At 46.6% G+C, this 72089-nt stretch overlaps 1 protein-coding gene across 2 annotated transcripts; it reads right to left on the bottom strand.

Annotated features, from left to right (window-relative positions):
• Nucleotides 1–52397: 52397 nt before the first annotated feature.
• LOC149371351 (serine/threonine-protein kinase PLK1-like) lies at nucleotides 52398–69255 on the bottom strand. 2 transcript variants are annotated; one of them, XR_016291944.1, is made up of 8 exons: nucleotides 69031–69255; nucleotides 63548–63655; nucleotides 62489–62605; nucleotides 59825–60138; nucleotides 58209–58408; nucleotides 54002–54147; nucleotides 53202–53474; nucleotides 52398–52827 (listed from the first exon to the last, which is right to left on the bottom strand). XR_016291944.1 is itself a non-coding variant. In XM_089585154.1 (7 exons), exons 1-6 carry the CDS (start codon nucleotides 69145–69147, stop codon nucleotides 54002–54004), a joined length of 1002 nt encoding a protein of 333 aa, XP_089441280.1. In that variant the 5' UTR covers nucleotides 69148–69255; the 3' UTR covers nucleotides 53106–53474. The 2 variants fall into 2 exon arrangements, 1 of the variants encoding a protein (XP_089441280.1); XM_089585154.1 differs by lacking the exon at nucleotides 52398–52827 and having other exon boundaries at nucleotides 53106–53474.
• Nucleotides 69256–72089: the final 2834 nt, after the last annotated feature.

Below are 72089 nucleotides of genomic sequence, written 5' to 3'. Positions count from 1 at the left end.
ACGTTTTACTAATATTAGACTTTCCTAATAAATGTCAGGTTTGCTTGTATAAAAATATGTGTACTATGGACACGGAATCAAAGAAAGCTTGCGACGCAAAATAAACATAACCAAAATTTTATTTGCCCCATTTTGCTTAGTTTCCTCGCATAAATGATTTAAGCGTTCTCTCAAGGTGATGTTTTTTTATTTATTTATACATACTGCAACCTCTAGCGAGGCTATAGCAGGAGTGAGGTGGATTACAAAGAAACATCAATACAAAGAACAATACAAATAACTAAAGAAAACAATCATAGAACATTAGAAGCAGTCTTCTAAGAATTCTAATGATAACGAACGGGTATAGCCTGTTAAGGAATTCCAGATTTGAATGCTACGAGGAAAGAGGCAAAAAGTGTGGGCATAAAAGAATGAAATGTTTAGGACGTGGTGGCTCCTTGTAGCTGAAGGTTTTGAAAATGTCAGATAATTATCTAGCGAAGAAAAATGAGCTTAATTGATTAATGTGTTCATGAACTTGAGGCACTCAAGACGACAACGTGCGGCAAGAGTAGCGAGACCACGGCGAAAAATCCATGTGAAATCTCCTGCAGACACAGCGCACTGCCTTCTTTTGCAAGCATTCTAGCTAATTCATCCCACGCTCTGATATGGGCGCAACATAAGTATATTCGAGGATGGGGCGAATGAGGGTTTGATAAGTTAAAAGCTTGGTTTCGTGCAGTGCAGTACGCAAAGCGCGATGTAAGTATTGTAGTCTTTTAAGGGCCTTATTGAGAATGACGTCAATGTGTTTTAACCATGACATGTCGGGTGCTAGCAGAAGACCTTCCTCTCCAGCCGTATAACCCGTACAAAGGAGGTTGCGCCCGGAATATCCGTGGTGGTGTTGCCCTTACTGTAACCATCACTCGGTTGCGACCTTACTTATCAAGTTTTTTTCCTCGGCACTGAATGAACTGTATACGTATCTCCGGAAGTGCTGTGTCGTGTGTTGCTTTTGCACAGAGACCGGATCATCGATCGGTTTCTTCTGGGGTTGATTATTTCAGCAAACCGTTTTTAATTCATAAAAACACCCCTTGATAAGTACTGATGCAATAAAGAACAATCAAAAAAGGAGCAGAATATATTGTCACCGACAAACGCAGCAGAAAAGCGGGAAGCACAGCGTTTCCTAGGACGAAGCCCGCCGAACCGCCGAGCTCATGCAGAACGAAGACGACGCGCGGCCACGCGCCTGGAGCCAAGGTTCGGCCACCAGGTGGCGCCGGCAGAGTGCCAGCAGTGTGGCATTGCCCCCCCTCTTTCAAGAGGCATCGACCCGATGCCGCACGGGCGGAAAAAAAAATAATGAAGGGAAGGCGGAAAGTGAACGGCGCGAGTGTCTGCGTTAAAAGGGGCTAACGGGAACAGCGCCAGGTAGCAGCGAACTCCCGAGCGGAACCCGAAGAAGAGACGACGAAGAAGCCCCGCCCGCCACCATGGCTAAGGCTAGCCAGGATGGCGGTTGAGACAGTTCGGCCAGGAGACGGCGCCACGAGAATGTCCAGGAATGTGGCATTGCTCCCCCCCTCTGGAAAGCGCCGCCCGCGGCGCTGGAGGGCGTGTGGTCCGGCAGCCGCTTCCCCGGGCACAGGCTTTTGGGGCACGAACATCCGCTGATCATAGAGTGCCCTTGCAGAGGCGCAGTAGTCCTGGTGTATATAGTAGGTATCGGCGACGGGCGCGGAATCCACTTTCTCGGCCGTCGTGATCTCGTACGCGAGGAGAGGGAGGCATTAAGACAACCATCATAGATGCGGATAGCTGGAGCATATGGACGGTCAGGATGGAGAATGCCATGATCTTTGCGCTCTTAGTCGTCTGGACATAGGCTATTTCCAGTGGGAGCAGCACGCGGTCGTTCAGCGTTCGCGACAGTGAAGCGTGGGTACTCCGTCCGACGAAACATTCAAGCGGCAGCGTGTTGTGGTTGAACAGCACGGCAAGTGTGGAATGGATGTTGACGTTGCCGAATTCTATGAGGCGGTTCTGGCCGATCACCATCTCGACGGGTGCGCACGGTGAAGAGCCGAGTGGAGAGAGAGAAGGTAGAGACGAGTGAGCTCCTAGCGGGCGTGGTAAGGCTTCATTCGGGCGACATGCACAACTTCGGACGTTGGTCGCCTAGAGGAACGAACAGTTCCTTGAGGGAGAACTTCATAGTTTACCTCGCCGAGTTGGCGTAACACTTCATAGGGGCCAAAGTACCGCCGAAGAAGCTTTTCAGAGCGCCCTCGTTGACGGATTGGGCTCCACACCCAAACATGTTCTCCGGGCTGGTAAGTGACATCCCTGTGGCGATGGTTGTAACGGCGAGCGTCTTTTTCTTGTTGATGCCGGATATGCTGCCGAGCAAGTTGGCGGGCGGCCTCGGCTTCGTGAACAAAGCGGTCGGCCCCCACGACAGTGGAGTTTTCACTACCAGGAAGCAGCATGGCGTCGAGCATTGTCACGGCCTCGCGACCATGGACTAAGCGAAATGGTGTGAAGTGAGTAGTCTCTTGCAGCGCGGTGTTATATGCGAACGTAACGTAAGGGAGTACTGCATCCCAGTTGCGGTGGTCGTCGTCGACATACATGGAAATCATGTCGGCGATCGTCTTATTTAGGCGCTCAGTGAGTCCATTAGTTTGGGGGTGATAAGCTGTTGTTCGTCGGTGACTCGTGCCGCTGAGTCGCATAACTTCCTGTGTCAGCGCCGAGGTAAAGGCCGTTCCTCTGTCAGTTATAACGACCGTGGGTGCGCCATGACGAAGCACGATGTGGTGCATGAAGAAGGTGGCAATTTCCGCAGCTGTTCCACGGGGAAGAGCTTTCATCTCACAGTATCGACTGAGGTAGTCGGTGGCGACCACAATGTACCGGTTACCCAGCGAAGACTCCGGAAAGGGGCCGAGTAAATCCATGGCGACTTGGTAGAAAGGAACTTGTGGTGGATCAATAGGCTGCAAAAGTCCGGCCGGCTTAGTCGACGACGTCTTGCGACGTTGACACTCGCGGCAAGTTCGGACGTAGCGTTTCACAACCTCCGCGAGCTTGGGCCAGTAATATTTTTGCCGTATGCGGGCCAACGTTCGGGAGAAACCAAGGTGACCAGAGGAAGGATCATCGTTGGACGCCTGCAAGACATCATCGCGAAAGGCATTAGGGATAACGAGCCGATAGGCAGGCTCCGTCGACCTATAGTTCTATTTGTACAGGATACCCTCCCGTAAGCAGAATGATGACAGGCCGCGTGCAAAGATGCGGGGCGGAGTCTGAGCGCTTCCTTCGAGATAGTCAATCAGGGACCGTAATTCAATGTCGTCTCGTTGGCGGTGAGCCAGGGTGGACGCGGAAATGACCCCAAGGAAAAGGGAATCGTCATCGAGGTCCACGGGACTGGCAGGAAGTGGGGCACGGGACAAACAGTCTGCATCACTGTGCTTTTGCCCTGATTTATACACGATGGTGACATCAAATTCTTGCAGTCAGAGGCTCCAGCGTGCGAGTCGCCCTGAGGGATCCTTGAGATTTGCCAACCAACACAGCGAGTGGTGGTCGCTCACCACTCGGAAAGGGCGGCCATACAAATAGGGTCGAAATTTCGTTACTGCCCACACAATAGCTAAACATTCTTTTTCGGTGGTGGAATAGTTCACCTCAGACCGTGATAACGTGCGGCTTGCGTAAGCGATTGCGCGTTCGACACTATCCTGCCACTGTACAAGTACCGCACCAAGGCCAACGTTACTCGCGTCTGTGTGCAGTTCTGTGTCAGCGGCCTCATCGAAGTGCCCAAGTATGGGTGTATTCTGAAGACGCGTGCGTAGCTCTTCAAAGGCATGTTGTTGCTCCCGACCCCAGACGTAAGACGGCAAAGGAGCCAGTGAAAGTAAGACCCCGGATCTGGATGCGGCAGGTGCAGGTGCCGATCGGCGTCACTACGTGGCCACTGGCGGTGCGAATCACGGGTCCACACCAAGGCGTCGGAACCTTACGGAGAGTCGTGGCGAGTTGACTGCTCATCACAGAAAAATCAGCGCCGGTATCGACGAGTGCGGTCACTTGATAACTGTCGGCGCTTACAAAAATTTCAGATGAAACTAATCGTTCGCAGCACGTCGGTGAGGTCGTCGGAGAGGTCGTCGGAGAGGTCGTCGGAGTGGTCGTCGGAGAGGTCGTCGGAGAGGTCGTCGGAGAGGTCGTCTGATCGGGTCGCCACCCCCCGGGCAGGGACGTCGAATCGTCGGGTGGAGGCTGTTGACTCTGTACAGTGGCGGCGGCCGTACCCCCGGAGGACGCCGTCTTCAGTTTTCCCGGCGAGGGGACGTGCGTCTGAACTGACCAGATGTTGAGGGCCGACTGGGCGAAGCAAAGCGCCTCGGGGATGGCGATCGCGATTGGCGCTGCTGCGAGGCCGGGGGCAGCACGTGAGCGGCGAGGTACTCGTCGATGTCCTGCGGTCTTTCGCCATAGCGAGGTCGAGGCGCGTCGGGCGGGAATCCTCTCAAACCCATACGCCGGTACGGGCAATGCCGCAGAATATGGCTAGGCTCCCCGCAGTGGTAGCAGAGCGGGCGGTCGTTGGGCGTGCGCCACACGTGCGCTTTGCTGATAGGAGGGCGCAGGTTCTGCTGCTGCTCGACGGGGCGCACGTAACGGTGAGATGTTCGAGGTCCGGGAACTGGGCGAAACTCTTGCGGCAAGGGAGCAGGTCGGCGCAGGGCATCGCTGTAGGACATTACGTGTGGCTCCGGTAGTGGTGCTGGTGGTGGCTGCACCACGCGCTGGATTTCGTTACGGATGACGTCCCCTGTAGAAGGTATGCTTGCCGACGGAGCATCCATGCGGAGGTGTCGCAGTTCTTCGCGGACAATGCTCCGTACAATCTCTCGCAGCGCCTCCTCCCCGGGGCCTGGCAGGGGCGCGAAGTATTGAGTGGCCGCTACATTTGCCTGACGGCCGTATTGGGCGCTGCGTTCCAGCAACGAACGCTCCATGGAGGTAGCTTCCTTGCGAAGGCGGCGACGGTTAGCGGAGGGTCGCGCATGAGGCCAGCAAACAGCTGCTCCTTCACCCCACGCATAAGGTGCCGCACCTTTGTAGCTTCTGGCATGGTAGGGTCGGCCCGATTGAAGAGGCGTGTCATGTCCTCTATAAACATGGCCACGCTCTCGTTGGACTGCTGTGACCTGGAGCGAAGGGCAATTTCAGCGTTCTCCTTCCGTTGGCTCGAGCTGAATCAACTCACGGCGAAAAGCTGCCCAGTTGGAAAAGGACGCCTCGTGGTTCTCAAACCACGTTTTCGCCGAGTCGAGCAGCGCGAAATATACATTCAGCAGCTTCCGCTCGTCGTCCCACTGGTTAAATGCGGCCACACGGTCAAAATTGGCCAACCAGTCTTCTACATCCTCAAACCGGTCGCCGTGGAAGGATGGTGGCGACCGAGGTGCGAGAAGGACGCACGGCGGGGCACTGCCGGAGGACTGACCTGTCTGGCTGCCAGTGGTGGATGTCATCGCTCTGACAGGCCTTGTTAGTGGCTCGAACTCGGGTTGCAGGCCTCGCAGGCGACGGCTCGTTTTGTGGACGGGTGTGGCGTCCGCGGATCGGGGAGAAGCGTCACGGCTGTCGTCGGGGTCAGCGTACATGGGATGGTACCCAGCACCTCCACCAAATGTCACCGACAAACGCAGCAGAAAAGCGGGAAGCACAGCGTTTCCTAGGACGAAGCCCGCCGAACCGCCGAGCTCATGCAGAACGAAGACGACGCGCGGCCACGCACCTGGAGCCAAGGTTCGGCCACCAGGTGGCGCCGGCAGAGTGCCAGCAGTGTGGCAATATTGTCACGACCAGAGGAGCCGTGAAGGTAGACGTCGGGAAGAACCTAAGACCGGGAGCCTTCTTTTAATTATGGAGCCAGCTTCCACGACACAGAACAGCGCGCCACGAGAGCCCACCGCCGCTTCGTCGTCGTCTTCGACTCAGCGCGGAGGCCGCGCGGCGCGTTAGGCGCGTGGCATTATTCCCCCCCGCGAAAACAAACATCGTCTCGATGTGGAATGGGATATGTACAGTGAGGGGAGGACTGGGGGTGAGGTGAACTATACAGTGCGCGCTAGATGACATGCAGGGGAGTCAAGTTCACACGTGGGGTAAGGGGAAAAGGTACGAAACAGCGTGACCACAGCGCTCAGTCACGCGAAAAGTACGGCTTTAAGCGCACTACATGCACTATTTCAGGCCGTTGACGCTGAGGGCCGACGACCACAGTTCCATGGGGGACAACTTCATAGTTGACGCTGTTCAGGCGGCGCAGGACCTTGTACGGGCCAAAATACCTGCTTAAAAGCTTTTCGCACAATCCCTTGCGGCGCACTGGTGTCCACACCCACACGTGGTCGCCCGGCTCGTAGTGCACGTCCCTGTGCCGTAGGTTATAGTGTCGGGCATCGGCGCATTGCTGGTCCTTGATGTGCAAGCGGGCCAGCTGACGGGCCTGCTCTGCTTGCTCCACGAAGTGGCCAGCTTCAGGGGGAAGCTCTGCGTCGCCGTACGGCAGCATGGCGTCTAGCATCATGCGGACCTCTCTGCCATACACGAGACGGAACGGGGTGAACTGGGTGGTTTCCTGCGTCGCGGTATTATATGCGAAGGTGACGTACGGCAAGACCTCATCCCAGGTTTTGTGTTCAACGTTGACGTACATCGAGATCATGTCCGCCAATGTTTTGTTGAGCCGTTCCGTTAGACCATTTGTTTGGGGATGATACGCTGTTGTTGGTCGATGAGCAATATGGCTAAGCGCTAAGATGTCACGTAGGACTCGGGCTGTAAACGCCTTGCCTCGGTCAGTAATGATGGCCGATGGGGCGCCGTGTCTAAGCACGATGTCGTGCATAAAGAAGTGGGCAACTTCGGCGGCAGTACCTCGCGCAAGGGCCTTCGTTTCAGCGTAGCGGGTCAAGTAGTCTGTGGCGACTACGATCCACTTGTGGCCGGAAGACGAGAGAGGAAATGGCCCCAGAAGGTCCATGCCGACTTTGTCGAATGGTATTTGTGGCGGCTCGATGCACTGAAGCAGCCCAGGAGGCTTGAGCGCGGGTTTTTTCCGCCGCTGGCATTGCCGGCATGTCCGGACATAATGCCTGACACTGGAAGTTAGGTTGGGCCAGTAATAGTTCTGCCGGATTCGGGATAAGGTGCGGGTAACTCCAAGGTGGCCGGAAGTCGGTTCATCATGGCAGGCAAGGAGGACTTCATCCCGCAGATCAGACGGTATGACGAGCAGGTAAGTTGTCGGACTTGAAGTAGAGTTCTTTTTATAAAGCACCCCTCTCCGCAGGCAGAACGACGATAGTCCACGAGCTAGGTTTCGTGGTATTTCAGGGCACCCACCTTCGAGATGTTCGATGAGCAGACGGAGCTCGGCGTCGGCACGCTGTCTGGAAACGAGCTCAGATGTGCTGACCGCTCCAAGGAAGCTATCATCGTCAGTGGTGTCTTGCGGAGGAGGTTCGACGGGAGCACGTGACAAGGTATCAGCGTCGGTGTGTTTCCGGCCTGACTTGTAGGTGACGGTGAAATCGAATTCCTGCAGGCGTAATGCCCAACGTGCTAGGCGGCCGCAAGGGTCCTTTAAATTTTTCAGCCAGCACAGCGAGTGGTGGTCGGTGATGATACGAAACGGTCTGCCATAGAGGTATGGGCGGAACTTGGCGGCGGCCCAGACTACCGCTAAACATTCTTTTTCCGTGGTAGAGTAGTTCAACTCAGCACGCGACAGTGCGCGGCTGGCGTAGGCAATTACTTTGTCGACACCGTTTTGCCGCTGAACTAGAACGGCGCCAAGACCGACGTTGCTCGCATCCGTGTGCACCTCCGTGTCGGCATCTTCGTCGAAATGTGCCAGGATGGGCGGTGATTGGAGTAGGCGTCGTAACTCGTCGAAGGCAGTCTGTTGTTCGTTGCCCCAGGAAAATGACGTGTCATCACGGGTTAGGAGCGTCAGAGGGCTGGCGAGCTGGGCGAAGTTTCTAATGAAGCGGCGATAATAGGAGCACAGGCCCAGAAAACGTCGGACAGCTTTTTTGTGGGAGGGGACCGGAAAGGCAGCAACGGCAGCATGCTTCTCTGGGTCAGCGCGGATTCCGTCAGCGCTAATGACGTGCCCGAGGAACTTCAATTCGGTGAACCCAAAGTGGCATTTTTCTGGTTTGAGGGAGAGGTTGGCGGATCGAACGGCTTTGAGGACAGTCCTGAGGCGGTGCAGATGTTCCGTGAACGTTGCGGAAAAAATGATGACATCGTCAAGATAAACAAGACAGGTCTGCCACTTCAAACCGGTGAGAACGGTGTCCATCATTCTTTGGAACGTGGCAGGAGCACAGCAGAGCCCGAATGGGAGGACGCGAAATTCATACAGCCCGTCTGGTGTAATGAAGGCGGTTTTCTCACGGTCCCTCTCATCAACTTCTATCTGCCAATAACCACTTCTGAGGTCGACCGAAGAGAAGTACTTGGCTTGACGAAGTCGGTCGAGGGAGTCGTCGATACGCGGGAGCGGGTACACGTCTTTCTTGGTCACACTGTTCAGCTTCCTGTAGTCGACGCAGAACCGTAGTGTCCCGTCTTTCTTTTTCACGAGGACGACAGGAGACGACCACGGACTGCTTGACGGTTGGATGACGCCGTCTGTGAGCATCTCTTCGACCTGTGTTTGAATAGCATCTCGCTCACGAGGGGACACACGATAGGGCTGCTGATGGATTGGTCGGGCTCCTTCATGCGTGATAATGCGGTGTTTAACTATCGACGTTTGGCGCACTTTGGACGACGACGTGAAACACGCACCAAACTCCCGCAAGAGGTTCTGGAGTTGCCTCTTTTCAGTGGGTGGAAGGCCAGGATTTATGTCTACGCTGGTGACCGCTTCGGCGTCAGCTCCAGGTGTGTCCTCCGCACAAGCAAAGCATTCGGCCACTTCCTGAACATGGTCGACGTAAGCGATGGCCGTGCCACGGAACAGATGTCGATGTTCGTTGCAGAAGTTGGTGACAAGGACCTCTGTACAACCGTCATGAAAGGATCCAAGGCCCCGTGCCACCGCAACCCCCTTAGTGAGTACGAGGGAGACATTAGGCTCGACAACCCGGAGTCCCCTATGTGGCTCGTCGCAGGTAACTCTCGTGAGAATGCTGGCACGTGGTGGCACCGTAACGTTATCGTCGGCGACTCGCAGGACGGACCGAGAACCCTGGTGCGCAGGCTCTTCTGTGGCCATTGCGGTAGAAAACGTCAGCAAGCGGTTCGGGAGGTCTATGATCGCACCGTGCTCGCGAAGAAAGTCGATGCCAAGGATGACATCGCGAGAACATTCGCGGAGAACGAGAAAAGTGGCAACGAATGTGCAGCCTCGAACCGTAACCCGGGCCGCACACATGCCGAGTGGTGCGACAAGATGTCCGCCTGCCGTGCGTATGTCGGGACCGTCCCAGGGTGTCGTCACTTTTTTCAGGACCGTCGCAAGCCGTCCGCTAAGGATGGAGTAATCTGCGCCCGTATCAACCAACGCGCTGACCTCCTTTGTGTCGACGAGAACAGGGATATCCAAAGAGACCCTGCCTTCAGCACGGCCCGTCGATGGCTGTTGTGGAGGATTCAGTCGGTGCGGCGGCGGAACCTGGTCGGCGACTGGGGTTGCGCTGTCGGAGCGATTCAAGCGGCGCGTTGGGGGAAACTCTTCGGCGATGCGGCGTTCGGCGTCGGGGCGATTGGGTCGGTGCGGCGGCGGAAGCGGGTCGGCGATTGGGGTTGCGGCATCGCGGCGATACGAAAGGCGCGTCGGGGAAAACTGTGCAGCGATGCGGCGTGCGACGTCGGGGCGATTCAGTTGCTGCGGCGGTGGAAGCTTTGCGTCGGAACGGCGTTCGGCGGCCTCGCCTCCAAAGGCCGCCGGAGCTAGTTTTCCCGACCAGGGCTCGAGGAACCACGTTGTCCCGAGGCGAAACGGGACCCAGAGGGCGAAGACCGGCGTGGAGAGGGCGATCGCGACTCGCGGCGCGGAGGAGATGGTGAACTACGCTGGCGGGTGACATACTCGGCGATGTCTTGAGGGCGCTCTCCAGGGCGTGGACGGGGGCTGTCGACAGGAAAACCGCGTAGTCCCATTTCGCGATAGGGGCACCGCCGGTAGAGATGGCCGGCCTCACCACAGTGGTAGCAGAGCGGGCGTTGATCCGGAGTGCGCCAGAGGTCAGTCTTCCGCGGTGCCTGGCGCCTATCCGCCCAGTAAGGAGTCGGCTGGGCAGAGTGCACCGCGACCAATGGTGCGGTGTAAGGCGAAGGCCCGGGAGATGGGGCCGCGCGGCGCACGACGTCCGCGTACGTGACTGGCTGGACAGGAGTCGGGTACGGCGCGGGATCGTATGGGGTCGGTTGCGGCGCCGGCACAGCTGCAGCGTCTTGTGCCCTGAGTGCCTGTCGGACTTCCTCGCGGATGACGCTGGTGACGGAATCGACGCGAGGGGCAAAGGTGGCTTGAAGGTGCTGCAGCTCCTCGCGGACCACGGAACGGATGAGTTCGCGAAGGGAGTCCGGATTCGTCCTGGGATCTTGGTCGAACCGGTCCAACGTTGATAGAGTCGACGTTTGGCGCAGTTCCCGGTCGTACTGATGGGATCTTTGCCGCAGCAATTTCTCCATGTGCACGGCGTCGGCCGGGAACTCCGCGACGGTGTTGGGCGGGTTCCGCACGAGGCCGGAAAAGAGCTGGTCTTTTACGCCGCGCATCAGGTGCCGCAGCTTTTTTTCTTCAGGCATGGCCGGATCGGCGCGATCGCAAAGACGCTTCACATCCTCGACGTACATGGCAACACCCTCATTGGGAAGCTGAATTCGAGAGGACAGTGCACGCTCTGGGCTCTCCCGGCGGTCGCTGTTGGCGTACGTACTCAGGAGCTGACGTCGAAAGTCCGGCCACGTAGAGAAAGTAGTCTCATGGTTTTCGAACCACGTTCGTGCAGAGTCTTCAAGGCTGAAGTAAACGTTACGCAGCTTTGTAGCGTCGTCCCAGCAGTTAAAGGTCGCGACTCGTTCGTATTGAGCCAACCAGTCTTCGGCATCTTCAAACAGGTCGCCGTGAAAGGGCTTAGGCGTGCGTGGAGTCTGAAGGGTGAGATAGGTGGGGCTGGCTGCAGGGACAGTCGTAGGCAGGGCGTGCAGTGGCGTCGCCATGAGTGGAGTGGTAGTTGAAGGCGCGTTGACAATAGGAAGGGCCTCGGGGGACAGGCCGCGGATCCTCCGGCTGGCACGATGGACAGGGGTGGTCACAAGAGGCGGACGCGTCGAGTCGTCCTCAGGAGTAGAGAGCATCGGCCGCACCTCCACCAGTGTCACGAGCAGAGGAGCCGTGAAGGTAGACGTCGGGAAGAACCTAAGACCGGGAGCCTTCTTTTAATTATGGAGCCAGCTTCCACGACACAGAACAGAACAGCGCGCCACGAGAGCCCACCGCCGCTTCGTCGTCGTCTTCGACTCAGCGCGGAGGCCGCGCGGCGCGTTAGGCGCGTGGCGATATGTCGTGAAATAACTCAGCAAAAACTCTTGCATCTTAGGTTGCAGCTGCTGAAATTAATGCGTAAGCAGGTTATAAAGTTACAGGCAGCAAAACTTGAGAGTCAGTACTGCCAAGGAAGTTCGCGTGTGATTTGTGCCAGTCCCTTTTTTTTCAGGGCAGCCGTAGATCTCTAAATCATGAGTATGCCACTTGCTTATCCGAGACTATGGAAGGGTAAAGGTAATGTCCTTCCAAGACACGGTATGGGCGCTGTGCACCTGCCGCTTTGAAGAGAACCTTATGCAGTAAATATTTATTCCTCGGTCTTCACAATAAAGATAACTTTGTCGAGTTTGCCCGGCAACAACAAAAAGCAAACAAAAACGCAGCGACAAACATTAAACACTTTGTTTCCTGAAAGTTCACGCATGCAACAAAATTTTTGTTGCGGTACAAGTCTATTCTATGGCTTATTATCATTATGTTCCCCTTTCTGCGGCAATAAAAGACGCATTTATTCCTGAAGAATTCGATTTATAATATCTCCCCGCCACTAGATTTAAACCGTGGCGCCAACATAATTACGCTCAGCAGAAAACGCCATTACCACTGGGTAAAAGCAGTGATTGCTAATAGTCGCTCGGAATTGAGCACACCAGTGTCTCCACTCGGTGCAGGCCTAAATTTAGAAACCGTCATTTCTACATAAAGAAGAAAGGCCTAATTTCGTCTGTACCTGCGCTTCGAAGAATATTTGATGAGTGAGCACGGCCACAGGAGCCTGATTTTTTAAAACGCAGCTTTTAAGCGCCCATTCGTTCAAGATGGTAAGAGGAAGCTTCTAAATTCTTCCCTCGTATATATGGCTCCCAAAAGAGAGGGTTGAGTGAAGGATAGAAGAAAGGTCTTTGTCCTGCAGTGAACGCAGTTTGGCAGATCATGGTGATGACGACAGGTAGATGCCAAACCTTATGTAAAATCCACACATGGGAGCCGATTTGTTATGAACGCTTCTACGCAAGCGGCAAACAGTGAGCTGGAGGCACTTCCAATGGCTCTGATACACAAATGCTCCCTCCAGCCCACTCGCTTCCACAGAGGAATCCCCAGCCACTTTGACATCCTCACGTCTAGAAACAGTTCGATCAACTGCATCTTGCGAAATGAGGAATAGCTAGGTCAAGGACAATGAACATAGAAGCACCCAGACCAGCGCTCAGATGGCCGTCATTGTTACGCTAATAAAAAAAAATACTAACTATCCATGCCTCTAATTCAATTTCTTTCATTCCTTCTCAGTTCTCCAGTCTAGCTCCTCCCAATCCTCGCCTCTTACCCGAATGTAATCCTCGCATATAGAATTCGTTCCTTCCGCAGCGCACGTTAACGCTAAACATTGCCACCATGAGGTCTAGCGTCAATTCTTGGCTTGTTGGATGAGCATCCTAAAAATGAACTTGCGAACGGAGAAAAGTAGTCAGATTAGAGAACTAGCTAGGAGGACAGTAATGGAGAGTAAGATAGGTGACCGTCGAAGTGGTGGGATTCGGGGCGTGAAGCAGCCCAACAGACAATAGCAGCACTTAAAATTGGCTTCACAACAACACGGGTAACCAGCCTCTGAATTTTTTGCGAGTACGGTGACGGCCAGGGCGCGACGACATAGCACTCAACTTCGTGCTCCTGCATAAAACATCCACACCGGAGGGACCTTCTGCAGACTGATGTCCACGTGCTCCCTGCAAAGGCTATTAACATTCATTAGGTCAACACGATTTGTCGCGCCGTCCTTCAGCCTGCTCGCTGTGCAGCGCCGCCGCTCCGGCGCATGTATGCAGGTTGTACGAGGCCTGTGCATGCAATCTGAATGCGCCCGTTGTTTCTGCAAGCACCTCTTCTGCAGGGCGTGACTACAAGAATACGCAATAAAGGAAAAAGTGCGAGCGCTTTTTGGCGAGCAAGGAGTAAAGAACGACTCATTGCTTGTTACAGCCGTAACACGGTGAGTTAAGAATCAGGAACACAGCAGCTTTCTAGCAGGCAACTCACTTTGCAGATCGTGTTCCTTCCAGGCTAAACCAGCAAAGGTGGCGTTCTTTCATTATGAGTGGGAAATTCAAAGGACTTATACTTTTTAATGGATTTTAAGCATCCGTCTCGCATTTGCTGGCTTCTGAACTCGCCTCTTAGGTAAGAAAGTTGTGTAAAGCATTTTAGGAATTCTGAGCACTATAGTTCCTGCCCGGGTCGGACCACTATCGCCAGTACTGCTTTTGTCAGTGGCACTGTATATTTAAGCCCGCTTTTCGAAATCAGGCTTTTTGGAACTCTTGTAAAAACTGCGTGTACATTCGTCAGCGCGCTTTTCTAGAGAGCTTGAATTAGCGCCGCCTTGTCGCACAAAGGAAGGGAAATTTTTAAGGAGCTATGTAGTTAAAGAAATGGAGAGATAAAGAACAAGAGGGAAGGCAGTGACGTTAACCATAAGGGTGTTCCGGGCGGCTACCCTGCACTGGGGAGGATGGATGGGAGGATTGATGAGGGAAAGGGAGAAGGAGTGAGGAGGAGCGCAGTCACAATTTTTTACTCTAGCCAGTCCCTCTCAGGGAGCAAAACTGTGCCTTGTCGGCATTGACGGCATCCGACTGCTGTGACCACTGACCACTCATGCTGAGCTTCTTGAATAATGAACTCAGCTGCAGCCATTCGGGTTGCCGTTGAGTTGAGCCGCAAGAACTGGATGTAGCGGGTTAGGTACTTGCAGTACTTGCACAAAACTTGTGCTGTAGCTGAGCTTCATAGACGCACAATTTGCGGTGACAATTGCACAGTACCAGAAATTAATGAGCTGAGTGAAGATTTCAGTTTCTTTCTTCCGCGGCACACCGCTACAGCGCTCTAGACAGGCGTGCTGACGAATGTACTTGACCAGTAGAGAAAGTAGCTTTTATATATGCGTGTATAAGAAAACAGAGTTGCCCCATATTACGTTGAAAGGACCACATCCTGATCTCTTCGGAAGGTGGCAGCCAGATCCTTGGCTGGCGCGTGTCGTACTCTTGTTTCTTTCTTTGCAAAAATACCTGAAGGGGGGGACTTAGTCGACCACTCACGCGATTGGATCATCGTAAGCGCATGGTTAATAATATTGACGTATGCAAATATGGAAATCAAATCCTGTCTACACAGTTTACTATGAATCAATTTCATGCTATTTACGGCAAGATTAACTGAGGAAAGTTTGGTTGCCTGCATAGCACCTTGCGAAAAACAAGTGGCACCGCCGGTAGTAGCCTCACAAAGTCAACACGTGATGATCTCAATTCCCAGAATGCTTTGCATTATCTGAAGAGTATTTTTAAACGGTAATGTCATTAAGTTGCTCTCATCTGTATGGATCAGAATGTCAAGAACGCATCTTTTCTCAGAATGTTTGTTCACATATTGCAAAAAAAAACATTATGCGTGACTTTGCAGTGTTTATCGGGATATGCTTTTGTCTCATATATTTATTGCATTCATCGTATATACTTTAGTTACAGTTAGTGCTCACTTATTTGTCAGCATTACGTATATTTTAAATGCATAGCGCCTCTCATAATACCTACAAATAATTATTCACGTTATTTTCACGTTATTTCGTTTCACGTTTTTCAGTTTTCTACTTGGGCCATAGCCTCATGTTTTCAGTTGCGGTATGTACTCTGGCTAATCTCCTGTATCTTCACTGCTCCGGCAACTCGTCGTGTTTGTGTAAATGTCGAATAAATCATTCCTAAACAGACCATAGATTCTATATTTACTTCTAACCTGAGCCAGAAAGTTGCTCTTCATCACAAAACACAAAGGTTAGCTCGATGGGGATTTATTACGCGTTGTACCTTCGCTTCTACAGACAAAACGCGCAATGAAGCTATACGAAGACGATGAATTTATGAAGCACCAGATTTAAAGTTTTGCAGCTGTGCAGCAAACAAAAAAAAAGGAACAGTGGCAACCAATGAAAAGGGCCGCGAAGGCGCGACAAAGAATAGGCCGGTAGATGATCAGTGCGGCTGCAATTAGATATCGCAGCGCTCAAAGTCGTTCTGGTAGCGGTTCTCTACGTTTTTATATATATTCTACAGTTATAACTTTGCTCAGAGAGCTGAAGATTCGATTACAGTGAAGAAAGAAGATCACAGGAGAAAAAAGAAGATCGAAGTGAAATGCGTGAATAAAGAAAGTGTTATCAAGAAAGTGAATTTTTATTTCCGTCTTGTTGGTACTGCGCAGACGATGACAACCAAAACGTCGCCTCTAGCAAACGTAGTGTGACGTCTACATGCTTTAGGCAAGGTGAAGAAAAGAAGGAAACTTTGCAAAACTTCCACGTAAAACACAGCGTTGCCCAAACCTCATGCACTCTCGCGCAAAAAACCTTCACTCTCGTATTGCTGCATCATTAAGTTTCAGTAGAGCGATGACCTACTGGCTACTCTTATCAGAAATTAGTTACGGGTTTAAGATCCATTTTTTTTTACGAGCAGTCAACTACGCCTCATGCACCTATAAGTTCTCACGAGTGCATGACTATTCGTGTATAGATATTTCCTTTGCTCTTGTGCCCGCATTTATTATATTTATTTTATGGTCTTCTCACCCTTGGCTTACGTATTCCGTTTCTATGTTTATGTATAAATGCACTGCACATGCCATGCAAGAAGCAAACTATCCGTAAATTTGAATACAATAAATATTATCTACAATAACAACCCCCAAACTGACGTTATCAACAACTATAAAGGCAAATAAATCCGGGGATAGACGGGAATCCATCCTCCAAAGAAGTAACCCTCACATCAAATCTCAATTCGAAATATGCATACACCTCAGCTAATCAAACTAAAAAAAAACTAGATTCGTTAACCACACTTTTTCTCGATGAATTGACGGCTGCTACTGTTTTAGGACTTCGAAATTTGCTTACAGAAGGAAATAAACAGCCTTGGCTACCCGTATGAACTGATTTAAATGGGAAATTCTAGTTCAAGTATTTTCTGCTAAAAAAAGCTCACGATGCGCAAGGAAAATTTTTAAAAACTTAGTCTTGTAGCTCCTCCTCGGCTTCTCTGGCAGGGGTTTCAAGCAGGAGTTGTGTAAGCAATATCGTGCGCAGCAGATGGGTAGGAAGAAAGTCAAGGTGTAGCTTCTGGAAGGTCTAAAGCCTAAGTCGGCAATGCTTAATATTCTGCGGCACATAGCCATCTCCGTGCACACAGCTACTGTTAAAACACTGTTGTGTACTTTTAGGCCATTTCTTTTTGTTCGACGATGTTGATTGACATAGTGGCCTAGTTTTTTCCGCATGGGAGCTCGGTAAGCACTCTTAAACAACCTCGTCGTCAGAAGGCGCTTAGGGCGTTTGTACGGCCACTTATTTCTCTATGTGCATATTCTACGCTGTTTTTGCATACGGAAACAACGTTTTCGCTTCGAAGCTGCGATGTTAAGTACCACGCGGGAGGACTAATTAATAAGCCACGCATATCGATTATAGCCAGAAATCACTTTCATAGGACATGGTCCGTGTCCTTCTCTTGCTCCTTGTTTTAACAGCCACATAAAGCGCTAATTTACAGAGTTACAAATGTCTTGGACAGCACAGCAAAACACTAGAAAAAATGAGCTAGCACACGTCGTTCGTTCGCCGGGAAGCAAGATTTAAGTGGAAAGAGGCATACACGTATTTCAAGGGCTTAAACGCTTGCCACGCTTCGTTCAGGCCTATTTATCAGCTTGATCCGTCCAACATATTTTTTTTCTTCGGGAAGGAACCTCGGGGCCGGAAAATTGCCTGTCAGGAACTGTCGAACTGTCACCCAGCATGGGCAGAACGAATTCATTCCTAGGAAGAAGGAAAAAGAAGATATACGCTTAGCAAGACACGTAGAAAACTAATACAAAGGCGCCTCGCTACCGATGTGTCTTCTTTTCTACATCGAGGAAAAATGACCGATGCCAGTCTACCTTATCTGTGACACTTGGGGCCATTTGTCTGTTTTTTTTCTTTTTATGGATCTTTATAATCATTCGTGGGCAACTAAATGAAATCTTTACGGGGCTCCTCTTGGCGCCGAAAGAACAGCAGTTTAGGTTCTACGGAGAATAAATTTGCCCCTGCTTGTCGCACTTTTGTTACTGATTTTATCGTCGAGAGTATTGTAAATTTAATGAAAATAATGTCTTCTTTCTTTTTGTCTGCTGCTTTTGTGTTGGGCTTTTAGCGGACTTTGCCCTAATTTCATTACTATGTATACTGTCCTACTATATATATTGCCCTAGTTCATTACTATATATACTGAAACAATTACAAAGTCTAAGACTGTAAGAAAACCAGACCGTAGCACTACTGGATACTTTTGGGATAGCGCTTACCACTACAGCAACCACTCACCGCGTACCTGGTGCGGCCAGTGCGCATGCGCTGATTGGCCCCGGCTTCGGGCCGGCGTGCCCACAGCTGTACAGCACCTGCCGCCATCTGGCGCCCTAGAAGCGACCTGCGAATGCACAATAACGGTGTGCGCTGTGCGATAAGGGATGGCTGTAGCGGTACATGCTCTGCTAAAGGTGTCTATTATACTGTTCGCTAGCGAGAATTATAGTATTTCTGTATGCATTTTATGGTTTCAAAATTTTCAGCGCCTTTTGAGTGGCTGCGTGTGTGCGCGCATACACACAATATATTGCCATGAAAAAGGTCCAGCCTTTTCTATTGTAACTGGCAGGCGAAAATGAAGGAGGTTAGAGCGAACTTCAATAACAACGTCGGCTAAAATGCATGCCTTTAGCGCCAGGAGGGTTGGAGGCATGCTCAACGTTTCTTTTGTTAGAAAAGCAACCTCAATTTCGGTAGCTGCAGGCGGTGTATGAATTATGGTGAAGTAGACAGGTAGCGATATGGGACGAAGATGAGGCAATTTGTATTGCGGAATATCAGTCATGTAATGTAATCTCAACCGATGTTACGGCAGAGGAGGCGGTGTTTCCATGGTGATAAGGAAGCACATAAAATACGAATTGCTGACAGCTTTCACGGAATCAACAAAAGATTTTGAGGTATTGTCTTTACGTTGCAACAAGATGGTTCTTGTTGTGGTATATAGACCCCCCGAAGGAAACTTGCCAGTTTTCTTAGATTTTCTCGACTCTCTTTTTTCTCACGTTAATGACTGCGAACTTGGCCCTTGTTTGCGGGGGAGATTTCAGCCTAAACATGCTTGAAACAACTTCGGGTCGTATCAAAGAATTTAAGCTGTTGCTTGAAGCACAAAATATAAGAAACACCATTTACCTTGCAACACGAATTACATCCAGTACATAAACACTGCTTGTCTTATTCTTAACTAATTACACAGCCAATAAAACTAAATCAGGTGTCCTTGTATGCGATCTCAGTGATCATCTTCTTATTTTTATATGTGTGAAGCCTCTAGAAAAGGGAAAAAAAGTAAATCACGTAGTTACCTTCCAGCAAATTTTACCATCGCAATTAGACCAATTTCGGGATGAATTAAAAAAGATGGACTGGTCACACGTTCTAGAATCAGATGATCCTAATGTTTCCTTCTGCTTATTCACAGATAGGTTCATTGAGCTTTACAGAAAACATTTTCCTTTCCGAACTATTAGTGTGTCTAGGAAGATAAGGAAACCTTGGATAAATGATCACCTACTGTGTAAAATTAGAGTTAAGAATGACTTGTTCCATAGGTTTATACAGACCCGAGATATGGCTAAGCTGAAAGAATTTAAACAATATAGAAATTGTCTTAATAAAGAAATCAAGAAAGCTAAAAGTGCCTATTTTGAAAACTCTTTTAATGCAGTCAAGCATGACTGCAAGTCTACTTGGAGAAAACTCAGTGATGTTCTTGGCCGTTCATCTATTTCGGGCTCGGTTAGCGAGCTAAAGATGAATAGCGCGACGGTATCTGGCCATGCCTTACGGATGCATTCAACGACCACTTTGCTAATTTACCTGTACCAGCATTACCTAATCATGATCATGCTAAGTCCCTCAATAAAGAAAATCCTAGCAGTATTTTAATGAATCCTGTTAACCCCAATGAAGTGTACTTAATAATGATGCAACAAAAAAATTCAACCAGTTGTGATGTCCATGACGTGAAAATCAAGCCCGTAAAGTATGTCATCGATGTTATATCACCTATCCTGGCATACATTTTTAATTTGTGCATAAGCTCTGGAGTCTTTCCTAATGACATGCAAATAGGAAAAGTAAGAGCTATACATAAGAAAGGTGATAATAACAATCTTAATAACTATCGCCCAGTTTCTATTCTTCCCGTGTTTTCTAAAGGTTTAGAAAAACTTATTCTAATACGCTTTGAAACCTTTTTTGAAAAAATGAATAGTATAACTGATTCCCAGTGCGGTTTCCGGAAATTTCGATCTACCCAACTTGCCTTGCTTGACCAGAAAGAATACATTTTAACCAATATAGATAGTAAAAGGTATGTAGAAGGCATATTTCTGGATTTTACCAAGGCATTTGACTACCTCAACCGAAATCTCATTCTTGAAAAATTAAGAAATTACGATGTTCGCGGGCTACCATTAGAGCTAATTAAATCATACCTCTCAAATCACGTGCAATAAGTTGGGCTAAATCGTTATTCTTCAGGCGTGACTTGTACTAAATCAGGAGTCCCGCAAGGAAGTATCTTGGGGCGATTTTTATTTAATATATACTTAAATGACATTGTGAACGTGGATATGCAGACTAAGATCGTCATCTACGCCGATGACACTAGCATTTTTTGTACTTCCGATAAATGTACAGAATTGTTTAGCACTGCAAACTCTGTGTTAGCTAAAGCAAGTGATTGGGCAAAACACAATGGACTAATAATTAATAGCTCGAAATCAAAAGTGATTGTTTTCCGCGCGAAATCAAGACTAGTTCCGTCTGAGTTAAGACTTAAGTTAACTTGTTCGGAGATAGATGTCGACGAATTTAAAACGCTAGGGGTTATTTTTACAGAAACGATGTCCTGGAATAGGCACACAGAATATATAGCCTCAAAAATCGCGAGTCTAGTAGGGATTCTCCACAGAAACAAATATTTCCTACCGAAAAATGTCATGATGCTTCTATACAACGCTCTTTTTCTGTCTTACTTAAATTACTGCATACTCGTGTGGGGAACGACCACAATGACCGGTATCCAGAAACTTAGCTGACTACAGAGTAAGGCAGTTAGAATCCTTACACACTCTGCACATGATTCTAATGTACAGCCATTATTCCACAAGCTGGGCCTATTACACATTAAAGAGATGTATAAGTACAACCTATGTCTCGCATTAATTCGAGAAAGGAGGCAAAATAACAATATCCTAACAAAATTAGCACAACTAGCCGTTAAAAGTTCGTCAGGTCACTTCACAAGAAAACCCGAATACTGGAAAGTTGGCTCCTGCAGAACAAATCACGCTGCACAAACCCTAAAACACCGCATTCCTTCGGTCTTAAACTCCTATTTGTCTGAAGATGTAGACATTTTAGCGCTCAATTCTACGCAGCTTAAGAATATTTTTCTTCAATAAAGCGCAAACTGTGTGTAACCGCTATTAATATTGTATAATTCATAGAGACGTTCTGTTGTCAGTCCTGAAATCTGATGTATTCCTTTTTCGGTAACCATGTTCAAATTCTGTGTTCAATTAACCATGTTCAATTTACTTTCCTCTGATTTTTTTAGTATCATGTTTTTTTGCCATGTATTGTTACCATAGGCATTTCTTCATTTTATCGTGTCAAAACGACTGTTCTTCTGATATGCTTTTTTCTTATTAAGTGTTTTGGTGTCAAGTGCCACCTGTCGTTTTCATGTAGGGGGGCGGGGACCAGTCAAGCTGCGGCTGCAGCTTTTAGCCCAGTCTCCCTCCATCTTTTTTGATGGAGAATAAAGTTTATCTTTATCTTTATCTTTAGCATAGAAAGGAACTTACATTCCATATCGGGCTCTACTTGATAAAGTTATGGTCTGCGATCCAAATAACTGGCTGCGGCGGCCGCGTAACAGGAAAAATGTGTCCGGCGTAGAGTTTCATGAGCTCATAATAATATTTTTTTGACTAAGGAGAAGGAGTAGGGAATCTATACTTTGAACGTTGAAACCAGCGTTTTGCGTTTAAGCCGGCGTCCGAGTTCGACACGGATTCATGAACATCTCCACACGAAACTGTAGCGGGCACCGAACCTATAATCGCGCATTCTAATTTATGTTGCCTAATGAGCTGAATTTAGAGCTTTCAGGTTGACGTAGAGAGGGATGGTCTTAGACACTGCTAAAGTTGTGGCGCTACCCCGCCGCCCTTCCCCCAACCTCGGTTACTGCCCGCCATGACCGGGAAATAAAAACGGGAAAAAAAATTTAAAATTGGGTCACGCGGGACACGTGGCATGGCAGGGATTATGCCACCTCCTTCCGAATTACCGCAAGTATATAACGCACCTTTATTATCTCCCGGAACGGACGTGAACTCATCAGTTGAGGGCTTACTGAGCTGATGCGATTAACAGACTAAAGAATGAAGCCTTAAGTTTAATAAGGTGCCACAGCGTGTGATTAATCACGTTTCATTTCGAATTTATGTTGTCGTCTATACGAAGCAGGATAAGCTTGGTGCTAGCCATTTAGTTGCTGTTAATCACGTGGAAGCTGACAACCAGTCCTGGCACGTCATCTTTTAAAAAAACACCGCTTCTGAATTCACGCACGGCGTTGCGTGTCCTTCAGGCATGCGCCCTCACGCATGTGGGTTGAACTCGGTCTCTCTGTTCACACAAGGGGCCAGCGTGTTAAGCGTGCCGTTATGGAACTCTCATTTTGTTGACCATGTTGTGACTACTGAGGCGAAGCGTGGCTGTAATGCTTTTGCAGATAATGGTTGTGAATAAAATTACTGATCATTATTTACGCTGAGAATTCCCGTTAGAGAAGCGATTAACTTCAAGAAAGGTTAATATTTAGTATTCTGCAGGCTGAAAAGATAGCAAGAGGAGCGTAAGTTATGATATTTTTCTATCTCTACAGCAATTTTGTGGAGGTACATACCTACCTTTTCATGAAAATACACGACCTTGTTCTTCCATAAACTGACAGAGTTTTTACGACATATTTTAGCCAGGCCTGAGTCTACTTGCCTAATGCTAATCGAACCTTCTTTTGTTAATTAAGGCCTCTGCGCAGTTTAACTCAGGACATCACGGAGGTTCTCAACTGCATAAATTATATGCAGAAGAACCGCTTTTGGGGTAGAAGATAACGCAATTATCATTCTAGAAGCGAGGCTGAATTTGTGCCTAACAGCTTGAAGCTTTGCACACAAACTTAAAAAATCTGCGTTTGGTTTCTTTTCCCGTGCTTTGTGGTATCATGCAATGTAGGTGATTATTTACGAATTGTTCTGATAAGGCCTTGAGCCCAATGTTTGAGTTTTATTGTTTTAATTCCTCTTTGCACTTCATTTCATTTCATTTCATTTTATTACCTTAAAGACCCCTCGCGGGGTATTACATAAGGGGTGGGATTAGCAGAAAAGGTACAAGACAAATGCTATTTGTGATCATGAACAAAAAATGTTGTTTAGATTGCTTGCAAATGATGAAGGACAGGTGATGTCGACGATATGCTGGGGAAGGCCGTTCCAATCTTTAGCTGCACGTGGGAAGAAGGAGGCTGAAAAAGTAACAGTTCGGGCACGTGGGCGAAAAACTTGAAGCGTGTGGCTAGGGCGGTGAGAAATGTATGATGCTGGCGTGATATAAGGGGCACGGTTAAGTGATGAGTAAAAGAACTTGTGGTACAGTGATAGCGTGGCTATGCGACGACGAACGGAAAGAGGCGATAGTGCTGATTTGGTTTTTAAGGCTGAAACACTGACGTCGTAGGAGTAAGAAGAATGAATGAACCTTGTAGCGCGGTTTTGAACGGCTTCTAGATCGTTTACGAGGTTAATATGATGCGGGTCCCATATGGCGGATGCATATTCAAGTTTAGGTCTAATTAGTGACTTGTAGGCGAGCAGTTTAACGTGATGTGAGGTGAGGCGAAGGTGACGTTTAAGAAATCCCAGAGTTTTGTTAGCCGATGATATCACGTTAGCAACATGTGCATTCCATGTTAGGTCATTAGATAATGTGACGCCTAAGTATTTGAAAGATGATACAGATTCTACGGACTCGTTAGCGATTTTGTATTGGAAGGCATGACTCTTTTTGCGACGGGTGATGGAAAGAAGCTTGCATTTGCTAGGGTTGAGGGTCATAAGCCAATCTGCGCACCACTGTTCAATTTGGTTAAGGTCCTGCTGGAGGGCTTCTTGATCAGTTATGTTTGTTACTTGGCGGTAAATTACGCAGTCGTCAGCGAACATTCGAATTTGGCAGGATACATACTGTGGGAGATCGTTAATATATATTAAAAACAATAGGGGTGCAAGAACAGAGCCTTGTGGGACGCCGGATGTTACAGGGAGAGGGTTGGAAGACTGGTTATTTACAACGACTGACTGAAACCGATTTCTTAAGAAGCCCTTGATCCAGTTTAGCACGTTAGGATGAAGGTTTAGAATAGAAAGCTTTTGTATTAAACGTTGATGTGGAACTTTATCAAATGCTTTAGCGTAATCCAGAAAGATGGCGTCAACTTGAAGGTTAGCGTCCAGGTCAGCATGTAAGTCGTTGAGGAACATGGCTAGTTGTGTTTCGCATGAATACCCCTTGCGGAAACCGTGCTGGGATGGATGGAAGAAATTGTTAGCGTCTAAGAAGTCCATTACATGAGAGTATATGACATGTTCTATGATCTTGCAGGGGACGCTGGTTAGAGAAATAGGACGGTAGTTCAGAGGGGAATTTTTGTCACCTGATTTGTAGAGTGGAACGACCTTCCCAACTTTCCAGTTTTCCGGAATGAGACCTGTAGAGAGTGATTGCGAAAACAATAATTCAAGGTACACTGCACTGATACATTTCGTGTTTTTTAGTAGTTTAGTGTTTATCTCGTCGATGCCGGCTGAAAAGGAAAGTTTCATTTTCTCAATTAAAGACGAGATGCCAGTTGAAAAAAAAGTTATTGCGTCCATCGGTGAGGTGGCATTAGTAGGAGGTATCCTTCGAGGCGGGTTGCGCTCCTGGGTGAAAACTGACGAGAACGCCGTATTGAAGATGTTAGCGCATTCTGTGTCGGAGGCTTGAATACCGGATGCATGAGTGAGAGTGATTGAGTGTGATGGTGCGGGATTGATGATGCGCCAAAATTTTTTGGGGTTATCGCATAGCATGCGCGGTAGGTCGCTGTTAAAAAATGAGTGTTTAGCGTTGGTGACGGAAGTCAAAAGTCTCCTCCTCTCCACCGCCTACTCTTAGGCGAATATCCTAGATATCAGCACTATTTTTCTTCCTACATTTTAATGTGAAGTGAAGCAAACGGTTCAGGCTTTCTCCTTTTTGGCTTTGTAATGATCTAGCCCCCCTTTACGGTTCTCGTCTTTGCAAGCAATGGGCCTGTTCTAAATACAAGGGAAGTCCTTCGACCACGATCTGGGTTTTCCGATGAATGAAACCGAGGTCAATTTTCCTGTCGTGCACGAACATGTCTGCGACCTCTAAGTATATTCGTCGCAGCACACTAAGAGCGCACGTTCACCCAAGCACTTGCCGAACCCGACGAGTAAAGTGTATAAATAGGGCCTTTCGATTCAGGGTAAAACCCGACTTTACCAGATTCTCGCAGAACGATCGCATTTACATAAAGCTTGGTTGAATCTGATTGATACCATAAAGATTTGCCTTTTTGCGAACGTACGTTGACTCCTGAATAAATATAAATACACCGCAGGAATATTTTCGTATGCGTTGTGCTTTTTCCATAACAAAGTTTTCGGTCCATCTGTGATCGTAAATCTCTTTTAGCGCCTCTTATTCGTGATGCAGGTCAATTTCAAAATTTGAAAAGAACGTTTTAGAAACAACTGGTCAAAACACGGGTACTGACCAAACGTCTTAGTGACATCACTGTATCAAAGCTTGCGGCCTCCTGGTTAACTAACTATGCGCAGGTTTCTTTGGGGTGAACTCCAATTTTTTTTAGCCAGGTGGGTTTCTTTTGCAACTAGCCTTGTAGATGCCAACTACATTTACAAAGAGACAAAAAATGTGCGCGGTGTAAAACAGAAGTTGTAACAGTATTGTTCTCGTCCTCAATGGCTCCACTTTGAAGGATCATTTTCACAATGATGAGCTGTTGAGAAGAAAGTCCAGAGGAACTTTAAAGGAGTGAATGCTCAGATTGCCGCTGAGAAAAAAAAGGCGGGCGAATAAAAAATTTTAAATTATTGCTGAAACAATGCATTCAACTGTGTCGTACTAATAAAGGTATATGTGAATAGAATACGCTGTTTGCAGCAGAGTTTAAGTGTAGGAACACGAAATGCCTTCACAAACTCAGCTTGAGTATCCTCCTTCGGAAGTGAGTATGGAAAAAAATTTTCAAACAGCGCGTCTTGCGCGATAGAAATTTCATATGAGGGAAGCTTTATTTAGTAATTATTTCCATGCTTTCAATAGCTGTCTCAACAAAAGTTCGCGTGGACTGCCTCTAATTGGCAGCGCTAGCAGTGCATCAATCGCAGTGATCTTAACAACGATAAGAACCAAGGTTGCTCGAAATCGCGCTCGAGAGGGGGCACCTTAAATTCTACTGAAATAGAGGAATGGCATATCGTGGCTGCTACGGAAGCCTTAAGGTTACGCTTGGCACACTTCACAGGAAAGACGAGAAATTTGTTGTCCACCTGCAACTCAAGAGTATAATGAGAATCACTGGAAGACGATTTTAGCGGAAAAATGCAGGATGAACATTCAGATTTCGCAAATCGATGGCACCATAACTGATGTGAAAACATTATTCAGACAGCGGTCCTAATCTAGTAGAACGTAAACTCTGAGATTCTTTCAGGAATCGCCCTGAATAGCAATCAAAATAGCCGAGAAGGATTGGATCCAGTTGTAAAAAATGCAGGCGATCGAAGCTTGCTCGCCGATTTGCCAGCAGTTCCATGTCCTGAAAACGTTTCCTGGATAATTCTGCTTCTGACTGTGACTAAGCTCATCGCAACCGGGCTTGAAATCACACCAGCTGCTCAACACAGCTACAGACCCTTATTGCCTCTATACTTGCTTGGAACAAGTTTGAGATACATTTGTGTTAGAAATAATGCAATGAGCTCATTAATAATTTACACAAGCAATCATACTGTACAAATAGAATAGCAGAGGTCGTATTGGAGACATACAAAGCAGCCAGAAAGAAGTGGGAGCCAGGTACCCGCTCTGCTTAGTCATATGGCACTCGGAACCAGTGCAGTCGAGAGACATCGCATGGAAGCTTATCAGTACAGATCGTCGCTAAGCAGCTTAAAATGGCTGATCTGCGCTGGACGGAAGCCGTGCGACGGTGCGCAGTCGCAGGGCTGGCATATGGTCCTGATAAAGAGCTACGCTCGCTAACGCGCACTAGATTTCCCGAGTGAGCGTGATCCGGGTCTGCTAAAGCTGAGACCTCTGAACACGAAAATAGAAGAAATTGATTCAAACTGCCAGCCTCCACTGAAAGTTTGATCTGTCGAACAAAGCGTAAGGTTCCAATTCGTTTTCCTCGAGTATAGACTCGAGCTCAGCCCAGAATTTTTTATAAACGTGTTTTCTGTGCAGTCATGGTGAAGGCGCCGCACCACCTGATCCGGTTTTTTTTTTCGGGTTAAATTATTGTTTCTTTTCTTCCGGCTCCACACCACGTTATTTTGTTTAATTTAGTTACCAAGCTTGTATTCTTAGGTTGTGGGTTAGCATCCGAACGAATTCTTAAATAATGTGGAGCGACGTGACGTGTGTGTTGCGGTCATAACTGAGAAAAGGGTTCCGTAAGTATCAGCAGAAACGTGGGTTAGCAATACTGATTTCTGTACTGTACAAATTGTTTTTGCACATTAGTCCAGCCTACAATTCAGCCAAAAAGCATGAAGTGATGGTCATATTTAGAAAAGGCATGCTCACTTTCTTTTCGACGGGAAGGCTTTTCTTGAGAGCGAAGTGATCTGAAAGTACGCATCGTAAGTACGCATAAGATAGGCTGATAATATTCGATATGCCAGCAGTCTTGTACTTTAAACCCTTATGCAGTTTTTCTTGGACTAACGTGATCGGTTAAGTACAATTTCGCTTGCGCGCAGAGATTCGTTTACAAAGAAGAAAAGAGGCTTACTCTACGCATTGTGTTTCTGGTGAAATGTTTTATTGTTGTATGTGAACAGGAGAACCGCTGCTTAAACTGCTCGCTCTGGAGATACAACAAGCTCGCATAATTAAAAATTCAGCTCAAATACATTCTGAAGATACAGATCACGTGCTACATATCGAAGCGTGTTTCTCAGAAACGACATAAAAGACAACATGGATTTCAACTTCGCCTATTTCTGCTGCGAACAATCTGCATCTTAAAGAAAACTACCGGAAACTAATTTCGCGCCTGCATAAAAGGTTTCCCCTTTCCACACCCTTTCACAATGAAGTTTTACAGCATTTTAGCAGTGTGTTGCCGCACAGATCTAGCACTAGTTGCGAAATGGAGTCTCCAAAAATACCTTTTCTCATAACGCCGAAAAGCGGGTAGCTAAGGGGATCAGGTTAGGCATGACAAAGCCAATGGCGATGATTTGAGCAGTAAAAATGAGAACCTGTTTGATGCCTCTTTTATTCTTTAATACAGCACTGGCCTGCCGAAGGCGTACGAAGACCCTTGATAATATATTCAGCTTGCTGGTTCTTCCTTTGCTTTGAGTCAGGCAGTCACTCGAGGCATTTCATTGAAGCGAAGAAGGAAATAACCTCCAAAAGTTTGGATGACATTTATGGGTATTCAGTGAAAACTCAGTCCTCCAGGAAGTTGCACCCTACGTTTCCCGTCGGTATCTAGAGCAATTGAAATATTTTTAAGTTGTGCATTTCACTCCGACGGTATCTGCCATGAACTAAGAATAAATGACTTGCTATGTCCAGAATACATTTTAACCTTTCAACGATGCGCCAGCAGTTGAAATTTCTTTAAATACACGGTTTGTTTATAACAGCTGTCTCTGCGCATTATTCTGTAATTATAGATACAGTGAATAAACTTCGAACAACTTAGACTGTGTCATTGCTATCAATATGAAATCAATTTGGCTTTATACCTACGAAACTAACACGATCAAAAGCTTCGCCATGTTGACATGTCCCCTGTGGTGAAACACATGAAATCCCAAATTAGCCAAAAAAAATAAAATTCCGCCCACAAATGGAGCACTCATATACTTCATGGTTTGTTGTCGCGGTAATCCAGATTTCTTTGGAAAGAAAAACTTTTTTTATTGTTTTATTCATTTCAGCACCCTACTTTGAGAGAACGCGGAAAACACCTTAGGTTACCAGAGAGATAACCCATAGCGAAAGACCATGAAGACAGCTCTTCCATAAGAAATGATGCCTCATTTTTAGCTAGTTTAACGTAGAACATAAAATTGTTCTTGTCTGAAGCAACTTGGTAAAAAATCCATAAGCAGAAGCAATCGAAGTCAGAACCTAATTCCAAACAACACAATAAGGAAGCATGTTCTTTTCAAACCTCTCATTAGCAACGGCAACGCCTCCGCCTTGGACCCGCACTTAAGCGGGCTAGAAGACATCCGCCTTTTTTCGCTGCTAAGCCGACCTATTTTAGAGGCCTACTTGGTGCCTCTCCCAGAGTTCACCTTGCTAATGGGTTGCGCACGTCTTAAGTGCTGGAAATAAAAAGAAAATGAACGACCTACGCCAGAAACGCCACTTTAGCTTGCAATCCTGAGCGGGCATTGACCTCCGGTGATAACTAAGATTGTGAGCACCTTTTAATCTTAGAGAATAAAAAGAACGTAAAACGGCTGGCTACGCGCGAGTAAAACACCAAAATTAGAATATAGGTCGCGATGAGGCTTCGTCCGGAACAAACTGATCTCAGTTGAAAACATCCGCCGAATAATCGCGGCTTTTTTACGTCAAATCTGTATGTCTGATCGTATCGAAAGAACCTGCAGTGAATTGTGGAAGAAAAAAATACCAGAAATATTTATAATCGACACGCCGCTACATCGTCGAATGCTAAGAGAGCGCTAACACACACGCAACAGACAGACTTTTACGCACAGGATCTTTATCTGTTGCCTGCTTTTTTTTTTCTTGCGCTGCGATAAAATGGAAGAGTACCAACTCGCCCAGTTTCTGAAATCGAATATCCTAATCATCAACTTTATAGCGACACCAACTGCATGCATGCAGGTTTTTGCAGCGTCTGCTTTACCTTTTTCGTAGTCCCTGAATACAGGTGCGCTATGTTTCCAGTGATATTCTGTCATGAAAATGAAATTAGGGCGCGTGACCACAAGAGTAATTTATTGCTTTCGTTCGAACTTGGAATTATTAGTTCCATACATTCCGTCTATATTATGCAAATCAGTTGAACTCGCGTTCATCAGCTGAAGGCCAGAACCTCTGAGCAACCGTATCCTGAAGCAGTGTCACACAAGTCGGCCTCCACTGCACGGACTGTTAGAAAAAGCAATGAACGAATATAAGAGTTTATTCTGCATTAATCGGAAATATGCACCCCGAAAGCAAGACGTGGACCCAACACATAACGTCCTCTACGCCTGGTTTTCCAACTTTTTCCTGTATGTCCTAAAAATACCAGAATACCACCAAAGAACCAAAGTAGTTCACCGCCAGTAGGGCCGAATACACTCCCGCTCAACTTCTTGTACTTCTTACGAAATACTCAAACATCTCAAACAAGTCAATAAACCATTCAGTAGTTCTTTTTGGTATGCACAAAATGATAAATATTATTTTTCGCTTGATCACTTTCAATATTTATGGAAATAGTGACAGCGACAATACTCATGTAAATATGTCAAAACCAGTGCAATAAATTCAGCTCCATAACTGCTTCCAGTTGTAGGTTTCTTGCTTTGCAGGCACACTTACTGTTCAAGTCCAAATACTTGGACTGCACATTGCATTTTTCTGTCAGAGGGAAAAGCACCGATGAAATACGCAATGTGTTATAAAAAGCATGTCGCCAGTATTGCCAGTACAGCACCCCATGTAATGCTGCGTTTTTCTTTTCGCATTTTTACTTGGCGCAATGTAGTCAAGAAGGTTATTATTTTAATATATATATGGCAGCATGTGGGAACATAAATGGTGGCGGAATTACTGCGTCGGGCAAGTAGCGGCTTCCACAGCTAGAACGGAAAGTTATATGACGCGGTGGTAGCCTAGGTTCTTGACGAGGAGAATGTAAGAGCAAAACAGAGCAGCCAGTCAACAATCGACGTTGATTGCATCCCCTTTCACGCCTGAACTTTTCCCATTACGCCGCACACAATCACTGCAGCCGATAAAGAAGGGACGCATCATTAGGTTCGCACCTTGATTGCGATTCGCCTTACTGCCGCGACCTTGCACCTTCGCACTCTTCTCTAGAGCTCGTCGATCCGTTAGTCCTTTTTCGCGCTCCCAGAAGGCATTTCGTCCCCGTCCCCCTCAGTACTGCCTCGTTTCCCCCTTTACTACGCTCTATGTCCCACCATCTCTATGTGAAGAGCGCCCAAAATTAGGTGCAGTGCGTTTACCACGGTAGCGAAAAGCAAGCACAAGTTGCTATGTGCGCTGCAAAAAATTTTTGGAAATTCGTCACCTGAGTTTTGGTTTCAGAATTAGAATCAGTTTATTGGAATAAAAAAAAGAAAATATAAGGTGGTTAAATTTAAAGACAAGGAGGTCCCGCATTCAGTGACTGTACTGGGACCGCCTTCACATCACGTGTTAGTGCAATCAAGTACAGCTGTACTCGCTCAAAGCGTACTGCTATGAAACAGTTTACGCTGAAGGAGATTGCCTAACCCGAAGGCTGTACTAGGACCTCCTGCCTATGCAACAATGAGTCTGTAGACTGTTAAATTTAAGAAAAAAAGAGCACGTAATCAAACTTGACCAAATGATACATTGTAACGGGTTTATAGCAATAATTTTGAGGGAACGTCTGAAAGATACTATGTACTAATCGTAAGAAATACCAAATTATTTCAAAAAGTCAACGTTGTACATATAAAATACACATGCAAAAGTTAGTTTACCTACAAAGCGAGAGAAATAAATGAGCATTTTGCTGATGACAACATGTGGAAGATGGTTAAATCGCGTGAAATCGGGCATAGAGTGAGTGAAATAATCCGCAATTAGCTTATTAAATGTATAGCGGCAGAGATTTTTTATTAGATGCTGATTCCTTCCAGTAATAGGTAAACTTAACTAAACATCAACTTAGAAAAAATAAACTTGCGGTATAACTCACTAGAATGTCAAGTTGAGCACTCGCCAGTACTGCAACCTAAGGTTTGATTACCTCTCAAAGTGCATGCCTATTAAGCCTAAGGTAAGGCATTCGTAGTTTTGCCTTAAGATGTCTTGTCCATTCATGCTTGCATAGAAGCATCTTGAAAAAAACCGCTCAGTAAACAAGGTGCGAAATCGGACTAGAGCAAAAATCTTCACAGGCGACTTAAATATTAGTCGCTGCATAGGTTTCATTTTCTTAATGCGTTGCTTTGAGAGCGCTAGAAGCGAAGACACTCAGGTACGCACAACCAGCGCTCATCTTCCAGCTAGCCGGAATAATACAGAAGATTTACAAAAAAAAAATTGGCAACATGATATACTAAGTAGCTGAGCCATGACGATAACTTCCAGCTCGCTGCAGGGAATTTCGGTCGCGGTCCGGGGCTTGCACCCTGCAGGCGGCCCTCAAGGCATCGGATGATGGAGGCGCCGCGGTGACAAATTGACCCAGGAGCGCATTCGAGCAATGCCGGTTCCAGCTGCACTTCGCACCCTTTTATTAAATAGTGGCCGCTTCCCGCTCCCTACGGCACTTCGTGTGCGTTCAGTGAAACCGCAGTGACACTGATTGCGCTTACAGTCGTCTCGGTCGAGAGCACAACGGCCATGCATTTGCGATTAACTGGGGCTTGGCTTCTCGAACGCAAGTAGGTACTGACCGTCAACTTCGGTAGCTAAAGCTGTTAGAGCCAAAGTGATCTTTATGTTCAAGTAAACGCAGGTGATGCACGTTATGCACATTCGGTGTGAATCACAGGAACAGAAATCGACCAGTGGCAGAAAGTTAGTAAAAAACTAAATAAAAGAGCATCTAACGGTTGGCAGTATACGTATTTGGGAACATCTGGGCTTGTAGGATCTCGGGGCTATATTTGAGCGTTGGCATTTGCTTCTGCAGAATCTGAACGCTGTGGTAGAGCGTCTTTTTGTTTGCTGGTAACAGCGCGGCTCAAGAGCTCTGTGCAAGTTTGATGCCGATATTACAGCAAAGAATCTTCTTCGGTTGCAAAGAAGTCAAAGCAAATACACGGTACTTTTTAATGCGCCCCAGCGTGCTGTTCAACACGCGTTTATGGGCGTGTAGTGTTATAATATGAGTCAAGTTCCATTACCCGCAGTACGATGTCAAGCATTTACTTCTCATTTATTTCATGCATGTATCGCACAACTGCTGCTCTTGTTTATCAAGGTTTCTATTCTGAAACACAAACAATTGCTTCTCGGCTGGAAAAGGGGAATCAGATGGAAACCGCCAGATCAAATCTGTGAACCTGGAAGATTCTTGAGCATGACAAACACAAAAACTGTGAGGAGTCAGGCGAGGAATTGAACCTTCTGCAGGCACCTTAATTAATAAAACAGGGCGGGTGAATAAAGGTAGCTAAGCGAGTAAATGAAGAACGCTAGTTCCAGAGAAAGGCACGGAGAGCCGTCTCTCAGTGATTTGTGCACCTTAAGCAGGTATAAACAAAACTCTCTGCCTTGATGACGAAAAATATAGCACTGCGTCCCGGCCGCTATGTAACCCAAAATCGCGCTGATGCCTGCCGTCTACGAAAAATGTTAACGCTCCTCAAGAATGTAGAGATATATGCACTCTGAACGTAAAGTTGCGTTGTGTTTTAGACGATGTGTAACAGACGTTTCTGGCTTCTGTTTGTTTCCTGCCTGGTTTGATTTCGATCTTCATTTGTATTCTTGTCAGTCGTATGGGAATCTTCACCATCAAATCCTACTCTTCAGAACTGAAGTTAAATATTGACAAAATGGTAGCACATGGTTCTTGTTTCCGCTCGCTGTTTCACCCCGGCGAGCCGTTACGGGTCGCGCACACCAGGCACTGATTTCCCCAGTGGGGTCAAGCTGGCTCCAGAGAGTGCCGAACTGGGCAAGACAAAATCCCGTCAACTCAAGCGGAAACTGAAGAAATCTGTGTGGCACAGTGTTTCGTTTCGCCTCACAGTTCTTAGCCTCCTTGAGAGCGAGACTGATTGAGCGAGACTATTGCGGTTGTCTTTGTTTGCCATCGCGCGTTCTTATAGGCCGTTTGTTTAATAAGACGTCTGATGACATCGTATGCCGTAAGTATCAGTTTCCAACACAAACTTACCAAACATCTCATCATCTTCTGATCTTGGTTGAACTCAGATTATTGGTGCACTGTGCGTGACCACACAACAATGAAAACGACGAGACAGAGAAACAGACAAGGTTCATTTGTAGTGTGGTATAATTTATAGTGTTATAGCCACGCTCAGTAAAGCAAGATGCAGAACTAAATGGCTCCTGTTTTAGTTTTGCTTTCGGATTCTTAAATGTTTATCTTGAATTCAACTGCATTCTGCATTTTTCTTGTTTTCAGTTGCTATTGTACGGCTTTACGGCTTGTTCTTTTCCTCTGCGTTATAACTTTCTAAAGAAACACCGGCGTTAGCAACTTGGTAAGGGCATTTCAGGGACAGTTGATAATGAGTGGGTCCTAAGTTCCAGTGGTGATGGGGCAGAAACGCGGAGACTAACGAAAAGGGATCATCTTTAGGTGAGGGAAACGCAGCGAGCTACGAAAAAGAAAATTATGGGTGTAACGTTGAAAGACAGAAAGAGGGCAGAGAGGGTCAAGGGGAAAAAAAACGCGGGTTAAAGACCTATTAGTCAAAATCACGAAGAAGGAATGAGCTTGGGCAGGGCATGTAATACGAAGGCAAGATAACCGATGATCGTTAAGTGTAACGGACTGGAAGGAGTAGAATGCAAGCATTGCCCGGGGCGGCAGGAAGTTAGGTGGGCGGACGAGATTAAGAAGTTTGCGGAAATACGGTGGCGGGGATTAGGTGGAGATATTTGGGAGAGGCCTATGGCCTGCAGTGGGCGTAGTGAGGTTGATGATGTTGATGATGATAGTGACTTAGTGAAATTACAAGTAGTGGTTATGATCGTAGTCGTGCAGTTGGCGCTCCCGGAAGCAGACCGATATCGAAGCGAAAGAAGGTACTCAAGAATCCTGTCGAATTTTCTTCTCAGGAGTCCATTTGATGGCACCTCAATTTATTTTTGCTTTTCCAGTGTAACTGCACTTTTTAGAAGCTCCAGTATATTTCTCAAGCGTAGAAGTTACAGTGGTAGCTAGCCGATTGCCCTATGGTTGTGCTGGGCCATCTTGCAGGCTATCAGGAAGTGCCATCGATATACTCACTTGAATAAGGATCGGTTAGCGCAGACACGGATGAGAATATCACAAGTTTCGCTAATCCTGGCTTTTCGTTATTCGTACCAAACGAACATAATTTTTGCTCCACGTAGAGCTGTCTGGCTTATAAATACCGGCCATAATCCGTCACTTAGGTTCGCATGCGTAGAGCGCAGACGCAACGCCGATAATTCTCTGTAGGCTAAGCCTTTTATAGGTGTAAACAAATCAGGAAGCGTTCTGAGAGTGGCGCTTGTCTGGTTTATATTAAGCCTTACAACAGTCAACGAAACAAAAAGTAAGAAATTGTGCAAAAGAGACCCTGTGTTCACCATGCTTTCATCTTCTTCCTTCCACATTGCATGGTAAATTTTTGGTAGTTCATTGTTTTTTCATGTTCCAAAATATTTTAAGTGCTGCTTCCACACGGGAGATTCAGAATGATAGTCAGTCCACCGGAGCTTCTTCATGCGCTGATTCGTCTGCTATGATAGTGTCCCCGTATATTTCGCAGCCACCGCCGTTTTTCAGCTTACCTGTCGAGTATTTTTCATGTCTAAGCCGATTCAGGAAGAAGGTGAATTCGCACCACCAACTTCGTGCACCACATTACCTGCTACGAAGCTATCCATGTATATTTAGGTGGTCACCGCTGCATTTAAGCTATCCTCGAGCACATGTTTATGTTACAAATGAAAAGCTATGTTCTTGCTTTCACCGAGGTTCTGCTAGTTATCCCTCAGTCACTGATATGAAGGTGCACCGTGGCATCGACCAACCTGGCCATAGAAATTATCCTCAACTCTAAGTTTGAAACGATAGACCTCCGGCATGAGCACCATGGCACACAAGGTTAAACCTGATTAAGCTCCGAGCTGCCATGGTCTATCCGGTACAAGCGCTAAACTGGGCGCGGGTGTCCATGCTTAAGTTCCCAAAAATGCTGGTCTCAACAACATGAATACTAACCTCGACCGTGTAAAACATTTTTATTCTTCGAACAGTACCTGTTTCTTTGGTCTGAGTATTACACTTAACTATACCCATGCCGGTCCGCATGAACCTCCTTGCCGCGAATTCGACTGGTTGAAACCTGTTCGTGTAAATTGCGAGCGAGTGCTTGCGTTTGTGTGTGCGTGTGTTTTATGGTTTCATTGGGTTTAACGTCTAAAAGGGAGTCAGGCTATGAGGGACGGCGTAGTGACGTGCGTGCGTGAGTGTCGGTCGTTCTCACTCGTGCGTGTGCGTGTGTGTGTGTGCTCGCGCGCGCGCGTGCGTGCATGTGCGTGCGTGTGTGTCTTTGGATCTCAAGAACAGAACGACAGACACACGCACACACGTACACAAGAACAGAATGACAGACAAATATAGGGGCCTTAGACTTGCTCCTGAGTGTTGTTAATCTTGCGCTCCGCATTGATGAGAGATTTTCTTCTGTCTATCCGAGCACCATCGTCATTTGCTTTGGAGTTGAAAAGGTCAGGAGGAGGAGGAGGTAGAAGAGGAAAGGCAGGGAGGTTAACCGGAAGAATAATCGGTTTGCTACCCTACACGGGGGGATATGGTGAGGGGATAAAAAATGAAAGAGGAAATAAGTGATGTTCGGCTCCTGAGTCGCGCTAGCAAATATCTATTTCCTCATGGTAAAGAAAAGTGCACGGACATGCAAATAGGATATGAAAAATTAATAGAACCTTGAAGGGCACTGAAAGAAATAGATCGCGACATGATGTTAGCATGTGGAGGCATGCTTCGTTAGCGCCACAGAGCAGCCTTCTTTCCCATTTGGAGCAGTTCTTTCGTTTGAACCGTGGTAGCCGCCTCCGTTTCAGTCAATTGGCCTTCGGCTGGATGGAGAACACGGCGCACTTACTGAAAGGAGCCAGTCTTTTTTTAAGGCGGAAGCCTTTAATGCCTCATCGTTGTAAGCAGGAGTTGTCGACAGAAATGTCACGCTTTTCAATTGGTCAAAACGGTCATGACGTCACAGTGCGCGAATTTCAAATGGGGCCAATTGTACTTTGGGTAGTAACCATGCAACCAATTAAAGGGATCGTATAGTGATGCTCCAACTAAGTGAGACTGAGTTTAGTTAGTTGCTTAATCAATCAATTAGCCTAATTAAGATAGAGGAGAATCAAGAGGTGAGAAGAGGAAAAGAAAGACGCGCGTCGCAGCAACTACAGCTGCTGAAAGAACAGATAAGCGGCCGAAACCTCCACCACCAGCCACTTCCCCTCCAAGTTCGACGTTGCTCGTTTCGACGTTTCTCGTTTCATATACATTGTGTGGAACATCCTAGACAGTTCCAACATTTGACAGGTGAATGACAGAACACGATGGATAGAATTACAATAATGTAAATATCAAATTGCCTAATTAACCTTTCTAGTCAGATTACATAAATCAACAAAACCGAGTATTAAATTGGTCGAGTTGGGGAATCGAACCAGGGTCTCCGGAGTGCGACACGAGCACGCTAGTCACTCCGACATGCCAGCTGAATGGTTTGGAATGAACAAAGGCGTGTCTATAGCTAATACGGCGTCTTCGTTCACTCCCATCTTCCCCCCTTCCCTTACGGCGATGTTCAGGTGTCCACCCAGATATGCGAGAGAGAGATACATTTCCTTTCCTCAGAAATAAATTTACAGTCCAGGAAGGCGTAGAGCCGAATGGGCGATGGCGTTCTGTGGACTCCCTGGCAGCGTTGCAAGACGCTGTCGCGTTCCACTCTCAGAGGCGAAGCTTAACATCTTAACCTCACATCAGTGACACAAGCAGACAGCCAATGGACGCGTCATTCGCTGGCAGCACTTGAATCATCATTCACAACCATATTCGTGGCAGAATGCTGTACTCAGACTTTAGCTTTGTACCACTTTAGTCGCCAAAGTGTCTCCTAATTTTCTCCCGTTTTCAACGAGCGCAATAGTTGCGACTTCGTCGTCGCTCCCGCTGCCACTGACTAAGACGAGGGCGCTACTTTGCTGTAATGAGCCATCTCTCACATGAATTGTCTGACGGTCTGAGTCCATTGCAGGGCGCCCGCACGTTGGCATTTTACGCGCGTAATTGGGGACGGTTGATTGATGGTTCATAGCGTCCGCATAAAAGACGCTTGCCCCAAAGCGCGCTAGAGTTGAGCAGCTAGAGAAATGGCTTTTCCGCCGACTCTACTTTCCACTAAAACACCTACGGAGTATGTCTCCCTAGTGGGCTCAGTACTGGTTATAAAGCAAAGCAGTTTTTTCGATGCGGGCGTAGGCTGGATGAAAGACGGCTGGCCAAAAGTTGCCCGTGCAGTATGGTGACCGTTGTTAGGCATTAAGAATATTCAGTTAGGTTTCGAGTCATGGTATAAATGTTAGAAATAGGGTGTAGTGGTTGCTTGCAACCTTTTTTTTCAATGGCACTAATGAAATGTACAACGCACGTATTCATTAAGAATTCGTTTTAATTCTGTTCGTGTACATTGGAGCCGCAGAGACAAGTAAATATGAGTAATCAAAGAGACACTTCGACATTGAGACGTTAAACAATTCCAGAGGGGGAATAGGTATGCGATGTTGCCGTTTTTTTGCCTGGAGACTAACCAATACACAGAGTTTACTACTTCAGCGGTTCACGTTGAAAATAGTGAGGATGCCATCAAAAATATTTCCTGTCGCAACTATATTTGGTTTCATTCATTGAAAATATGGGTTAGCATTCAGAGCGCACAGTATCGCAAGGTTATTTAGAAATCTTCGTTTGGCTGCAAGTGAAAAAGAAAGCCCTAAAGGTTTATTCATTGTGTTAATAAAACAAAAAATAAACGCACGATGGAATAACAAACTTTTTTTTTTCTGCTGGATGACATCATAAGCTAAAATGACGTTCATAAACATCTAAATATTTTTCCAGCATACCGTCAAAAAATAGATGGCGTTTACATATTTCATTAATCCTGTGTCATTTTATTTGAGGCCAATTTTTCGCACTACATGGAAAGTCCTTTAATAATGCGATAGCATTATAATCCCCATTCGCTGGCTGGACAAGAGAGGTCAGGTGGCCTTGTGGCGCCATCATAACCTGCTCGCTGTGACTTGTGTCAACCGGCTGCCTGGATTGTGACCGACCTGCCCCATGTGGCAGATGGGAATGCGTTTAATTATTGGTAGAAAAAGGTCGCGTGACTTTCTGACGTCATCACAACCCGCCCATAGAAGGATGATAATAGAAAAAAGACAAGAAAAAAATGGCGCGAAAACCAGTTACAGCCAGATCTTGGCTTCGGCTGTGGAAGAATGCCCAAATGACGCCTATTTACCAAAGTGGCAAACAAGGAGGTCACTAAGACTCTGGCATTCCACTCTTACAAATCAAGTTTTCTTGGCGGAAAAAAATTGAATTTGAAATTCTTCCGATGTGTTGCAAAATCCTCTGATAAAGTTTGCGTATAGCTCGCAAGGACATGTTAAAATTGCAAAAGAAAACAATTGCAAACGTTTTTAACGATAGCAAAAAAATGCAATCCTACCTAATGAGGATCTGAGGGTATATTGATTGTTATAGTGAAATACTACATTATATGAAAAAATTGCGTCAATAAACTATATCGAGTTGAAAATAGGTTTTGTCCTGAACTGCTGATCTGAATACCGCCTTTGTACAGGAGGTATTACGGGGCCTGAAATGGGAACTGTTGGGGATAAGAGTTAATAGAGAATACCTAAGTAATTTGCGATTTGGTAAGGTTTCGTCAGGATCTACAGAACGTCAATTGGTCGTATGTGATAAATGCTGTAAAGGCAAGTGACGCATTTGATTTGTTCAGTGACAAATTAAGTACACTTTATAATGAATACTTTCCTGTTATAGAATATCGTACCTCTAAAAGAATTCGAAAACCTTGGATAACAACTCAATTGTTAGCCAAAATTACCTTGAAGAATTCACTGTTTCGCAAGTTCTTAGCCAACCGTGAAGTCAGCGACTTGCGCGAGAACAAAAAATACCGCAACAATCTTAATAAAGCACTGAAGGTTGCTAAAGCAAATTACCTTGAAAATTAATTTCAAAGTACCGCCAGTGACGTTAAAGTTACGTGGAACAAACTAAACAGTCTCTTAAATCGGTAAACATCTTTAAATTGTGTGGACGATCTTGTCATAAATGGTGGAACAATATCCGGTTCTGACTTAGGGAATGTATTCAATGAATACTTTACTAATTTGCAGACACCGACGTTGACCGGTGATGCAAGTTCTTTTATAAAAGCTAACCACACAAACAGTATGTACCTCCATCCAGTAACTGAGAACGAAGTAATCACCGCGTTTATGTCCCTCAAAAGCAGTTTCAGCTGCGATGCGTATAACATGCAAATCAAGCGTATCAAATTTGTAGTAGACATCATAGCCCCCATTCTTACTGATATATTTAATATGTGCTTCAGAGATGGTGCCTTTCCTGCATCAATGCAGTTAGCGAAAGTAACTGTCATTCATAAAAAAGGTGATAAAAATAATCTCAATAACTACCATCCTATTTCTATCTTACCAGTCTTCTCGAAAGGACTTGAAAAATTAATTCACAAACGGTTTACATCATACTGTGAAAAGATTAATATACTAAGCAACGATCAGTACGGTTTTCGCAAGTACCGATCAACTCAGTTAGCTATTCTTAAACAGAAAGAATATATAGTTAAAAATCTGGAGGCTAAGAAATTTGTACTAAGCATATTCATTGATTTCATTAAAGCATTTGACTACATGAATCGCAACCTTCTTACTGACAAATTACAATATTATTGTATACACGGCCCACCTTTAGACTTACTGAAGTCTTATTTAGTAATCGTTCCCAGTACGTAAGCATAAACAATCACCCATCATGTCCGTTGCCAATTAACTCTGGAGCTCCTCAAGGCAGTATATTGGGTCCACTTTTATTTAATATATATCCTAATGACATTTCAGTAATTGATGAACCAGTAGAATTTGTAATATATGCAGACGACACCATCATATTACTCTCATCAAACACGTGCACAGAACTTCTTGATACCGGTAACTCAATTCTACATAAAGTTAGTAACTGGGCAAGGGCAAATGGTCTAGTAATTAATTAAAGAAAAACTAAAGCTATCATTTACCGCGCAAAGTCTCGATCTGTTCCGCAAAACACAACACTTAACCTCAATAACTGCACAGTAGAGATAGTACCTAGTTTTAAAACGCTAGGCGTATTATTTACAGAAACCTTGTCTTGGGATGCCCATGTCGACAATATAGCTTCTAAGTTAGGAAACATGGTAGGTATTTTTCATCTCCATAGAGACTACCTTGCACAGAAAATAGCATTAATCCTATACAACTCTCTGTTCACGTCGCACATAAATTATTGCATTCTTGTATGGGGTACTACCACACTAAGCAACAAGTTAAAACTGTCCCGGTTCCAAAATAAGGCAATCCGTGTTATAACCCGGTCCGCCTACGATCATCCGATTGCACCCTTGCTCCATAACCTGAATTTGCTAAGCACAATAATTATCTTATTAACTTTGCTAAGTTGGAAATCAAAGAGCCATCGGGTAATAATACGCGAAATCCCTTATACTGGAAAATAGAGCATTATCGAACTAATTATGCAACACAATCTCTAAAATATCTGATACCAACTCTTCTCAACAATTTTCTTCAATAAAATATTGACATTCTTAACATTCACCTCAAACATTTAAAACAATTTTTATTTTCCTTCATGACATTTCACGACACTGTTCTTGTAATGTCCTTTATTAGTTTTATATCTTAAGCAATGTGCAGCTGTACCATACTTCTGTGTCCTTATCACTATTTTCAATGCTCAGCGAATAAGAATCTAAACTTTTTTTTCTTTGTTGTCAAATGATGTGCTAGACATTGTTTATGTGCCTTTATTGCTTCACTCATAATATGCTGTGCTACTCATGCTCCTTCCGTACCCATAATTTCTTCATTGTGTACATTGTCGACTTGGGCGTAACACTGCATTTTGTGTTTGCTCCTAACCAAAAATTTGTTTCGCTTTTGCGCAGATACTTGAATCTATTGTACATTGGTAAGTAACTATTGTTTTCATTATTCCTTATTACTTGGTTCTGATCGGTGTTCGGTCTGTGTTCACTGCTATTTTGCCTTTGAGGGGATAAGGCTTTAGTCAAGCTGCCTACGCAGCTTTTTGCCTTATCTCCTCCATTATATTTGATGGAAAGTCCAATAAAACAATAAAACAATTCGCTGATGACATTGCCTTGATAAGTCACTCTCGATAAACTGCAAAGCATGATTAATGAGTTAGACAGGCAGAGCAGAACGATGGGGCTAAAAATTAATATGCAGAATACCAAATTAATGTTCAACAGTTTAGCAAAGGAACAGCAGTTGGCAATTGGTAGCGAGGAGCTGGAAGTAGTAAAAGAATATGTCTGCATAGGGCAGGTAGTGACGGGTGATCCGGATCATGAGAGGGAAATGATTAGAAGAATAAGAATGAGGAGGAGCGCATATGGCAGGTTCTCTCAGATCATGAATGGCAGTTCACCAATATTCGTCAAGAGAAAGGTATACAGCAGCTGTATCTTACCGGTGCTCACCCATGGGGCAGAAACGTGGAGGCTAACAAAGAGGGTTCAGCTCAAGGTAAGGACAACGCAGCGAGCTATGGAAAGAAAAATGATAGCATAACGTTGAGATCGGAAGCGGGCGGAGTGCGAGAGGTAAGCTCGGGTTAATGACTTCCTAGTCGAAATCAAGAGGAAGAAATGGGCTTAGGCAGGGCATGTAACGCGAAGGCAAGATATCCGCTGGTCCTTAAAGAGAAGGCAAACCTAGCAGGGGGCGGCAGAAATGTAGGTGGGTGGATAAGATTGAGAAGTTTGCGGGGATACGGTGGCCGCAACTGGCAAAGGACAGAGTTAATTGGAGAGGCTTGGAAGAGACCTCCCTGCATTGGGCGTAGTCATCCTGATGATGATGATGATGATGAGTATGAGTGCTATCCCCCGTTTTTTTTTCTAGGAGGGGGAGGGGAGCGACACCTAGAATGTAGAGAGAGTGAAGATTCCTGCCACACATTATATGTTACGTGCCTGAAAACACACCTGTGATATCTCCTGCTATAGTGTAATCATATTCTCATCTACTGCAATATGTATACATCGCCTACACGAGCTACGTGGTCTTTGGAGTTTGTTCAAAAAATGTCTCAGTGGACGGGACGCACGGCAAAGTAAAAAATGCCTCTCGTAGTCGGGCTGCCCTGAGAGACTAATGTGCAGTTGCTGGCTCTGAAGCGTGCGGAAGTACGTGCTGAGACTGTTATGGGACAATTATAAAAAGTTGTCGTTTCTCGGAGTCTGAACATTCACTCTGCGAGGCCGTATATTTTAGATAGCTTTATACTTCACTTAGACACGTACACAAATAGGTGGGGCAGGATGCAAGCTAGTTCTATCCCATCTCTCTCTCTGTCCGTGTCTGTGTACAAGCGCTAGTCAATATATCTGAATAGCTAACTGGCTCGCGATCTTGCTCTCCCTTGCAAAAACTCCTTTCCCAACTGTAAAAGAAGGTTATGTGTAATTTGCGGAGGGGGTCTGCTATAGGTTGACTGGCAGATCCCCTCCACAAGTTACACATTATCTTCTTTTACACTTGTTAAAGGATTTTTGCCTGCCCCTCTCTGTCGGGCTGTCTGGACTTGGCCCCCCGCCTCTCAGACCTGACCCCATGGCATCTTGGTGGAGCAGCGTAAAGGACGGGACACAAGAAACAAGGAAGGACGTTTCCTTGTTTCTTGTGTCCCGTTCTTTGCGCTGCTCCACCAAGATGCAACAGTACCAACTAGCCCAGCAACTTGCTCTTCTGACCGTATGGCGTTTACACGTACCGGCAAACGGGTTTTCAATCTAAATGATGGACTCGGCTTGACGCCGTGGAGTTTATGTAAACGCTGCTTTAATCTCCTACGGTTCGGTTGGAATAGTAATAAGTTTAGCCGACTCTCTCAAGAGAAAGATAAAAAGTAACTAAAGGAAAGGAAATGAGGCCTGTAAAATCCGATTTCAGTCGTCCACCCTGCACCCAGATAAAGGAAAGAAGCAATAATAGGGTAAACAGAGAAGGTAAGGTATTCAAAACGGAGCGTATATGGCACTGTCATGAAAGTAGTGAAGTATTGATTCAGGATAGAAAAAGATTAGCAAAATGACGTCACCGGAGTGACGAAATTCGAATCGCGTGGTTGGCAGACCACCGTTCTTTGCGAACACACCTGGCACTTTCGTGATAGGTATTCGTAACCGCAGCGCCGAGTGTTGCGATCTGTCACTCCGGTGGTGCATAAGTGTGCTAATCTATTTTCATGGTGACTAAACGTGGGACTGCCAGTACCTGTGACGCAAGAACGACGTCCTCGGTAGGCAAGGCAGAGCAAGCCACTATGCCTTCAAGGCTAACGCTCACTAGGACTACCAATTCAATGCTCTGAAATATTTAGTTCAATGCTTTGAAATCTTTTTGCACAGTTCTTAACGGGGATTTCTCCACCCGGCCATATCTCTGCCCAACACGTTATGTCTCTTATCCCCTGCAATGCTCCGTTAAGCGCTTTTCGGGTCGCTTGATTAGCGCCCTCTTTACGGCGCCAGTTTCTCCTACTCAGCCACTCGCGGCCCTTGATCGATCAACGGCATCGACCTCTTGCGCGGTCTGTGCCATGGCCTAGGACTGCACGAGGAAAGCCGCCTTGACCTAGCACGCCCTCTTGCTTGCCCTTTCTTACACCAGCACCGCCGCCTTCTGGCGTTGACGGAGCAGTTCCCGCCTCCCTACTCCTCGTCTTTCCGTCCACCCTTCTCCCGTGAAATTAGTTTCTTGCAATCGACACACCCTCGTGTTCCAGACAGGTACCTTGGCGACGCGTTATTCCGCCATTAGCTGCTGTCTTTGCTGCAAGCTTTATGTCCCCGTGAATGCCCTCTCGGCAGCTTCCTTCATCCTCTTGTCGCCTTGATACCAAGGGTTTTAATGCACTTGTGCCGCCATTACTGCTATTATTAGCGCTTCCGGTTTAAGAAACTGCGTTAGAAAGGCTGAAGTTGGCAGATGCTTGTTGTGTGCCTATCTTTTTGTTTGCTTATTTAGTATTACTTAAGCAATTAAATACAAGGAATAGGCGTGAGGAAATACTGCGTCCATATCATAGGTTCCTTATACATCTCCTTGTCATACCAGTTGCCTGTAAGCTTGAAATACAGCGGCTTGTAAGTAGCAGCTCGATACATAAAAAAGAGCTTGTACGAAAAAGCAACGAAAGTAAAATTGCTTTGAAAAGAATAAGAAATCAGACCTTCGAGTTTTGTTCGAAAGAATTTCTGTAAATAACGCATGCTTTCCTTACACCAGGTTTCTGAAGAACTGAATCCACGTGTTTGCCTGAATTGCATTAAAGATGGTCCTGAACATTTTCAGAATTATTCCTGAGCTTGTTTTTGTCACAATGTGCAAAGATTGTTTTCTAGTTTTTCTGTGTGTCACAGCATAAGGAAACGCTAATTTTATGTTTCTCCGAGCCAAAAACTTAGCCGTAGGCACCTTAGGAGTTGAACAGCACTCTGCGGTAATATTAAACTCAACAAAGTTCATAATAAAGTTAATAAGTGTATTTCTGGCCGCAATTTAGTGCCGTGATTCTCGTCAGTGCGGTCACAGTGGGACTAGTAGTAGTAGCAGCAGTAATGATAACACTGCTGATGATGGCTTGTTATCAACAGGATGTAAATTAGCCTTGGTTCCCACATTTCCTTCGTACCAAAGATGATTTTGTACTTAAAGAGGGACACGAATCAATAGTTCAGCACCCAATCATGCTTGTGCGGAGAAGTAAATAAACATGTTTACAATTACAATGTTTTATATGTTGATTGTGCGTGTTTTGTCGATCTGACCATGCCACACTTCCTCTGGGGAAGGGGAACTAAGCATTTGGCGTCGGCAGGAGAACCAGCCCAGGACGTTAATCAGTACGATTTTCTGAATGCATCAAATCCAGCGGGAGTGAAAGCAAACATCAAGGCATTGACCCCCGAGTAGAGGAAGGCACCCCTTTCAAATGCAAAGTGAAATAAAATTAACCTCGCCATGACTGTGCACAAAGCGAGAATTAATGCAAACGCGCATAAGATCGAGCATGGTAGTAGCACGGGTGCGCTCGTGAATAGCATCAGTGCGCACCTCAGTGCCCCATTCTCGACTGTAATATATAGGAAGGTTGTAAATAGATGTAACCATGCTTGGCTAACCGATTCGAGGGGAGCAGCAGTAGAGGGAGAATAGGGTGGGCAGGGTGGGGGCTAAGGAAGGAACATCGTTTTGAGAAGAAACACAAAGCACTTCTGTTGCGAAAGCAACACTACTGGAGCCCAGCTCGGCTCGTAGCGTATGCTAGTGGCGGTGCGGCAACCAAGCCGTGTCCTAGCAACCGATTCAGCTGCGCTCGAACAGATGGCGCCGCTGCCGCTTGTCGCCTACAGACCCAGAGGGCACCACGCTCGCACAGGCGCTGGGTTTCACAACTCATGACGGCGTCGTGCCGGCCAAGGAGCTGGCACGAGCAAAACCAAACACTTAACCACAAGCTAACACCTCAAGCGTATTGGAAAAAATGGCACGTATGATCTTGTGCCGTTGCCTAGCAACCCGAGTCACTACACGAGTTTACAGGAGTTATTCGGGTAAGCTCGGGTAGAAACTCGGGTAAGTTCCGACGAGCGTCGTGCCATCTGCGCGAGACGTTGCCCGGGAAGAGCAACATGGATTGCAAAATCCCGACGAGTGGCTGGGATAGAAACAGCCACCTGCCAGTGCAGTGGCGCATCGCTTAACCGCTGCGCCACTGCGCTGGTAGTGGTATATGAGGACTCGCCGTTTATCAATCTTAAGTAGGAATTACCAATTCAGTATACATGAGCATTAACCCACTAAACATATCATGCACACCCCTAAGATGGATTTTAAGTGCCCCCTCCAATTGAAGAATGAACACGTGTTTTCGCAGGTCTACTCGGTTTAACTACGTTAAGCCCCTATCAAGTTTTTCTTTTTGTAGTATATTTGTGTCTAAGGGCGGTTCATCCGGGCTAAACAACTCGCTGGGGATGAGGGACGTAGCTTTTTAATGCCAGAGCATTTCTTGGCTTGTTTTACGAGAAGCCCGCTGTCTTCATTAAGACAAGGTGCAAGCTTGGGCATGTTGGTTTGTCATTATCGCTAAAACCCGAAATAGGAAAACAGTTGCAAGTTCAGCGTCCACAATAAGCCATGGCAGGCACGCGTGGCTGAAACACCGCACTTGAGTCATACCACCCCTCCTTGAGGGCTGGAGTAGCACCGCCGCCACTCGGGCAAGAGGCGGACACATTCCTCCTTGAACTGCGGATAGCGGGTCTCCCCCTCCGAGAATCGTAAGTCGACCTCTGCGGTGAGTGGAAACAGGTTTGGGGGCGCCCGTCCTCCTCCCTCGGGACCGCTATACAACACCTTCTCACTGGAAAAACAGTAGATGATGCTCAAGATGGGAGCGGATGGCCCCCTCTGAGATGCCACGCTCCCTCATGACTTGATGTGGTACATGCAAACTATGGTGTGTCGCCTCCGTGAGATCAGCCAGGAAATACGATTCGCTGCTGTTGCATTCATATCAACGCAGCTAGCGATAACACAAACGAGAAAGTCCCCGCCGTTGTCGTCAGTTGTCCTTTAGCGTTCGGAGAGTGAGGTGGCTGTGCTATGGGGTCTTCATCGTCCAAGTTGAATCCCCAAGTTGAGTCCCCGACAACTCAGAGACACACTCAGCGACAAGCAGTGCTCTCGCATTTACACATAATAAGAACTGCTCAGTTGCCCCTACAATTTTTTTTTTCACATAGGGGAACGCCCAGTGGGCTAGCCGGAAGGAGGAACTGTTTGGAGATGCTTCCTTCGTCAATACGATCTCTAGCCGAAATTGGGCAGCTTACCACATGATTGATAACGTCAAAAGAGCGAAAATCCGCAAACCTACCGTGCACGCAAGCGCAAGTTCACACCACGATCTACTACAGTAGGTCCTAGTTCACACGGGTGGCTGCGGACACCACGCGACTGGTTTTAATCCATTCGTTACGCTTCTGGTGCCACAGATAAGTCGCCAGCGACCGCAAAAAATCAATCAAGAGTGGCCGCGCTAGCAGCTGGCTTGTAAATTGATAAGGTGCAGATGAATGTTCAGAAGTCAATGTCGATTTCTACGAAGGGGCAAATGATCTTGACCCAGCTACGATAAGAGAACAAGGGGGTCCACGATGTTTTGAACCCCCTTGCTTCTCGGCGGTCCCCCCCCCCCCCCCCGACATTGCCGCTTCGCCGCGTGACGTCAGCCCGCCTGACGTCACGTAGTGAAATAGCCATTGGCGCGCGACAAACCGCGGAGAAGTGCGTCGATTCTAAAGCGAAAAGTTTCGTAGATATAACCCCAGAAGTCACGCCGTTGTCTACCAGACTTAGACGTATTCCTCAGTTAAATATGAACTGGTGGGCCAGTTGGTGAGGCATATTTTCAAGCGAAGCGGCGCCACGTCACAAGACCAAGAAGAAATTGGCTGTGGTTTAGCTCTGGTTAAACCTGGAGCACTGCGAAAGCAACATCTGCGCGTAGCCATATATTGTTGCGTGAGCTGCATTGCCCACAGTCTCGTCGTTTCGTTTGCTCTTGCCCACCCATACTGCGCATGCGCGAGGAGCAAGTGACGTCACTACGCGCAGCTGGCGTGCCGGCCGCCCCGGCACGTTAGCTATGCGCCGCTACTGCCCATCACAGAGGAGAGAGAGAGAGAGAGGCGATGGAGAGCGTGCGGCAGCGGCGGCGGCCCCGGCACGCTATCTATGCGCCGCTACTGCGCATACGCAACTGGCTAGCGTGGCGGCGGCACCTCTGAGTCACCCGCGCAGCGACGGCGGCGGCGCGCCAGCTGTGCGCCGTGTGACGTTACTGCTCCTCGCACATGCGCAGTATGGCCTTTCCTCGGCGCCGCGAAAGGGCTCCGCGACTAGCGTAGTGTTGCTTTCGCAACAAACACAAAGGGACAAACACAGCGCTGAAGTGGCAGCAAGGGTTTATTCAGGATGCTGTCGCCATATATACTCCAGCGTCGACGAAAAAAAAGTGCGGAGTTGAAACGTTAAGCATTTAAAAGCCGTTGAAGAAGCTCAGAGTCATGCACAATTAAATATGTTTTGTCTGGCATGCTTGGTGTTGTGAAACTATAGATTTTTGTCCCCTCCCGTTTGAACTACAAATCAGAAATAGCGGTCGATTTTATTGGAGCGCACTGTTGCTGGCGCTGCCGAAGGGTAAAACGTGTCGGGCGGAAGGGAGTAGTTGAACTGTGTTTGTACATTGTTATAAAGGAGTTCGGATTGACAAAGGCGGAACAACAAATTTCAGCGATACATGCGACGTTTCTTTCGTCGAAGTTTGCGCGGCAGAAAACATCGCGGCGTCGCGACACCCGGCTTGCGATACGTGGAACATAGAAGTGGGCCCGCGCTGACGCGTATCCTTCGAAGCGAAAGCAAATGGGGCCAACGAGTGGCAGATACCACTAAGCAAAGAGGTCGTTGAGAGCAGCGACTCGGAACCTTCTGTTAAAATCCCTAAAATGTTCATTTCGGCACCGCTGTACTAATTTTAGCACGCGTGCATAGGTACCTTAAAGGATTTGATTTCTCGAACGCATAAAGTCCCGTACCTTGGGATGCCCGCTCAGCTGCGAATACCAGTGGCGCCGATTTCTTTGAAGCCTTTCACTTCAGGGAGGGAAAACAAGTATATCGATCCAAGATTAGGCTACGTTCTATTAATAAAGCTACGTTTCATACTTGATAAAGCGCTTATTTTCCCGCTAATAACATTTACATTCAAAAACCAATGCGCAGTTCGTTGGACATGGTGACCATGTAGGCAAAATATTGCAGAGGAGAACTGAGCTTCAAAAACGCTCTTTCCAAGATTTTGAGTTTTACACTGGCTTGCCATAATACAATGAGTTCCAAAAGTTCTTGTCATATATTTTAAGGTAAATACTACGAGGCAGGATGATAGCACATGCAACAAAAAAAAGAGAAGTCTGCAGTCCTGCTCTCCTGAGTACCGAAAATGAGTTATTTTCACTTCTTGTGAGCTTAAGACTAGAACTCTTGCAGTAAGACATCGGCCAACGTTTCAACATCCACGAGAGCACGATGGTTTGGTTTGGTTTATGGGGTTTAACGTCCCAAAGCGACTCAGGCCATGAGAGACGCCGTAGTGCAGGGCTCCGGAAATTTCGACCACCTGGGGTTCTTTAACGTGCACTGACATCGCACAGTGCACGGGTCTCTTGAATTTCTCCTCGAAAGAAATTCCGCCGCCGCGGCCGGGATCGAACCCGCGTCTTTTGGGTCAGCAGCCGAGCACCGTAACCACTGAGCCACCGCGGCGGGGCCCGAGAGCACGATGAGCGGCATATTTAACGAGTGGATGAACTTTTAGTCATGCGGCTAGGAGACATGTCTTTATTGGCACCGAGATGCGTGGCAGACCGGTACAAGGCTGAAAAATTCAAGGTCGAATACCCCAAGGCTCTATTAATTATATATGCGATAGAAATGAAGTGCGACGTACTAAGCTTTTTAGTGTATGCGTGCATGCGTACGCCGACACCCATTTCCTTCAGAAGCGTTTCAGCCACAACCGTCACGACCGACCTAGAGAAGCCAGCTGAAAACGACCTCTCCAATTTATTGTCAAAACTTGGTTGCATCTCATGGACACCCGATCTCCGAAGCTCCGATTCGAAGCACAGTGTTGTGTTGCTGTGCCTCTGTTTACTATTTCAGAATGGGCAATGTCGTATGACAAGAGCTCTGTCTGTGCACGAGTTTAATACGCCCAGCCCACGTGCCTTTCGTTCCTTGCTTTAAGAAGCTTTCCTTTCTGAGGAAGCTCATACGTAAAAGATAGCCCTTTGCCGTGTTGTTTAAAAGCTCTTAACACACTGGTTCTCTTTCCAAAAAAAGGAGGCGTGCTTAGTCAAAACAATCAAGAAGTAGAACATAGATCTCGGAACACCCTAAGGCTTTTGTCGCTGTTAAAACGGTTAAAGCGATCATGTAGAGCGATCTATGCAAGATAAAATATGTTGCACAGCACTGTGGCGATGAAGGTGAAACTGGTCGTCAAAGCTGATAAAATTGCTACGAAGGTAAGATTCTAAAACAGCTAAAAAGTTTTCTACCGACATCCCAGTTGCGTTTTGGGAAGCAACTGGCAGTTTTCATCACTGCAATCTTTCACGCATACATTAATCTACCTTCACGCAGTGCCTCACCCTGAACAATACGCATCCGTGAAAGAATGCATTGATTAAAAACTGTGCCTCTGGTTTCAGGAGAGAAACCGCTGAAGCCCTTGGCGAGGAGATGAGAAAATCTCGATTGATCAAAAAGATTATGACGTCACACGTTGAGCTGTGCAATTAAAATGGTTAAAGCTTGAATCAAATTCAGATTACGAGGTAGTAATATGACTGACATGTCATTTTCGCATGCATAGATGCGAAGTAAATCATTCACGCCGAAAAGAAAGCTGTAATTAGATGGGAACTGACTTATCACCTTTCGGTTACGATACAGACGTGCTAACCATATGACAATGAGGCGCGTTCATTCCACTTGGTTTAAGGGAGACCTTGTGCGTCTCTTAATATATGATGTGGAATAATATTCGTGCTGACGGTCGTTGATGAGTATGTGTAATTGGAAAGAGGTGGTAACTAAGAAAGAAACAAATGGCCATTAACATTGTCGCGTCAGAATTAAGCTGCAAGGGTAGGGTATTTTTTTTAGCCTTGGAAGGTGGTGGTGAATCTTTTTCTTACAGCTGCAGTAAGTAGAGATGAATACAGCTCAGCCGGCAGAACGCTTTATTCAAAATTTTGCAAATTAAAAAATGTACCCACATTACAACGTCAGCCTCTGTGTACACTTGAGAACTGACTCAATTGGCGTCAACATTAAAGCCGAGTAGCAGCCATGCAGGGTACGAGGCAGGCATCGTCAAAAACAGCATGGGGATACGTCCACAATGAAATAGCATTGGGAGGGCATGTGAATAAGAAAAATACTGTCTATAATCTTTATATAATGCAATGGAACACTGCATAAAGGGCCAGCTAATTAAATCAACACAGGCCCATCAGAGGCGCCACAAACACAGTTTGATATAAACTGGTCGATGAGTACGAATGATTAAAACATGCACTTGTTTGTCACTAAAACTCCTTTCATTAATGAAGTGGCAGTGAAAATTATACGAAAGGCCACGTTTCTGCGAAATGCTGCCCTGAAGGCCAAGGCGTACTTGAGTGCCGAGCGCAGGTCCGGTGGGAAGCTGAAAAGGTATAAGAAAAGGCATTGAATACCGACCTGCAAGGGCGTCAAGCAAAGAGGCATCTCGTCAATATTCACCAAGACAAGTGTCTCCAAGTGGCACCCGGAGGGATTGGTTGGAACGAAATGGGGAGAGGAGTCAAACTTAGAACTCATTAGTAATCCTCGATTTGCTAAGACATTGATTGCCCTGCTAGGTGAGAAAATCCAGCTCGTAAAGCGATGTCGCAAACCCCTAAATAACAACGCTGGGGTAAGAAATTAATGTAAAGCAAATTAAAGGAATACTGAACTGCTCCAGAAGGTTCCACTGCTCGCGGAAGGTTCCATGCGAACTGTCACCCAACCTATGTGAAGAATGCAAAGCAGCCTTACATTAATGAAAATGAATAATGCGGGTGTCTTCGATGACGATGATGGTCGTCATCGCAGAGCTGGAAGCCCGTTCAAAGTAGTCAAATAAACCTGCTGCGCCAGAATGCAGCGTCATTACCACGGTTTATACGGACGTCCGAAGCCTTGCGGTAGAGGCCAGCCGTTCCTCAGGTCTTCAAGCCGACGCTTGAAGAGGCGCCTCCCGCAACCCTGGCTTCTGCGCCTTGTCCGAGACAGCCAGTGTTGCGAATGGCGCTCATCCTGGCCCGATGGCTGCACGGTAAAAAACGTGAAGGTTGCTCTGTGGCTTTGAACAAGCAACGTTATCGGATAAATACTGCGTTTTTCTTCCACGAGGTTACATACCTTCCATAACATTCAGAAGATACCGCATATATTGGGTACGTACCTCACAGGATCTCTTCTAGAGGTGAAGCAGGCAATGGAACCGCAATGGAAATGCTCACGATGACAAACTAATGCTTTCGCCTTCACAGCACGAAACAATCTTTAATGCCCCCTAAAGTTATATTGCACCATCAGACCGCCGCATAGACGTCTTTCTCAGCATAACGATTTGTGGAGTCATTTTTGCGGCAAAGAAACTGTGCCCTGGTAACGCAATTGTTGCGGACTGCCTTTTTTTTCCTGGTACAATGGTACAAAATGCCTTATTTGTTGTCGCAGAGACATGAGACTTCAGGGAATGTGATCCGATGGTGTGCAAAGAATGGCAAAAAAAAACAACCCTGGAGCTGCTGAAGTAGTAAAGTAATGCAGCCGGTTTCATGTAGACTTACTCAATTGGGGACATTGTCCAACTCGCCACGACCTTCTTTTTTCTCCGTGACGGGCTTCCGGTCAGTGGTGTCCAGGGCGCTGCCTAGTGCGTCGAAGTGAGGCTCTGTTGTGAGACAGGATGCTGGAAGGTGTGCAGGAAGGAGCCCTAGATGGAAAGGGCGACAGGCATTTAGGGGCCGTGCAGTAGGAGAAATGCCAGAAACTAGGCGGTGTCATCAGCTCTGCTTGAACGAAGACATCGAGAACATCTGGTGACAGAAAAGTTGTGGCTCTTACTCAAGGGGAAAGGAGCTCATAAACCTGATTGCAAGAAAGCTGTGCAAGCAAAAAAAAACCTTATGAAGGAGCTGTGTTGTGTTTTGTGGCACATAAGCGACTGAGGCTATCACGCCCCCAAAACGGGTTAGAAGTGTTTTGTATGTTTGAAAAATTTTTTCAATCTATTTTTTGTTTAAAATATTTACTTCATTTAAGAACCTAAAAAGAGATGACAAATCAGAAAGGTTGCTTTCACCTAAGAGCAATGTTTGATGAAACGGTATGTGTTCATGCGTTCATTGCAGAACACAGCAAATTGTTTTTTTCCTTAATATCCAGTTTCCTGCGCAAATATAAAACGTGGTTTAGTGTTTGCTCATTGCAGCATGATTCGTATGCGGGTTTGTCGTGTTTTTGCAGCATGAAGTAAGTAAGGTGTGCGTGCTCTGTACGAAGCCGGCACAGAGTCACTTCCTTGAAATTTTCCTAGTGTGTGGATTACTTCCATTAACCTAAAACTGGCGTTACCAAGTGTAGTTTGTTATTTACTTCGTTCTTCCAAGCAGAGTGCCATTTTCTTTATTAATGTACGGTGTACTACGTTTATACAATCCTTAACGGGCATATTTACTTTTTTATAAGTTTGTCGCGAGCTTGAGCAGCGCACGAGTCTGCTCTCTCATTGCCTTTTACTCTGTCATGATTCGGAACCCAGCAGTTTTAATTTTTGTCCTTGAGCTGTGGCTGTTATGATGAGTATGATGTCACAGATTAGCGGAGTGATAGTTTTCTAGAGTGAAGAGCTGTAAGTATGCTTAGGATGTCTGCGTAAGTAATACTGTGTGGCCGGGACAAGTGCCGCAGCCCGGTGTGGTACCTCGGCCCATCGCACCACATCTGCGAAACTTGTTTTTGCTGTGAACTGGAATGTTGAGGGGAGTCGTCCACGTGCTTTTTCGTAAGTTATGTTTTCCTTTCTATTTATAGTTATCTCTTTCTATCTCTCCCAAGTCCGCCACGAATAAGTGGGATGGTCAGGGGGATGAAACTTGCTATGATTGCCATTCTCCAGCCAGTGCAGACGCCAGCGCCAGTGGCTGCCATAGCGACCGGCGGAAAGCCACTTGGAGCGTAGTATCGTCGTGGCCGGATTTGAAGCATCGCCAGAGATAACAAAACAGCTTCGTTTCCTGGTGCCTTAACCAATTCAGTCATCGCCGCAGCCTCTCAGGCTATGTGCATGTGCGCGGCATGTGCGCGAATAATTCGTTTTTAAAAATCATTCCTTCTCCTGTCACCAGGTGCGCTGCAGTTGTTAAAACCAACACTAGCCGCACTTTCCTGCTCCTGGGGTGATGGCTTTCACAGTTCACACATAATGGCGCAGCGTTGCAGTCCTAGGATTCGGAATAATTTGATACTCATTTGGCACAAGTTTCTGCTGCCACGACAACACAGGGAGCCATGGCAGTGTTTTTGGCAGTTTAAGCAGCGCCGAGGATTCGGGATGAAGGGTCATGCAATTATTTTCCTATACCCTACTTCTGTTTTCTGGGAGTTGGCTAGCGGCAAAAGTCAGGACTGTGTGCTTTGTGGGTATTCCCTAATCATTTTTTACAGATTTTTATTCGGCGGACTTCATTCTTCGTATTCTTTCTTCTGTGGGAATGAGGAAATAAAAGACACTCCAGTCTCTTTTTCGGTGAGAATGAGTAAATAGTGTTAAAAAAAATCGCACCTTTCACTGTGTTCAGGGATCGATGAGTACTAATGGAGACAGCGATGATTCCTAAGGTCACTAGATTTCGGAGTGCAGTATTGTGCTTGCTCACAGATCAGGAGGAATAGGTCGCCGCTGGCTAGTTTCGTTACCTTGTAGCCAAGACCCAAGGAGACTTAGAATCTATAACTGAAGATATTTTCCTGCTGTTTTCTGCTTCTACACTGCTTACCAGATGAGAATTCGGGAAAGGTTCTTGTTTTTTTCGTTAGGAACAGAGCTGTTATTTCGGGCCGCGCTATTATGTGGTGGCAACCGTTTTGTGGAACCGTAAAATGTGTGTTCATCGGCAGCGGTGCAAGCTACCCAGCAAGGAACCCAACGGTAGGAGTGGGCAGGAACTTGCAAGCAGGCCCGGCTCACCCAACTGTACACCACAAATATAACCCAATATGACGTGACGTAGGGTAGTTCGCCACACAAGGTTAACCCTAGGCGCCAGCAAATAAGAAAAAAATCAAGAAGAGAGTAGGAAATAGGACAGCTGTTGTAAAGAAGATAGAAAAGTGAAAGATGGAGGGGAAGACAAGAAAAGGTGACGGCCGATTTCCCACTGGGGGGGGATTCAGCCCGGAGGTGGCGTCTGCGGGAAGCTGAGGGGCCTTAAATGTTTAAACACATTGTGTCGACTCAACCATCAGGATCCCCTTTTGCCCGAACACGGCCATGCCACGCACGGCTAAGCGTAGGTGCTCGGGTCCGTGGTATCGCACTGCGGAGGCTCAAGTAACCGTAGTATCGCAACTCATCACCACCTGAATTTCGCAGATGCCCCTGAGGGGAAACTTGCGAATGAGTAATTCAGTGTCAGCCGCAGCGACGAGAAGCTACCAAGCTAGTAAAATACTCTCCAACTCAATGCCTAGTTCTGTTGAAGGAGTATAGCTTTCCATTGGAGCCATATGACTGCGCCGGGGAAGATGCTAATGAGTAATTACTCCCTTATCTAAAAATTACTCCGCATTGGGGGATTCCCACAAACATTTGACCAACACTGGTCCTACTTCGAGCTTTTGATGAATTTGCTCTAGCGCTACTATATGCTAGCCGTTTCGATTGGTTTAGTTGATAGAGTGACAGCTCCGGTGAAGTGGTGTTCCTGGGTTCGAACCCCGGACCAGCACAAATTTCTCTAACTGCGATGTTTCTGTGGAAGCTGTATAGCTTTCCTTCGTAGGAGTATGGCTGCGCTTGGGTAGAGGCCAATGAGTGATTGCCCCCTTATTTAAACAAACAAAGGGGAGGATGCACAAAGCAGCAGATGCTTATTAACAGTGGGATGCGACCTTTAGCTGCATTCCACCATGCCAAGTTTCTAAGATGTCATGCTCATGCTACAACTCATTAGGCATCGATTTGGCTTTTCGCACACAAGTGACGGAAGGGTTTCCGATTTGCTGCTTAGTTTGCTTCATTCTGAACCGGTTTTACCGACACACTTGCCTACCGTCGCGGCTGAACTCCTTTACTTCAAGACAGTACATTCTGCATCCACGGCAAAGGGCTATAGGGTGACCAAATGTGTTTTTTTTTTGCTCGAACTAGGAAGTGCAGCTGCTTGCGTTACTTCAAATTTGCTTTCTACAGTAAAAAACGACCAGCGCGCGCATTTGCGCTAATAAGTTGTATAACGCGATCATCACGACAGGCCTATGCACAGACAAAGGCTAAAGAAAAGAAAATGGCGAAGAAATTCGTTTACCGAGCAAACTTTTGCCCACAAACAAGGCCACTCGATGCGCTGATATGAGCAGCCATATTCGATGGCCATCGAGGTCACAATGTCCGTCGCCTACGGCGACGCTCAATTTAGAGGTTAAAACAATCTTTCTTCATAGGGCACCTTAAAGCGACCACAATTCAGAACGTTGCGGAAACTGCTGCGTGCGATGATAACCAATGCAGAGCGGTCTGATCCGATATCGCAAAACAAAAAGAGAGGCTGCGTTCCGTAGGCTATGAACAGAGGACACACAAACAAAATAAGCGAACATTGTGAGGTAACGTTCCACAGCGACACCCAGGCATAAGGAACGATCTACTGTCGGGCTCCGGTAGAATTTAGACCACCCGGGCTTCTTTAAGGTGCTCTAACATTAAACGTTTTGAGCGGGTGTTTGTGTGTCGCTTCCAACGAAGCCTAGCAACAATGCTGGAGTAAACCATACCCGTTGTCATGAAATCGTGGTGCATGATGGCCTCGATGCTCGGCCGCAGTCCGGGCTCCGGATGGAGCATCCACTGGATGAGGGTGCTAGCGTGGGAGGACACAGTGGAGGGGATATGGTATTTGTTCTTCTTGACTAGGTTGTAGATCTTCATCCGTGACGACGCCTTGAACGGGGGACTGCCCACGAGTAGCGCGTACCTGTGAAGAATAGTTCCCAGCTTGTCAACGTTGACGTGAGTCCGCGCCGTGTGTGGCAGGCACCGTGTGAACACGTTACGGTTTGAAAGGTAAGCTGCAATGTCCTGTTCCCTTTAAGGGCGAGCCCTAGCATGACTAACGCGCGATGGAAACTTTCCACACATGTCGCCACGGCCGGCTCCCCACGGCAGCCGTCACGAGAAGTCATGTTTTCAATTCACAATTATCGATTACAAATCCCCACTTAAAGACTCCGAAATCACGAGTATTAGTTCCCAGTCATAAAAGGCATTAATTTACCAAATATCAACCACAATTAGCGATTACAATTATCTAACAGCAATCACTACTCCCCGATTATCAATCTATACTACTCAGATTATTAATCTATAATCACTTTGCAGATCACGGGCATCGATTGCAATCGCAATCACTGATTACCAATTACCGTTACCAATCACCATGTAGCTTAAACTTCAGGACAGACTACACCGCTACATACTACCGCTATAAACACACAATACTAAGTCATACAAACAACTGCGCGTTCACTAGGTGCCCCTCCGACACGCTTGAACCAATGATTCTTCGTGGACTATGCGTTGCGGGAGGGCCTGGGTTCGCCCCGCAACGCCGGCTAATTTCTTTTAAGGAATTATTTTTATATTCTTTAATGCTCCCATACAGGAACATCCTCGCCAATTTTCGCTGCGTATGGACCCTCACCCAATCTGTTACCTTTATTTGAAACTACTGGGATTATTTTCCGACTGGCGCATTTACAGACGACGGTGGGTTTTCAGCACAACTATTTCCTTACGCTCTCGCATAAAAAGGTTACTGATATATGTCACAGATATCCACAAATTTTTTGCCGGCAGCAGAACTGTCAGCGGTAGCACCCCTTGCAGTATTGTGGCTGTGGGCCTTTTCAATACATTTTATGAGATGACAATGGAGAGCGAAACCATGAAATATATGGCGATTATTTCCAGGAGAAGAAATAAACGCGCCTCCAGTTTGAACTAACACAATTAGCTACTTGCGTCACGCTCACGAAATCTGTCTGCTTCAAGGAATGTATCCTGACTACCAGCAGAGCGAGTAAATTAAACACAACGTACCGTCACCGTCGGCTTTTGTCTAGTTTCGTTCAGCAATGCCCAATTGTCCAGAGTGTGAGGTCGACCTTTGTTATTGCCTTCATAGGACCAGATAAGCAATATAATATACAGATTTTGAAATACTCATTTCTGATAGACTGCCAATTGAATGCCACTGCAGACTGACACCTTTAAGATAGCGACCGATCACTCCTAAACATCCCCGTTGTAAACTGGTTGCAAACATCTCAGCGCAGTTAGGTTAACAGCACTCGCAAACCCGCATGGAAGATACAGCGCACTCGGGACTCACATGATGCACCCGACGGACCAGATGTCCGCTTCGTAGCTGTGGCCCGTCCTGACCAAGATCTCGGGGGCGACGTAGTTGGGGGTGCCGCAGATTGTCTTCTTCAGTTCCCCTTTGCGGGAGGCGCGGGTGGCGAACCCGAAGTCGGCTACCTTGAGTTGCATGTCTTCGGTCAGGAGCAGGTTTCCGGGCTTCAGGTCTCTGTGGATGACCTTCTCCTGCACCAGGTACTCGCAGGCGAGGAGCAGCTGGCGCAGAAAATACCGCACCTCGGCCTCGGTCAGCGTATTGCGGCACCGGAGCATCTCCATCAGAGACTGCGAAGAAAATGCGCTATGAAGCTTTGGGAAGAGCCCTCTTGTTGAGACACTTCAGTACCCAAAACAAGGACTTAAAGTAGGAATTCCTAGGGTTTTAGTTTGGGACGAGACAACAGTAGAAATCTTGCTCAAATCTATCACTGTCGAGAAGGACTGATTCAAGCTATTTTTCACGGTACCAAAAGCGCTTTCCACACAAAGGCTAATCAAGATTAAATGCAGCTGTAGCAGCTACGGAGGCAGTGATCAGTTAAGCCCTTCATCCTATATAACGATTAAAGAAACGCAAGGAGACCTGTTTCAGCTGAGGTATCGATACAGAATATTGCCAGAAATAAATACTCGTATAAGCAAATACTGTAGAAGCTGTTTGGACCTGTTCCCGCTATAATATCAATAGAGAATATTGGCAGAAATAAATACTCGTATAAAGAAATACCGTTGAAGCTGTTTGGAGGTAATACAACCCTAAATATGTTGTCAGCCTGCAGATATAAATAAAGGGAGCATCAGCAGTTGCGCAACACACGAAAATTGAAAACATACCATGCCACTTTGTTGATTTAGTGCTATTTGGTTCAGTTCTTGCGTTCACTTTGCATAAGTCTTTCTTAGCACTAGATTTCACGATTGTGACGATCAAGAATGTAATCATCAGTGCTCCGATTTCGTAAGCGATTTGAGCTCACGAACTGAACCCATTCTTATCAATTGCAATAAAAGTTATTAATTGGCAAAAGATTTGTCCGCATATTTTCTGATTCTTTGAAATTATTCTCGATTTTCTCCAACTGGTTCAAATGAGAAGCGTTCGAAGACTGGTTCGGGGCATGAAAGTGCCCGTGGTACCCATTGTGACAGTTATACCCGTGGGCTCTTGCATTTGACAGTGGTCGCACAAAACTGGCCGAGGAGGCTAAACGCAAGAAGGCGCCCGTGTGCTGTTCGATGTCAGTGCACATTAAACATTCCAGGTGGTCAAAATTATACCGCAGCCCTCCACAACGGCACCTCTTTCTTCTTTCTCTTCCTCCTTTATCCCTTCCTTACGGCGCGGTTCGGTGTCCACTGAGATATGCGAGACAGTTACTGCGTCATTTCCTTGCCTAAACAAAAACAATTTTAAATTTTCAACTTTTTCGAACTTCGGCTCGCACGTACAAGTGCCCGTGTGCTTTTGTGTTTGGAGTTTCGCACGCACAGAAGAAATTTGAAGTAGGCTGTATTCAAAGCACAGTTAATAAGGCTGGTAGTTTCAGGTGCGAGGAGAAAGAACGCGGCAAAGACAGAGTGGTCTAAAGCATCGGTCAGTGAAGGTTTTCGCTGTCCTCACCGTCACGGTGTTCGCATCCCGCTTTATGCCACAAGTCTTTCTCGTAGGCTTCAGAGACCGTCAGAGAGAAATCGCTGCAATGAGGGTTTTAATGCAATCGCATTAAGAGATTGTGGTCGGCTGTCCCCCGCACAGAGAGAATAAAGGAACTAGATGGATAACAAAGGTCATGCATAAGGACGAATCGCCTAACGCACAAGCATGAAATCTTCAGCTATCGGTAAAGTGTCTGGCAAATATTGTTAGAATGGCTTCTCTTTAGCAGCGTGGGTTGCTGGTCTGGCTGGTTGGATTCTGTGATATGAAATTTGCATAGAAGGCAGACGATGAACTAGACGAGAAACGCACGAGTGCGACGTCCTTTATATCCGTCGTCTGTCAGATTTGCTCATTTCATAATGAGAGGCTTGACTTCACAGCTGCACGTCCGACTAATGGCGGAAAAGGATAAGTTAACAAGTATGTAGCCTTAGTTCCCATATATATTGTGAAATGTGCCAACATCGTTCTGAACGAGAATACCTTGTACCGGCGAAGTCAAATGAAATGCGAAAAGGATAACTGAAAGCGAACGCACAAATATTAGAATGTGCACTAGAAAAAAAGAGGCTGGGCTCGTTAAAACTTCTCTAAGCTGCTCGGGCCGTTTAACTGAAAATCATGTGCACTGGCATGCATTCTCCTCCAGATAAACTCTTCCTTCTTTGCGGTTTCTGTTTTCGTTGTCCTGTTAGCTTTTAATTTGGCGCTGACTGCACACCTGTAAAGCAAGAGCACTTGAGTTCTGGTCTGCACCCTCGTATTCCTGACGGACAAGGACGCCATTATTTGTGTGAAGCGCAATGCGAAGAAGCGAAATTCTGAAAACTGGTAATACTGACTGGTTACTGCATGAACGCAAAACTGAGTACTCTGCCATTATGAACAAGCAGCCCGATTGCTTTAGTCTTGTGGAAGGTACGTATAGAAAATAATTGCAAATAGGATCCAGGGAAGGGAGGAACATCGACGCACCTGTCGTGGGCACAGCTCCAAGATTATGTAGTAGTTTTCATCGTCCTCAAAGTGGCCATAGAAACGAACGATGTGATTGTGACGCAGGTTCTTGTGGATACGGATTTCCTTCTCCATCTGCACGCAACAAACAAATAAGAAGCAGGGGTGTTGGTTTATTAAGGGAAAGTACAATGAAAGAATATAATGAAAGAAGCGGATCCAAAGTAGCATTTCTGAACACATTCTGAAACGGTAGAAGGACATTGTGATGAAAGGAGTTGGATCACTAAAATGTCTTGTAATAATGCAGCTGCGGTAATTTTACAGCATGAACAGAGTATAATGTCTCACGCTTGTCACCTTCCCAAGGTAAAGCGCTCCACGAATAGAAAGTAAATAAGTAGTAAGCTGTTTTCTAGCGCACTCTCCTTTACAAAAAAAGAAATGGGCTAGAGGACAGCTTGCTCCTTATTTTCTCGAAAGTAGGCACATTTTTGTTTAGATTGTTTTTCAGGGGCATTGAAATTACCCTGAAAGATTGAAGCTGGTCTGTGTCAATATGCTACTGCGTTCAAGTAGTATATAAGCTACTTTCACTGAAAACGAAAAATTTGTAAGCTAAAAAAAGTAGAAAACGAAATACAGATCGCGCTACCCGGGGCGTTTTCGCAAGCAAGGAGCGGCGCCTCAAAACATGCTTTAGATCGAGGAGCTCTGAGGTTTGGTAGCCACCGCCATTCACTTCTAAAGGGTGATCACTGCTTTTGTCAGACCTGACGTCACGAGTTTGAATAAAATGGCGGGAAAATGCTTTTGCGCAATTTTTTCGTGCGAAAAAAGTCTGCTCGACAAATAATGAAGTACACAGGAAAAGCTACATAACAGGTGGTCGAAATTTCCGGAGCCCTTCACTACGGCGTCTCCAATAGCCTCAGTCGCTTTGGGACGTTGAACCCCACAAACCAAACCAAACCAATATTTTGAGAACAAAAACTCAGTGATGTCGTCCAGAGCCCCTTCTAGAAATTTTCAACGAGCCGAGAAATGGGGAAAAGAAGTCTGGGAACAGCAACCTACATTTTGCTGGAGGCGCGGTGTGTTAAGACTTGTCTTGGAGACGATCTTGCCTGCGTAGACCGTGTTCGTCTGTTTGTCAATGAACTCGTAGCATTGCGCATGTCCGCCCTGAAAAGGAAATGACAGACATTTTGCATGGGCATACACATGATGGGCAAATGGTATCGCACTGGCTGAGGGAAATATTTTCTGACCGCACACACAGTGTAGCAGTTCACTACAAGGCAAATTGGGCTTGGCGGTCAATTGTAGAAAATGACTATTTCAAACGCAAGTGAAATGGAAGGAACTAGAAAGGAACATAATATTGCTGAAAACACGTTTTAAAATGAAAGCAATATTACTTTAACAAGGGATAGCTGAAAGGCAAATATTTGAAGCAATGAGACGCAGGAAAGCATTGTTAGAAGACAGAACAAATTGGAATGAAACGCTCTTTCGCGGGACCTCCGTGGCGACATATTAGCACTACTGGCAGCGGTTGTAGAAAACCCATGAACCGTGTGTAACCAACACTCGGGTAAATGAAGTTCCAATAGAGAACTCCTGAGAGTTTAGTTTCCCGTTCTCGCGTAGGCGTAGTGGTCCAGCCGCCCACATACCCTCCTAACCTCATTCCATCTCCCGAACGGGGAGAGGAGCGAAAAACTAAAGCGGGAGATGAGAGAAAGCAGTGAGAAGGCGGCGGTGTTCCCGAAAGGCACACAGCTCAGCGGAAGTCAGCGCTTGTCCTGTCTACTTTCTTCCCTTCAGTCCGTGTTGTTCACCACAATGTTGTTCACCATGTTCGCTATAGATGCGGCTCATTCCTCTTGTGGTGCATGTGGAGTGATTCACAGTAACAACCGTGGCCGGTTCAGTAATCCCAAAATCGTCAGCGGACACGTGGTCCATCAATGGTGTGGCGGGAGGGCCATGGATGAATCCGAAGCGGAGCATTCTGCTCCTAGAGCTTAACGTATGCGGGTGGTCACTGTCAGGGAAGGGTGGCGGCTCGAACAGAGGACGAACGCTTTAGGGTCGTTTCCCGCAAGTACGCTGAGCGAAAAGGTCCTCATGTCCGTGCCGACGCATATTTCTTACACGATGGAACCCTCCCGTAACGTAAACCCAGCCGTCGTTCGATCGTACATTGCGCGATCACTGCGTGTATCATTTGCGAACCAGATTGCGTTGGTCGCTCATCGTGCTCTTCGGGGAAGTGGCTGCAGATTTTAGCCGTTAGAGTTAGGTGCGACTTTGCGACTAGAGATTTGTAGACAGTCGAGAGTAATAGATGTAGCAGAATTTCTAAAGTACGGTTGGGCTAAACGCTGCTGTGCAATTAGTTTTGGCCATCCTGCATTTTTTTTCAAAACTACGCGGCTGTCACACTAGCAAGTAAGCGCCACTTAGCGATGTAGTTGTCACGTGATCTGCTTCCTGGCACGGACTTCGGAGCTGTAACAGCTGCAAGGGCCAGAGATGGCAAGTAACGAGACAAATTTACTGCCGAGACGTTCTGATGGGCGTTATACAGCAGGCTTCGCAGCTGCGTGGTTAATGATTGCAATGGCCGAAATGCGTTGCTCCGTAGCGCAGTGTAATGGCATTTTCTAAAGTAAGAATGTAAAGAGATTACTTTGGACGACAATCAACATTTCGTTGCTGGAAGCGAAGCCAAAACTGTATTTCATTCAAGGATAAATTCTTTAACTGGAATGAACGAATTTCACGCGGTGGTCGCTGGTGAAGAACATTAAAATGAATCAAAATATGAAAATGACCAGGTTTGATTTTATTTCGTTTAGCCGGTGACATCACCAATTGGAAAAAGTTTCGGAATGCCGACAATATTGCCGCGTTGTAGTGACGGCAGTCCAGCGGTTAGGAATACAGCAACAAGATTTGCAAACGAAGCTCTTTATTTGGGCGGACTTGCGCCCGAAAAAGAACTGAGCAGCACGGCAGCGGTGTAAGCAACAAACCTGCTTGCCAGTCGTCGAACTACGAATGTCCGCCGTATCGCTCAATTTAAAGCCCGCAAGAAAACTTCTACATAACCGGTCAAGATCACCTACAGTAATCTGGAAAAACTTAGATGCAGCTCTTCATGGCTGCGATCAATCGAGTTTAGTCCGGTCGCTTCTCGCGTCAGGAACAAAAATGATAACACCCCTTCCTGCGGCCTTGAGCGCGAACGAACGGACACTGCAATGATACGTGGCAATACCTTTCCAGAATTGGACCACTATGTATCGAACACGCGCGCACACGAAGGGACGCACACACAAAAACGCTTGCGGGGTCGGCCTAACGCGTGAGTATATCTAAAAGGCGAATAAAACTGCCGCATTTTCAACGTGCATTCACATCGCGCAGCACACGTCCATTTCGTGCTCTTGTCAACGCGGCCGCAGTGGTTCCAACCCGCGAATTTGCTGTGTGCCGCCGAACACTAATGCGACAGCCATTCTTGCTGGATGTGAAAAAAAAAAAAAAACGCAAGAGTGCTTGCCCACACACTGCCACTTCACGCCGACTAGTTTTCCCGTGTGAGGATTGCTGTGAGAACAGGGTGTCTAACAATATGGCGCTCCCAAGGAAATGTCAGGGGCAGCCTAAACCCGACGCGCCAACGCTGATTCGAATTCACGCTTCAGGGAAGAGCCTCCAATATCCCCTTTTACCCGGAGTGCCAATTTGGGACACTGAATTTTTTTAGTGTGTAAGTTAAGGTATTGAACCCAAGTTCGCCGTCAAGCCAAAGTTTAGTGCCCCAGAACAATTGTCCCTTGAACAACGTGTTTGGCGATTTGCGGGAAGCAGTGAAGCCGAAGGATTCATTTCGGAAGGCGTTGACGCGCTGATAAGCGGTGGACGTTTTGAGGTAGCGCATAAGGCTAAGCCGTGTGGCTTCAACTTTGAGCAAACTTAATCTTTCCCTTCACCCTTTTGATAAGGAAGGTGGGTTCATTGTTTTGGCAGGAGATCAGTTTGGAAAATTGCCCTTGGACGCAGTTTCGTCCATTCTGCAAACGACCCAAGAGGTATCAGTAAAAGAACTAGTCTACAGGCAAAGCTCTTTGCAATAAACTAAATCATAGTAGACTGGCGCAAAATATTTGGGAAATTAACGCCACATTTTTCGAAACCATGATAAACACAAAAACTCGCAAAATGCGTATCAGAAATCAGTTGCGCTCTTCCTGCAAAAAAAAAAAAAAGTCTTGCAGATATTTATTACCGCTTTTAGATCCAAAATTCTAAAAAAGAGATTACCGCGTTCAGATCCAAAATTCTAAAAACAGTTATTTCTTGGGAAATAATTTTTGTCTGCTTTTCGCGTTTGGCCTGCTCTTATATGTGGAAAAGTGCATTACTTTATCCGGCTCAATACCATATAGCAATGTAGCATGGTTGTCTGCGGAAGGTTTCTTTAAATGACTTTCAATTTATTTGAATTCAACATTGAATGCAATGATAAGGCGTTTGTTCATAAGCAAGCGGGTTTTATCGGCACTTGCATAGCTCCTGCTCTTAGTGATGTGTGTGAAGAAAGTGTGTATATTGCTCTAAATGAAGCCGCAGTGGATAAAACAAATTTTGTTTGGAATTTTAAAGCTTTTATTATAAGGGTAGGAATCCTCGATCGCTCTTGATGAGCAGAACATGTCGGCAAATTGATGTAATTCAGACATGAAAATGTTGCGCGAGAACACAGAAGACGCGATACAGAAAGAGCGCTACACTGTTGACTGTTTGTATTGAAATTTCGCTAGCATATTTTGCGGACAGAAAGACAAAACAAGCATGTCTAGCCAGAAAACAAGTGACACTTTGCAGACAAGGCAGTACCTTAAGTTATCTAACCCCAAAACGCTATATTCATCTGGTATAGCACAACTAAAGGGTCGCTGATACAGTCGTGCCTCTTTTTTTACAAAGTAGGCGTTCATATGTTCTTGCGGGATAGTATTATGGCCCTTACCTGAAATGCTAATCTCACTCAGTCCAGGCTCACATTTTGCGGGCGCTACAGTGCTTAGGCCAATCAGAACCCTTCATCGCCGATAACGATAGATCATGCTCTTTCGCACGATCATTCACGCAGCGTGAAGTCTATTTTAGGTACTATTGCGAGCTAAAGTATGAGACCCCCCTCCCCTCGAAGTTCGCCCCCGTGCTGACGGATTAATGCATAAGGCTTAACCATTTACACCGGGTGGTGGCTCACGCCAGCTAGCCCTGACTCACGAACTTTGACTCGTCTTGATTTTAGCCACCAGTCAGATAAGCTTTCCTTATTTATTTCTATCCGCTTAAAATATTTTACCATCACTGTCCTTAAACCCGATTGCATTGAATAAATCAGCGCCGCTGCTTTCCACTGTAGGGTGAAGGCCTTACAGAGAAAAATTGTCTTAAGCAATTTCCTCCTCCTCTACACACGCACCGCATAATGTGTATCTCATGGTACCTGACGATACATATTAGTCCTCAACAGTCCTGTTGTAGCTTCGAATAACAAAGCTTTCCCTAGGAGAGCTTTGTGAGTACCACAACCGCGGGGACCGACCGCACCGGCATGAGTCAGCACCCTTTCATATTAATCATGCCTTTCTGAATGTAGCACAACCACAATAAATGGAATTATCAGTTTGCAAGTACGAAACAAGGGGAAAAATTTAATTGATGCAGTTCGGAACCAACGAATACTCTTATTATCAGGAAAAAAATACGCTCACTCTACACCGCAGTACACACGGCACTTCCACTTGTGCAGTCAAAAGCTTTATGAAAGGGAACACAGCAGCACGTAGCAAGCAGCGTCAAACAGTAAGTGCTGGACGCTCAGCAGTCTTTTTTCGGAACATGGTGAAAATGAATCTATTTACCGCTGTCGGCAACCCCGCCAGCGGATAAATGTATTAAAGGTCAGCATCGCAATTTATTATACCGCGATGTCCCCACCAACAATGAAGCAGAGGGAAGGTGCGTGCAAAGAAAACACAAAATTCGGATAAAAAAAATAGCAATCACTGAACTGGGCCGCACTGCCGGGCACTGGAATACCAATTCGCTATCACTATCGGATGCTCGCACAATGCTCTGCGTACTTAAAAAAACATGGGGGCGCCGGGTAGTTAGCAGCTGAAAATACTGTACCTCTGGTTTCTGAGAGCGGCCACCGAAAATCGCCACACGTGCAGTTTGAGGCTGTTTGCGGCGCGCTCCCTTGATCTCTTTTCCCATAGATTTGGACTGCATGTGTAGGCTTGTCCAACCTGACAGCCACCTTTTGCTTCTTCAGGTACCACTACACGTTCATATCTATTCCCACTAGCCTGCTAAAACAGCACATGCTTTTTACCCAATGTTCAAACTACAAGCTTCATTTTTTTTCCTTCCAATCGACTTTGTCAAGTACAGGCTAGAAAGTTTCGCCAGCGAGTTCTACAGCATACAACGCCACATGCTCGTGTCTCAAGGACACGACATACCTTGCCGAGGAACTTGCCGCGGATGTATTCTCTCTGAGAATTCGTGTCGATGACCACCTCTGGACGTTCGCTGATGGCCGCCACATTGCTAGTCAAGGCCGCGTCGGCCGGAGGCATCCCGCACGAGACAGCCCGCGGTCACGGTTTCATCACCAACGAACGACACTGCCGATGCCGACTGATGGGCGACGATTCTGACAACGTCGGTTCAGAGTGCCGCGCGCACGAAAAGAAGGCGCTCTACTGGTTACTCTGCGCGAGTAACACATCCCCATCTACGCCATCCCCTTTCTCACACGTGCATCGCGTTTCTTAACTGCTGCCACGGCCTTATCTCACCATGACGTGGATTGCAACTATCTTAAGCCCCGTGTGGCCCAACTTCCGATACAGCAATACTTTGGTTTGAGCTAGTTGGGTTCGACGTATCAGCAGAAAGGCGAACTGATGCCAGGAAACGAGGACAGCCCGTTATTTTGTGTTTGCTGATCATTTCCTCGCTCCAGTTCGCGCTTCCGCAGATATGCCTGGCTTTGAGAAGTCACGGGCACACGGCCAGCCGGAATTCGACTGGCAGCCACTTCTAGGCCAGCTTCCAGAAGGTCATCGATGCTGCTCGGCTTTAGATAAGTTTAAGCTGTTTCAGTATTCTTATCATTTGTCTCTAACACGCCTACAGGTGCCACTGCTGACCTGATAAACTGTGCTGTAATGTGCTGTGTGATAAACTTGAAGGCTGCACCTCCGCTAGACGCAGGCAAACTTTTTGTCTATGAATCACGCATTCCGACGCTCATTTTCGAAAGTCGAACGAGGACATGAAGCATGCTGCAGTTGTATCGCACACACGTAAAACAAAAAGCAAACTGCGCAATGCTTGCATGCAGCCACGTTATCTGAGTGGCAAAAGTTCTTATTTCTTTGTGCGCCTCGCTGGTATCATTAAAAGTGTGCTTGCATTTCCAGTCAGTTGGTAGTCAGAACTTATAGGTCTTCAGTTTTGTTGTCTTCTGTCCTCTCAGTTGAATTCTGGAATTGCGTAACCGCTGAGCGAAAGAGGAAGAGATGCTGAGTATTTTATTGATATTGTAACGCGCATTGCTATTATAAGCGTGTGAATATAGCATCTAGTAGTTAACTTGCCTCTACCGTACATTGATTGTAAAACATTTTATTCGCCGGGAAGAGCTTGGCAAGAGGTCGCGTTAAGTGGTCGAGAGTACATAGCCCTCGACGACTTTGTCAGCCCACTCCACCGCCAAAACTTGCGTTCTGGGGTCAGAGCTAGCCAGCACGGTCTCCCACCAAAAACCGCCGATACCGAATTTTTGAAGTTACCGCGTACACTTTGCCACCATGTGCGTTTTTGCAGTTCTTCAACCTCTTCCTCAAATTTATATCCTCTCATCCTTTTCTCCCAGTGCAGGGTAGTAAACTGGTTTCGTTGACCGGTTGTTGTTGTTGTTGCCTTGGTGGCATGGCACATACCCACGACGGGGGATTGGCCAGGGTTCAGTGAGGAGAGCCCAAAGAAGGCAAATTGGTGTCAAGCTAATGATTAACTTAAACCTCCCCACCATTCGTCCCCCTCTTCCTCCTCCTCCTCCGCAAGCACAAGAAGCCGATTTTGAACCCACAGTCTCACAAAGCAAACATTGCAGCGATGAATGTGACCTGATTAGTAAAGAAGCAGCGGCTTTTTAAACATATGTTATAAAAAAATGAAAGATGCTTAAGCTTCTTCTTTAAAAGGGCAACGCCACAGCGACTTTCAGCGCTGCCAGAGAGTTCACGGAACACGATCACCCGTTCGGCGCGACGACTTCTCCATTGGAAAAGTCGAAAATTCGTTCTTTGAGGAAAGGAAATGCCGAAGTAACATTCTCATTTGTCTTGGTGGACAGCCGAACCGCACATGATAAGTAGCCCCCATTACCGCTCCGATATCCTTTATGTCGACGAGGCACAAAATTCTCAAGCAGGAAATTTCACAGCAGTCGCCGCCTATGAAGACGGCACAGTGGGGGCCGCCGCCACTATCCATACTAATTCGCCTGCAGAGGCGGAAGGAGCCGCCATCGCACTTGCTCTGGCCCACTCCACCATTGACAAAAAAGTAACCGAAATTTGCAAAGATTCACAGGCCGCGTATCGCCACTACCTAAAGGGCGTGGCGACGCCGGCAACACACCGTATTCTTACCACGCCCACCTCTCTCGACCGAACGGTTACTCTGTCGTGGGTCCCTCGGAATGCCTCAATCCCCGGTAATGAGCGCGTTCATGCGCTGGCCCGAGAACTCTCCTCCCGGACCTCGGATGATCAGGCACCCAGCCCTGCGCAAGAGGCCCCATCGGTCCTCTCTTCATATCACCAAATCACCACATTTTACAAACTCAGCCGCATGACACTGCCACCACCCCACAGTACTTTGTCGCCCTTATCCAGCGCCCCATGGCGACAATTACAGATAGGCTCCTTCATTTAGATAGGCTCCGTCTCTCATGCTTTCACCCCACCTTTCCTCCTGACTGTACCCCATGTGGCGTGCCCAAATCCACACTTTTCCACTACCTTTGGGAATGTCCTTCCCCTAAGGCAGTACACCCCATCCCCAATCCCACTCATTCTTTCTGGGAGGCTGCTTTACGGACCGCTCAGCCCGCCGGCCAGAAATGGCTGGTGGATCGGGCTTTACGTGAAGCACAAGCCCGTGGACTCCTGGACCAGTAGGGGACCACCCTGGCATTTTTTGTTTGTGTAATAAAGTTGTTTCCTATAGGTCGCCGGTTCCCCCATTATATGTTGCCGGTTCGAATCCCTGCCGCGAGCTAGGGTCTGACAAGTAAGTTTATGCTGCTCAAAACTCTGAATCGTAAGCACATCCGGAGCATTCTGCGGCAAACTGCTGGCATCACTCGATTATCTCCGCCGCGCAGTGCTCACAACTACTGGGACGCCGACGGCTTTTCGACCGAACGAGCTGTATGCGCTGTAGCGCAAAATGTGGAACCCTATCGTTCTACATATCTTTATTCTGTTCAATATGCGCTGCGACC

This window comes from Amblyomma mixtum, chromosome 1, assembly GCF_055824585.1.
Source record: "Amblyomma mixtum isolate Tamu chromosome 1, ASM5582458v1, whole genome shotgun sequence".
NCBI classification, from domain to species: domain Eukaryota; kingdom Metazoa; phylum Arthropoda; class Arachnida; order Ixodida; family Ixodidae; genus Amblyomma; species Amblyomma mixtum.
This window is presented reverse-complemented; position numbering and strand designations above follow the sequence as displayed.

Bases quoted from the DNA above. Each gene is read 5' to 3' on its own strand.
- LOC149371351 (XM_089585154.1), bottom strand. From the start codon at position 69,147: ATGCCTCCGGCCGACGCGGCCTTGACTAGCAATGTGGCGGCCATCAGC. The intron at 60,139-62,488 runs GTGCGTCGATGT...TTTTCTTCGCAG, and splicing joins TGGAGCTGTGCCCACGACAG to TCTCTGATGGAGATGCTCCG. The intron at 54,148-58,208 runs GTATGGTTTACT...CTTTCCATCTAG, and splicing joins CCACGATTTCATGACAACGG to GGCTCCTTCCTGCACACCTT.